The following is a 70753-nucleotide window of genomic DNA, read 5'->3' as shown; positions in this document are numbered from 1 at the left end:
GTCTTGTTCCAGAGTCCATGCTCTTAAACACTGCGCTGTACTTTTGCTTTTTAGAAATAAAAGTCAAATTTCCTAATATTTTTAACTATGTGACATTTAATATTCATATTTTAAATACCTGACAGGGCAAACAACACTACTAGGCAAAACCTTTCTAAATTTTTATTCAACCCTTTAAATCTAATAAATCAAACTTATACACATTTATTCAATTTTCTTAATCCTCTTAAAGTCATAAATCTAAAACTTTTTTTCTTTTTTGCAGTTGCAAGATTTAATAGAATGAAAACAGCTCCCATACAATGGGAGGGGACCCAAAGAGGGTTGCCACTGCCAGCTCCAATGCCTGGGTTTATATCCCAATCCTTGTCCCTCCCCCTGTGCTCTCAGGCAATAGATGATTGACTATTTCTTTACCTCCTGCTTTTAGCCTAATTGGTATTTTAGTGAGCTCTTTACTACCTGATTGGTCAGGTGTGAGCTGAGTGACAAGCCCCATGTTTAAAGGTGGATGCAGTCACCTTCCCCAGCTAGGCTTAGGAATTCTTAGTCGGCCTAGGAAATCCAGCTAGTCCTGTCTCTCAGTCCCCGCTCTGAACAGGAAAACCAAGTGCTGTTGGGGATGTTGGCCAACGACTGCTCTAACTGCTTCCTGCCGAATTGGGGCATAGTAGGTCATGCAGTTGAAATTTCCTCAGGAGCGGTGCCTTTGATGTCATCAACATAGGAGCATGGGCTAGCAGACCAGTCCAGGGGTCTGCAGTAGATCTTAGTCATGGACTGCATCTGGGCTCCATTAGAAAAACCATTTGTAGTTTTACAGCTTCGATTCTGGAAGAGACAAACTTAACAAGGAGGTTAAAGATACAGGCATTGAAATGTATGGCCTGACATGCAGGGGGAGGCACATCCAACAGTTAGTAGTGTTTTGGGATGAGGATAAGCCAGTATTGGCTGGATACGTTCCGCACTGAGGGCCCTGGTGCCTTTGGATAATTCTAGCCCTAAGTATTTAACCTGCTGTAAGCAGAGCTGAGCCTTTGGTTTGAAAACCTTGTAGCCACAGGTGGCAAGGAAGTTTAAGAGCACTTGGGTGACTTGATGGCCCAAGGTTTCTGAACGGGCTGCTAAAAGTAAAGCGTCCACATACCAAAGGACAAGAGTGTCCAAGTATGAGAACTGGCTCAAGTCTTGGGCTGATGCCTGGCCAAATAGATGGGGGCTATCCCTGAACCCTTGGGGTAAACCAGTCCAGGTGAGCTGAGACATTGGGTTCAAAGGATCTTCAAAGGCAAACAAGAATTGAGAGTCAGGATGTACAGGGATACAGAAAAAGGCATCCTTAAGATCCAGGACTGTAAACCACTCTGCTTCCTCTGGCATTTGGGAAAGAAGAGTGTAAGAGTTAGGTACAGCTGGGTATAGAGGGACAACGGCCTCATTGATAATCCTGAGATCTTGCACTAACCTCCATGTCCATTGGGTTTCTGTACCCCTAAAATTGGAGTATTGCAGGGACTATTGCATGATTTTACTAGGCTTTGGGCTTTTAGGTCCTTAACAATCCTTCGGAGTCCTTGTTGGGCCTCGGGTCTAAGGGGGTACTGCCTTTGGTAGGGGAAGGAGGGAGAATCCTTTAGTTTAACTTGAACAGGACGGGCATTCTTGTGGCCCAGACTTCAGGATTAATTCCTTCCTCAAGTAGGGGACAACAAACGGGTGTTCCTTGTCCTATGTTCAAGTGTATAATGGCCCCTGCTTTTGCTAGTATGTCTCCCTAACAAAGGAGTGGGGCTTTCAGGCATAATGAGAAAGGCATGTGAAAAGAGTAAAGTTGCCCAGTCACAACTCAGTGGGTGGGAGAAGTACCTAGTGACTGCCTCTCCTAGGACCCCTCGGATAGTGACAGATCTGGAAGACAGTTGTCTGGGACAGGAGAGTAAGACTGAGAAGGCTGCTCCAGGAGACAGTTAACCTCCTGGCCATCAATAATCAAGCATACCCAGGGCTCTGAGAGGGTGATGGCATGGGCTGGTGCTTGCCCTGGACACCCAGTCCTGTTGCTGGATCATCTGGTTAGTGGCTTCTGACGCAGAGGACCTTCATCCCCTGGGGCAGTGGGCCTTCCAGTGATTATCTTGACATAAGGGGCATGGACAAGGGGGTGGCTTATTTCTATTCGGACAATCTTTTTTAAAGTGCCCTTGTAGACCGCACTGGAAGCAGGCATTCAACTTGCCCAGCGTTTCCCTTTTCCAGAGCTTCCAAAGCCCGCTTGCCTGAGGGCCATGACTAAAGTGGTAACCTTTTTTTTTATCCCGTTTATCCCGTTCTGCCTGCTCCTCCTGATCTCTATTATAAAAAACCAAGGTTGCCAAGTTCAATAGGGTTTCTAAGTTTTGCTCTGGGCCTAAGGTGGACTTTTGAAGTTTTTTCCTAATGTCTGCAGCTGACAGAGTGATAAACTTATCCTTTAAGATTAGTTTGCCTTCAATAGAGTCAGGTGACAGCAAGGTGTGCTTCCTCAATGCCTCCCTTAGTCTCTCCAGAAAGGCAATAGGATTTTCTTCCTTTCCCTGTGTTATACCAGACATCATTGAATAATTCATAGGCTTCTTCCTAGTTTTCATTAGTCCTTCTAGCACACAAGTTAGCAAATGTCTGTGGCACCAATCTCCATGTTCTGATTCTGCGTCCCAGTGAGGGTCTACACTGGGAACTGCCTGCTGGCCTGTGGGGAATTATTCTTTCCTCTGTTGTCGTCCTATCATTGACCTGACTGAGATAGCAGAGATCGCCAAACTCTCAGGCTGCAGTTACGGCGGGACTTCTCTCGTTTGGGGTTAGTGTCTGATTTAGCAGTAACATTATATCTCACCATGTCAGATCAAAGGATTGTCCTAACCCTTGTCAAACATCAACATAGCCATCAGGGTTATCTGAGAATTTACCTAGGTCTATTTTAATTTGCTTCAAATCTGAGAGAGAAAAAGGTACATGTACTCTGGCTGGGCCAAATTATCCTCCTCCCATCGCCTGGAGGGGGCATAATCAGGGAATATTGGCCCCTTTGGTTCATTGTTTACCCCTGTGTCTATCTCCTTTTGAACCATATGGGTTGAAGGGGGGGTCCTTATTAGTTGGGGAAGGAGTTGGGGGGAGCTGGGGTAGGGAGGTAGACTCTGAGGGCTTCCTATAGGGCATAAATTACACTTTTTATATAACTGCAACTTGTCTCTTAATGAAAAGAAAGTTTGCACATATGGCACTTCACTCCTTTTGCCCTCTTTTCTACAAAAGAGGTCTAGCTATAAGATGGTGTTATAATTTATACTTCCCCCGGGAGGCCAGGTTTCTCCCGCTTGAAGAGGATATCGTGGCCAGGCGGTACTGTAGAAGAATATGTCATTTCTTTCTTAGCATTTGAAGATCAAATTGGTCCCAATTCTCCAGAATACATCTTAGGGGTGTTTTTGCCTTGGGGGGAAAGCTTCCCATCTGAAAAAAGAACGTAGGGATGCCAGCACCCCTAGTCATTTTCCAATGAGCATTAGTTTTAGAGCATCCTCTATGATCTTAAGGCTTATTCCTTTCCAGGGTGCACAACCACCCACGGACCTCTGCTTATCGGATTTTTTACGCTCAGCGATGTAGCAGTCCTGCACCTCTTTTCCCACTTTTCTTGACCATAAAGAAAGGGGTCGGGGCTGCTGGATTCTAGTGGTCCTTTACCAGCGTGCCCAACATTGCCTTTGCACTCAGGGGTGAGTTCTAGAGCTAGGCTAGGTTCCTGACTAATTTCATAACAACCCAGTTGCCCCATCTTGATGGGTTCCTATGCAAATTCATTTCAGAGAGGGTGTAGGTAACCTTTTGAGTATTGAGTTTTTGCCTACTAGGAACTTTGTCCTTCTTTTACTTTGTAGGAATATGCCCTAATTATCAACGTTAAACTTTTTGTTGCCCTGGATTAAGTCCTTTTGGGTATGAAATATGAGAAATGGATCCTGTTTATCCTATGTGCCTCTTTCCTACGAAAAGCGGAGCGAGGAGAAAAGGATGGGCTTGCTGGTTTTATGTGCTAAAGTCCAGTTAATAAACTTCTGGGTGCTATGTTGTCCTTCCCGTAGTATTGACTTACATAGGATCACTAGGCGAAGCTGTGAGAGAGATAATTTCTCTCTTGGTAGATGGATTTTAGGAACACAGAGGAAGGATGTTCGCTCGTTGCCCCCATTTGCCACTACAGGAATATGCGCCTTCCCTTAATTTACTCAATTCGTTTTCATCCTGATCTATTATGTTGTCATAGACCCAGTTCCAATTGTTAAAGTACTGGGTCATCAGTTTTAAGGCCCTGGAAAGGGTGGTGGGGAACGGGTCCCACATAACTGCCCATGTCGAGAGCTGTATACCTAAAAGGGACACCAGGGGCAAGACTGCCAGGGTTCATAGCCTAGGTGCCTAAGGATGCAGCATAGAGCTTCCTTAGATCTCTTTGGAGATACAACTTGCTCTAATACTTGGGAAAAGAAGTAAAAGTCTGAAGCATTAGTACCTAGGAGGCAGGGATCGGAAGAAGTAGATTCATGGGTAAGGAGAATTTTGGGGCTACACTTACAAGAAAGTCATGGTCAGGACCCAGGAGGTATGGGTCAGAAGGAAAGGTAGGAGCACATGCATGGGCGACTGTTGAGTAGAGACTTCTGGCTATGCCATGATCTCAACTGGCCAATGCCGGGAGTTCAGGATGATACCTTTCTGCCTCTATTCAGCCCTCGGCTTCCCCCAGGAATATTGTGAAAGTGGAAGCTGGTTCCAAGCAGACCAACACTCCCAACCCAAAAGGGTTGGGAGTTGTTAGAAAGCCTTTTCCCAGAAAGCCTGACACCTGAGTCTTAAGTCCGGCAGCCACGCTAATTGTTTTTAACGGGCCAACAGGTGCCTGGTATTTTCCTCCAATTCTAAGGAAGGATAGAACAGAATAGCAAGCGAAAGTGGTCCAATATTACTCCCCTCTTTGGAGAATCCCTGTATAGGCCACCAAATGTTACCAGCGGGTCTTTGTTCTTAGACCTCCCAAGATGGTGGTGGACTACTCTCAAGATGGTGGCAAGCCTTTGTTCTCTGACCTGGGATTCTTGACCTCACAGACTCCAAGGAATTGAAACTTGGGCCATGCAGTGAGTGTTATAGCTCTATTAGAAGCCATGGGTCATGGAAGAGAACTGTGGAACCCAGCGACTAGTGTTCAGCTTGATTAGGACGAACCTGGGAACTTAACCATGCAGGAACAATGGTGAGCCTCTAGCCCAATCAGCAGCAGCAATGGGTGCCTCACTGGATCAAAGCACCAGAGACACCCTCCCGGGTCTGGAGGGGTGGAAGTCAGCAGCGGGTCTGCAACGGTGGCGATCAGCAATGGTGGACAGCAGACGAAAGCTCAGCTCGCGCTGGAACAAACACGGACTGGAAGAGTGTACAGTTGCAAGATTTAACAGAGTGAAAATAGAGCTCCCATACAATGGGAGAGGACCCAAAGGGGATTGCCCAAGTCTAAAACTTTACTTTCCAAATCAAAGGCTAATCCATCAGATTCTCTAAAACATCAAACATTTTAACTTATAATGTCACTTACACATCTCTGCAAGGCAAATTTACTGACTCAGGTAAGTCAAGTTTACTGGGTTAAATTTAGAACTACAGTGTAGATACTTAAAAGTCAGAGATTTGAGACTAAGACTCAAGACATAGACATATCCCCAAGACAAGGCTGAGTCACAAATGAATACTCTCAGCCCTGTTTTAGAGCTGAGCTCTGCCTGCTGTGTCATGGATCCCTAAGGAAATTTCCTCCACTTGGTAATGATATCCAAGTCATGAGTTACAACTCCTTTTTTTTTTTTTTTTTTTTTTTGAGACAGAGCCTCACTTCATCTCCCAGGCTGGAGTGCAATGGCAGTATCTCAGCTCACTGCAACCTCCAGCTCCTTGGTTCAAGCAGTTCTAGTGCCTCAGCCTCCCAAGTAACTGGGATTACAGACATGCGCACCACACCAGGCTAATTTTTGTAGTATTTTTTTAAAAAAGAATGGGGTTTTACCACGTTGGCCAGGCTGGTCTTGAACTCCTGGCCTCAAGTGATCCACCCACTTCAGCCTCCCAAAGTACTGGGATTACAGGTGTAAACCACCATGCCCAGTCATGAGTTACAAGTTAACCTAGTTATTATCATCTCATTTAGGTACAGCTACTTTCTTTCACAACTTCATTTGGATAAATGAATTTCTTTATTTTTTATTTATCTATTTATTTTGAGACAGAGTTTTGCTCTTGTTGCCCAGGCTGGAGTGCAATGGCACGATCTCGGCTCACCACAACCTCCACCTCTCAGGTTCAAGCGATTCTCCTGCTTCAGCCTCCCAAGTAGCTGGGATTACAGGCATGCACCACCACGCCCCACTAATTTTTGTATTTTTATTACAGATGGGGTTTCTCCATGTTGGTCAGGCTGGTCTCGAACGCCCGACCTCAGGTGATCCACCTGCCTTGGCCTCCCAAAGTGCTGGGATTACCACTGCGCCCAGCCTAATTTCTTTATTTTCTAAGTGTTCAAGTCTACATTCCTTTTGTTTGGAGGAGGGGTAATACTATGGTTTGAATGTGCCCCCAAAATATTAATGTGTTAGAAAGTTAACCCCTCTGCCCTCGTGAGTGGATTAATGTGATTAATGTCGCTATCATGGGAGTGGGCTTGTTATAAAAGCAAGCTCTCTCTGGCTTGCTTGCCCTTGCCCTCTCACCATGTGATGCCCTCCACCATGTTATGATGTAGCAAGAAGGCCCTCATTAGATAGTGGCACCATACTCTTGAACCATGAACTAAATCAACCTCTATTCCTTATCAATTATCCAGCCTCCATAACTGTGACCTAAATAAACCTCTATTTTTCATAAATTACTCAGTCTGTGATATTCAGTTATAGCAACAGAAAACAAACTAAGACAGGTAGGAAATGGGGGATGACCCCATCTGATTTGATTCTTTAGTTTTTGAATGACATCAGATGCAGAGTAATAGAAGTTTCCATGCTCTGGAAATTGCAAGTCAAGTTACAATCTTTACACATGTACATTTGGAAGGGCTTGTTTGTTATGATTACCCATCCCTCCTTGCAGCCCTCATAGTCATCATTGGCAGAGACAACTTGGCAAAGGATGAAAGCAGTATATGTGATGAAATGCAGCAAATCCCAAAGCCAGGACCATCTAAATAGACCTGAAGAAATCTTAATTTGCTTTAAAAGTGTTCAAAGTAGTGATATCTAGATATACCCAGGTATACCAAGCACTACACACCTAGGTTTGGGTACAAATCATCTTAACTCCACCCCAGGCCACCCAGAAGAGAATGCTGCCAGATAGCAGCAAGGACTGTAGTACACACTGTCTTTACCCCTATGTCTTAGTCTGTTCTGGCTGCGATAATAAAATACCTTAGACTGAGGGCCGGGGCACAGTGGCTTATGCCTGTAATCCCAGCACATTGGGAGGCTGAGGTGGGTGGATCACCTGAGGTAAGGAGTTTGAGACCAGCCTGACCAAGATGGTGAAACCCCGTCTCTAAAAATACAAAAATTAGCCAGGCATGGTGGCAAGCACCTGTAATCCCAGCCACTTGGGAGGCTGAGGTAGGAGAATCGCTTGAACCCCAGAAGTGGAAGTTGCAGTGAGCCAAGATCATGCCATTGCATTCCAGCCTGGGTGTCAGAGCACGACTCCCATCTAAAAAAAAAAAACACCTTAGACTGGATGGCTTAATAAACAATAAACATTTACTTCTCGCAGTTCTGCAGGCTGAGAAGTCCCATCAAAGCACCCGCAGATTCAGTGTCTGGTGAGGTTCTTGCTTCCTCATAGATGGTGCCTTCTTGCTGCATCTTCACATGGTGGAAGGGCTAGCCACCTCTCTGGGATCTAGACACTAATCCCATTCATGAGGCAGAGCCCTCATGACAGAATCATCTCCCAAAAGCCTCCTAACCACCTCCAAATACCATCACACTGGGGGTTAGGATTTCAACATATGAACTATGGGGCAGACACAAACATTTGGACCATAGCATCCTGCTTCTAGTAGAATCTCACCACTTTTGAAATCCAGAGAAGTTTCAGAATATGTCACCCTTGCCAAATCCAGCTGGGAACCCTTTGATTGTCCCCACACAGAAAAGGAAGGAACGAAAAAAGAAAGCAAGATTTTTTTACTTGGGAATATTTCCCCAAATGAGTGGTTTTGCTCCCTTTTCAGGATTTTTTCGCCAAATATCTATAGCATACACAGATAAGCTGTGTGCGTGTCTGTGTGTTTGTGTGTGTGTGTGTGTGTGTGTGTGCGCGCACGCATGTGTGTGTGTTTGGAGAAAGACCCTGCTTTGGGAAAAAATGGAGTAGACACACTTTTCTCTATTTCCCCCATTCAGTACAACTTAAAACCCTGAGCATTATATGTAAACCAAACGTAAGAAGACTCTAAAAGGTGTAGAAAAGAAGGTAGACTGGCTAGGGACCACAGGACCCAAGAAACAACATGGTAATGAGTCCCATGGGTTTCCTTTTTGCCTCACATATCTCATACTGAGTGCTTCAAAGGCCAGCAACCCAGAAACACCAACATACCCAGACAAAATAAATTCCAGTAAAAGCCTGCTCTTTCTAACCAAAGGGTAAGAAGAGGGGCAGCCTACCAAGACAGAAACTTCTAGACAATAACCACTCCATTCTAGCTAAACACCAAATTTAAAACTGTGCCCCTAACCACACACCCAGCAAAGGCCAAGAGGGAAGTCTAGACTTCCTCCCTCATGAGGCTGTAACAAGACACCCCAATAGCCAGGTGGGTACCCCTAAAACCGAGGTGTCGGCAGAGGTATATTCCTTCTGGAGATGGTAGGGAGAAATCTGTTTTCTTGTCTTTTCCAGCTTCTAGAGCCCACCTGATTCTTTGGTTCATGGCACCTACCTCTGTCTTCAGTCAGCAATGTCTGGCCAAGCCCCTCTACTACTGTCATCCGTCTGGTTCTCTCCCTGCTGCCTCCTTCTCTCACATATAAGGACCTCAGTGATCATATTGGGCCCACTTGGATAATCCAGAATCATCTCTACATTCTCTCTCCATATCCTGGAGGATAATCTCCAGGACCTCTACTACCAAGAGAATGCAGTAATAACTTTTTTTTTTTTTTTTTGAGTTGGAGTCTCACTGGAGTGCAGTGGTGCCATCTCAGCTCACTGCAAGCTCCACCTCCCAAGTTCACACTATTCTCCTGCCTCAGCCTCCCGAGTAGCTGGGACTACAGGCGCTTGCCACCACACCCAGCTAATTTTTTTTGTATTTTCAGTAGAGACGCAGTTTCACCGTGTTAGCCAGGATGGTCTCAATCTCCTGACCTTGTGATCTGCCTGCCTTGGCCTCCCAAAGTGCAGGGATTACAGGCGTGAGCCATGGCACCCGGCCAGTAATAACTTTTCTTAAGCCACTTAGTTTGTGAAAAATTTTTATAACAGCAATGAGAAGACAAGCCACTGACTTGGAGAAAATATTTGCAAAACTCCTATGTGATAAAGAACTGTTATCCAAAATATAAAAAGAACTCTTAAAACTCAACAATAAGAACATAAGGTGGGCCAGTTAATCACTTCCACCTTCAACTGTAATTTCTCTTTGCCATGTGGCCTAACATATTCACAGGTTCCAGACAGTAGGACATGAACATCTTTGGGAGGGACATTATTTTGCACCACACCCACTGAAAATATCCTTCAGGAATGGAGAGAAAATCAAGACTTTCTCAGTTCAGGAAAATGAAAAGAATTTGTCCCCATCAGACCTATCCTGAGTGAATAGCTAAAGGAAGTTCTTAAAGCAGAAAGGAAACAATAAAAGAAGGAACTTTGAAACAACATGAAATAAGGAAAAATGCAGTAAGCAAAAATATGGGTCAATACAATAGGCTTAAGTTTTCTAACATGTTTGACGATTGAAGAAACATCATATCGTTGTTTTTTGGAATAAGCATTAGCTAAACAAATGAAACCTGAGTTGCCCAACCAGTTACTTATATTCACCATCTATGAGTTTCCATAACTTCACCTTGACATTCACCACATTTTCTCATCTACAATCTGAAGGGACTGCACAACAGATATCTAAAAGTCTCTGTCTCTAAAATCTATGACTGTCCATGTATACATATGTAACAAACCTGCACATTGTGCACATGTACCCTAGAACTTAAAATACAATTTAAAAAGAGAGAGAGAGAGAGAAAAGTGGGTTTCAGGGAAAAAAAAAAAAAAAAGGTGGTGCCTTTGCACTCAGTGGCAAGTTTTTGTTACAGATTAATTTTTCCATAAATTGAATCAATCAGTAATTTTAAGGTTTTGTTTTTTCTAAATGGAAGAGTTAAGGATTACACTCTATTAAAATTTTGCCCTAAAATAAAAAAATAAAATAAAATCCGTGACTGTCATGTAGTAAGTAGTGTCAAATGCCCTCTATAAAAGCCAGTCTCGTTGTCCATTTTAATTCAATAATTCAACAAGTGTGTATTAGGCACCTATTGAGCACAAGTCCTCATGCTAATTCCTTAATTTCTTATTATTTATAATTCCTTATATTTAGGCATTTACTCTGATGTTTGTATTATCTTTAAATCCCCTCCCAGGGCTTAACCTTACCAGTCCCACCACCACCACACACATATACTTACTGTCCACGGGAGCCTTTTCAAGCAGGCTGCTCCCACCCAGCTGCCTAAGATGGCTTCCTGTGAGACCTCCACCACATTCATTGATTCTAAAAAGTATCACTTTAAGAGAATGAGAAGACGAGCTACTAACTTGGAGAAAATATTTGAAAAACTCTTATGTGATAAAGGACTGTTATCCAAAATTTTAAAAGAACTTAAAACTCAGTAATAAAACAAACAGCTCAATTTGAAAGTGGACAAAACATCTGAATAGACAAAAGAAGATATACAGATGACAAATAAGCATATGAAAAGATGTTTAGCATCATATGTCATTAAGAATTGCAAGTTAAAACAACAATGAGAGACCACTACACACCTATTGGAATGGCCAAAATCCAAAACTGTGGCAACATCAAAGTTTGACAAGGGTGTGGAGCAACAGGAACCCTTTTTTCTTGCTGGTGGGAATGTAAAATGGTACAGCCACTTTGGAAGACAGTTTGGCAGATTCTTACAAAACTAACCATACTCTTATCCTATGTTCCAACAATCACACTCTTTGGTATTTAACCAAATGAGTTAAAAACTTATATCCATACAAACCTTTGCACAATATTATTATTCATAAACACCGAAAGTTGAAGAAGGGAACCAAGATGTCCTTCAGTAGAGGAACAGATAAGCTGTGGTTCATCCATAAAATGGAATATTATTCAGCAATAAAAAGAAATGAGCTATCAAGCCATTAAAAGGCATGGAGGAATCTTAAATGCATATTACAAAGTGAAAGAAGCCAATCTGAAAAGGCTTTGTAATATATGATTCCAACTGTATGACATTCTGGAAAAGGCAAAGCTATGGAGACAGCAAAAAGATCAGTAGTTGCCAAGGGGTGGAGGTCAGGGAGGAAGGATAAGTAGGTGGAAGACAGAGCATTTTTAGGGCAGTGAAGCCACCTTGTAATGGTGAACACAATCATTTGTCAAAACCCATAGAACTTACAACACAATGAGTGAAGTCTACTGAAAACTATGGACTGTGGGTGACCATGATGGGTCAATGTAGGTTCATAATTGTAACAAATGTACTTCTCTGGTAAGGGATATTGAGAGTAGGGAAGTCTGGGGGTGGGGACAGGAGGTATATGGGAACTCTCTGTGCTTTCTGCTCAGTTTTTCTGTGAACCCCAAACAGCTCTAAAAAATAAAGTCTATTTTTTAAAAAAAGTATTACTGGACTTCTTCAGATGAAAGTAGAGTATGTTTCCTACTGCCTGTTGCTGCAGAATTTAGCCAGCTCAGTACCCTTCCTCCCACATTTCTGTAACACAGAGGAGATAGTACACACCATTGGTTACACACAGCCTGTATTCTGCAGACCTTGGCTGATGACAGGGTGAGCAAGATACATTACGTGTCTCGGGGTAGCACCTATTAGCACCTGCTAAAAATTTTCGGCTAAAATTAAAGAGGGATGGTATCAGTAGATGGTATGTCATGATATAGTCATATAAGTCATAATTCCATGCATGAGTCCTGGAAGCATGGGTCTCCTTCCTCCTCACATCCTTATTCTTGGGTGTAGGTGCCCCCTTCTGCACAGTATTGTAGAAAAAAATGACAATAACTGAAGTTATAGCAGTAACTCACATTTTTAGGTAGTACTCCTGTTCCAGGAACTGTGCTAAACACATTCTCAAGCATTCTCAGTAACTTTAAGAATGTGGGAGACAAGCAGGATTGTCTGGTGAATTACCTGGGGAGCTCCTTCCAGTCGCCTGGCAAGAGGCTAGCTTGGAGGGGTGCGAAGATCATCATCGTCTTTCTCCCAGCAGAACATGCCACTCCAGACAGAACTCAACTTCCCTAGTGACCAACGGCTTTCCAACCTCTCCTCCAAGTAAGAAAAGTAATGCCTGATCTCAGTATATTCCAAGGTCTCTAGATGCTGGGCTTCATGCTTTCCTAGCTATTGCGGTAAATGATTAGCACTCAAACTCAGACCGTCAAGGCCACAAAGCCACCCATACTTGCCGCCTAAAAGTCACAGCAATAGGAAGAGGGAGCCTTCTACAACCCCTCTTCAAGATGCTGAGAGAACAGGGGACCTATTCACCTGCTAACTCTTCCACCTGCTTCATCCCACAGCAAATGACCCACTAGAGTTTTCCCTAAGGGCTTTGCAAGAAAAGAATGTAAGCCCCATGACAGCAGGGACTTCAGCCAGCTCAGTGCTGGATCTCCAGGACCTAGAACTGTGCCTGACACACATAATAGATAAGGTTTTAATTGGTTTTATTATTTTTAGGTATGGTAAATCCAACAGATCAGGAAATGATTGCCACTGAAAAGATAGTTTGTTACAATTCCCAGAGAAGTGGGGGGGCACACCATAACTACTTTGATATACTTCAGCAGCTTTACCAACTCCAACTATGTCAAATTGAGTGGGTTGAATTGGCCACATGGACAGCCAGTGCTGTAGAGAAATGATTGAAATGTCCGCTCCTGTATCTACCAAACCTTTAAATTTCTTTCCTTGAATAGTTATTTCACAGGTAGGATGTTTATCAGTAATTTGATTTACCCAATAAGCTGCTTTGCCTTGTTTATTTGTGCTTCCAAATCCTCCTGTTCATTTAATTTCACTTTTTCCCTTTCCCACATACGGCACAATCAGGAACTGTCCTATGTGCTCTCCTGGCTCTGCTTTACAGGGAACAGAAGTAGATACAACAATTTGAATTTCCCCATTATAATCTGAATCAATGACTCCTGTATGTATTAGTACACCTTTTAATCTTACACTAGACCTTCCTAAAAGTAATCCTATTGTCCCTGCCAGCAAGGGTCCACAGACTCCTGTTGGGACCTTTTGCGGGGGTTCCTCAGGCAGAAGGCTCACAGCTTTTGTGCAGCATAAATCTACTGTGGCACTACCGGCTGTGGCAGGGGACAGACATTGTACAGGGCGAGGGAATGGCCTGAGTTAGAAATGCCCTGGTTTAGAACAGGGCCCAGGACAGGCCCCTCATGGTGCTTCCCAAAATCGGGTTCCCATCTTTATCAAACTTAGAGTGACAATGACTAGCCCAGTGTTTTCCTTTTTCACATTTTGGACATATTTCAGGCTCAACAGTTTTCTTTTTTCCCCTACCTGGTGGCCTGACTCGCTGATTTTTTTCTACATTATTCTTTAGTATGAATAACTTGTCTAAATTCTTGGAGTAATTTAAAAGGAAAAGGCTCAACTGCAGCTATAGTATTTCCCTCTTGATCTGGAGGGTATATTCTAACAATGAACTGCCAAGCTTCTGAATCACCCTCTCGTCTAGCTTGCTGAATTCCTGCCTGAATAGAACTAAGAGCAGTCACTCAAGGCACAGCTCAAACAGTCACTGGGGCAACTATTTTCCGCCCAGTGTCCTCCAGAAAAGAAAGATCTGGGGGGTCATTTTCTTCAAAATAACGAGAGGGTGCAGACACAGGGTAGGGATGAACCTCTCCTTCCTTTGCCACTTTAGCTTCAGCTGTCAAATAAGCATGCTCTGGAACCTCTTCTGTTACCTCACTATACTCTTGTTCCTCCCTGTCATCAGTGTGAAAAAGTTCCAAGGTGGAACGAACCAGACCCCAAACTTGCCCCATTGTTACTCTGATGCTTCCGAGCTCCCCTTCGTACTCACCACAGGGATTGCTTTAAGAGTACTCGGGTGTCCTCCAGCTTGTTTTCCATTCCAACTGTCACTCTGGTGACCCTTCGACCTGGATTCGAGCCCCCACAAATGGAAGCCACTTGCTGAGACCAGCTCGTTCGAGGAGACCCTAACCCAGCAGCGCTAGAAGAATTAAAGACACACACACAGAAATATAGAGGTGTGAAGTGGGGAATCAGGGGTCTCACAGCCTTCAGAGCTGAGAGCCCCGAACACAGATTTACCCACATATTTATTAACAGCAAAGCAGTCATTAGCATTGTTTCTATAGATATCAAATTAACTAAAAGTATGCCTTATGGAAAGCGAGGGGATAGGCCGAATTAATTGCAGCAGTAACACACCCTTAAGACACAGATCGCTCGGGCTTTTGTTTGTGGCTTAAGAATGCCTTTAAGTGGTTTTCCACCCTGGGCCGGCCAGGTGTTCCTTGCCCTCATTCCCGTAAACCCACAACCTTCCAGCTTGGGCGTTATGGCCATTATAGACATGTTACATTGCTGCAGATATTTTATTTATGGCCAGTTTTGGGGGGGCTTGCTTCCAATAGGGGCAAGTTTATGGCCAGATTTTGGAGGGCCTGCTCCCAACAGAGATATCGAAGAAAAATGTTCAGCCAGCCACTTGTCTACCACCATGGGAAACTGTCCATTGGGTCAGGGTCTAAGATCCCTAGCATACTTATTTGAGAAAGGCCACTAATTGGAACTAATGGAAGGTTAGCTGTGGTATTGACAGGGAGTTTTTTCCCCATCTCACCAGGGACAGTTAGGACATTCTCATTGCCAATGGCCCTTTTGCTTATAGTAAACACACTGATTCTGGTCCAGAGGCCAGCAAGTCAGGGGCTCTTGTCTGGGAATCCCAGATGCTGATCTTGTGACACTTTCTTGAGATGAGCAATTTTGAGGTGGCAGGTGACTTTAAGCAACTGTTAACAATTTAACTTTTTGGCTATTTTGTGTGTGTGTGTTTTCCACCTCTTTTGCCCTGGCCCTGTTGTTCTAAACTTTATAGGCCATGTTTAAATGTTGACTTATAGAGGTTTAAAGTCCCATTGCTGCTTTTTGTAGCTTCCTCCTAATGTCAAGGGCAGATTGAGTAGTAAAATGTATACCCAGGAGAGCTTGCCCTTCTGAGGAGTCTGGGTCTGCATTGGTATATTTCCTGAGTGTCTCAAACAAATGACCCTGAAACAGTGGGATTTTTGTCTTTGAGTTATTTCTCTTGCCTTGTCATATTCACTGGCTTAACCACACACCTTTTCTTCTGCTTTTTTTTTCCACAGTACAGCAAGCAGATGACAATACTTGCAAGTCATAACGAGTTGAATTTAAAAACATGGTTTATTTAACAAATTCTTTTGTAAATTTTTCTGGATTCTCTGGCCAAATTTTTCCTTGTATAAAGCCAAATCACACATAGAAAATGGCACATGTACTCTGTTTCCTCATTTCTATCAGGCACCTCCCTCAGTGGACACAGGTTTGACTTTAGGGGCTGATATGGAACCCTACTCCTGGTGGTACTGGTTGGGCTTACTTTCTCAGGCAGCAGGGGTGTATAGGCTGGGATAGTTGGATAAGGGGAATGTGTACCCAATGACCTTGGGTGGAATTCTTCATTAGAGAACTGGCAGGAATCCCCTCAGAACTGGGGGACTGAGGAGACTCCAGGGAGACCATAGGCCTTCTAGGGGGAGCAGCTAGGAGGGAATCCCTTAGGCACGGCTTTCTGTTACTTAGAAGTAACATGAGCCAGTAAAGGACCATAAAAGCCTGTACACAAGGGACCTTCTCTCATTTTCTTTCTTCTTTACAGAATGAGTCTAATGGTAAAATATTATTATAACGTATAGAACCATGTTTAGGCCAAATCTATTGGTTTTCTAATTTGAATCGAATCCAAGTGGTATTGTAATAGAAAATGAGTTGCTTTTTCTTGAGGCCAAATTTGAATTTGCTCTAATAGCCTAAAAGACAACCCTAGTGGCAATTCCTCTGGTATACTTGTCATTGTCCCATGTACAACAAGGATTTCTACTGGACATAGTTTTTCTAAGTCTAGTGAAAGGGAAAGGAACTGGGCTTTTACTATGTTTCCCTTTTAGATTCTCATTTCCTGCTGAGAAGGTCTAAGTATAAGTAGCAAGGCATTATGAAAGTGGGTTAGAAGCATTTGCCAGTGAATGAACTATGACAAAAGGAGTATTTTTAAAGCAAAATGTAAAAGGAAAAGTGCAAATAAAGTGACAATAAGAAAAGAAGATGCTGTTATGGAATATGAAAACTTTAGGGCAGGAAACAAGAAAAGGCAAGACCAATATTCCCCCTAGGGTGTGCCTCGAACCCACAATCCTAGAGGGAACACCAATGCTGAAAGCCCTGGAGCATTCAGAGGGTGGCCAACAATATCAAATGCCAATAACCCAGAGTACCAGAGTATCAGCCAGTGAGGATCCCTACACCAAATGCCAGAAATTCCAGAGTACCTGGGGCTAACCAATGCCAATAACTTCAGAGCATCTAGGGGAAAGCTAACAGTGAACCCCGAAGGCCTGGTTGGAGCCACAGAACAATGTGACTCTAGCGTCCCAGAGTCAGCACAATGGGAGGGCTCTCACAACCAGGTGACCTGCTTTAAACAATTGCCCAAATACAGTTAACAGAAAGTCAAAGCAAAAAACACTGCAGGCAAAACACACATTTAAGAACTGAAAATAAAATGGCTGGTTATTTAAGAAAGAGATAGTAAAGACAAGTCAAAAAGTCCAAGCATGTTGTAAATGGTCTTTGTAAGTCGTGATAAGGTTCATGAAGGGGAATTTATGAAAGGAATTCTATGTATGATTAAGCTAGCTGTAATTAAAATAAAATTGCTTAAAATAGACTTTCTACTTTAGGAGACCAAGGTGGGTGGATCACCTGAGGTCAGGAGTTAAAGACCAGCCGGGCCAACATGGTGAAACCCCATCTCTACTAAAAATACAAAAATTAGCTGGACATGGTGGCAGGCACCTGTAATCCCAGCAACTTGGGTGGCTGAGGCAGGAGAATCGCTTGAACCCAGGAGACAGAAGTTGCAGGGAGCTGACAAGATCATGCCACTGCACTGCTACCTGGGTGACAGAGGGAGACTCCTCTGTCTCAAAAAAAATTAAAAATTAAAAACAAATAAAATAGACTTTCTAAAAAACAATCTGCATGTTAAAACCAAACTTTCTTGAGGTACTGGTTTGCTAAATTATGGGAAATTTTGCTTTCAATACTATAACCAGTTGTGTCTTTTCTTTTTTAAGCTTCTCATATTAGTGTATCCAGTCCTTTCTGGGCCATCTCTTCTTCATCTTTTAGATTTCTTTGGACTCCATCATTCTTTCTGATCTAATTACTGATACAAGTTTCACACACACACACAATCATCATTGTGAATATGTTTAATGTCTAATGTGTGTGAGAAAGACTATTTCCAGGTACCTGGGTTTTTAATCAATGTTTACTAAAATTATAATTATAAAACCTGATTTTGCATAAGGCTTTAAATTCAAATTACAAATCTTGAAATTCTGTCTATAAATGTACTAAGTGCTGTTTTTTGAAAAAAATCACTTCCGCTTGTTCTTTGATCGATGTTTAACTCAAACAGATTTATATTTTGTTAGCAATTAGTCCTATTTACAAAGTTAGTACATTTTTCATAACTGATATAAACCATATTCACATGCTTAATGTATTGGATTTTTTTCCTTATGCCTTTTCATTACCTGACAAGGTAGACTTAGAATCCTTATATGCAAAATCTTTCTCATCACTTAAGCAACTCTTGTAAATCTAATTATTTGATTTGCCATACTCAGATGTTTGATTTGTCCTAAATGTTCTAATACTGCTTATAAGCTTCAGCAGCATCTTATACCTTTCAACTAAAACTCATCAGTCTAAAATCAACACATATTTCAAGTTGAAAACACAATTTAAATTGAGGTTTAACTTAAATTCACACCGGTTTTTAAAATTTATCTTCAACTTGACATCACAATATTATAATTTACCTCACTGATTCTATACTAAGTTTCACACCTTGTCAGAGTTGTAGAGTCATTCATCCCACTAAGCAAAGCAATTTGACATTCTCAGGAAGATTCCGGTTAGTAGGTCAAAAACTTAGTACCTAATATGGAATGAATGTTTGTGTCCCCTCCTCCTAAAAAATTTATATGTTGAAATCCTAACCCCCAATTTGATGGTATTAGGTTGGTACAAAAGTAACTGTGGTTTCGCCATTTAAAAAAAAATGGTAAAAACCACAATTACTTTTTCACCAACCTAATATTAGAAGGTGGAGCCTTTGGGAGATAATTAAGGCATGAAGGTGGAGCTCCCATGAATGCAATTAGTGTCTTTCCTTATAAAAAGAGATACGACCACTCATCCTCACTCTCTCTGCTCTCCACCATGTGCAAGAAGATAGATATCTACCAACTGGGAAGACAGCGAGCCCTCATCAGGAACCAAATCTGCTGACAACTGGGTCTTGAACTTCCCAGCCAACAGAATTGTGAGGAATAAATGTATGTTTTCTAAGTCAGTGGTCACCAACCTTTTTGGCACCATGGACCAGTTTCATGGAGGACAATTTTTCCACAGACTGGAGGGTGCAGTGGTTTCGGGATGACTCAAGCACTTTTATTGTGTACTTTATTTCTATTATTATTACATTGCAATACATAGTAAGATAATTATACAACGCACCATAATGTAGAATCACTGGGAGCCCTGCACCTGTTTTCCTGCAACTAGACATCCTTTCTGGGGATGATGGAGATACTGACAAGTCATCAGGCATTAGATTCTCACGAGGAGCACACAACCTAGATCCCTCACATGCACAGATCACAACAGGGTTCATGTTCCTATGAGAATCTAATGCTGCCGCTGCTCTGACAGGAGGCAAGCTCAGGCAGTAATGCCCAGCAATGGGGAGCAGCTATAAATACAGATGAAGCTTCACTTGCTTGCCTAACAGTCACCTGCTGTTAGCACAGTTTCTAACAGACCACAAACTGGTACTGATCAGTGACCCAGGGACTGGGGAACCCCTGGTTTAAGCCACCCAGGCTTAAACCATCTCAAGGTGGCTGTTAAATTGTAATCTTTATAATCCTTTGGTTACCTATACAATCCTCGGCCCTGAAGTTGAATTTTGGAGACCAAAACTGTGGCTTTACCCACTAAGAGTATTATATTTTTTCCAATGTAGATATCAAAAGAAGGAAGAATCCCTCATTATACACCATGGTATTCTGTTACAGCAGCCCAATTGACTAAGACAGTGCTATAAAACAGTTACTTGTCAGATTGAAGAGCAGGACAAGAGAGCTACATGCTGCCAAGGTAATTCTCACCAGTGACCTCATGAGCATTCTCCTGGTAAATTTACCTCTGCTGACCACAGGCCAGGTTTTTGGCTGGACTGTTTCACAGCTCACATCAGCAGGGCATCTTTTGCATTGTGCCTTCTCCCATCTTAGGTAGATGGAACAGTACTGCTCCCGTACCTGGATCCTTAGCAAGTTTTCCTCACTTAATAAGTTCTGCATTCTGTATTGCATTTTTCTTGTCTCACCAGACTCTATAGCCCTGTTAATGGCCTTGTCTAACCCTCTAATTGAGGGTCATCAGACCCACATACACCTTTTCTCTTTCATACACATCTGGCCTGGCCTCTAAGTCCTCATACTCCTTTAATATTGTCTAGCTTGTCTTCAAAGACCATAAACCTTTCTCCCAGTGAAATTTCCCTCTTTCTCCATCTTAATCAGCCTTTTATTTTTATTTTGTTTTTATTTATTTTCACTGCACCTGTTCCAGAAGAAAGACTAAATTCTATGTTGTTTTGTTGTTGCTGCTGCTGTTGTCTTTAACTAGTTCTTCCTTGATTCCTTGAGCAAATCTGATTCTTAGAATGTTTTAAACATAGGCATTTTAATTGCCTTCTTGAGCCTTTGGGTTTGCAGTAAGTTCAGTTATCTCTATATCTTAACAAGAAAATGGTATATAATGAGGGATTCTTCCTCCTTTTGATATCTACATTGGAAAAGATATAATACTCTTAGTGGGTAAAGTCACAGTTTCAGTCTCCAAAATTCAACTTCATGGCCAAGGGTTGTATAGGTAACCAAAGCATTATAAAGATTACAATTCAACAGCCACCTTGAGACGGTTGGAAGTAACTCCTCAGAGCTTGTGGACAAGCCTCATGATCTGAGCTCAAGACACCTCCACACTTCACTGTCTCATCTCATGATACAGCTCCCAATGACAGTAAGAAACTGACCAGGCATGGCCCACTTAGGCCTGCACAAAGCTCACACACACATGCTTGGGAAAGCAACTTAGTTTCTTTTTAGATTTGAAGCTCAGGCTGAAAACCTGGCTGAAAAACACAACAGAAAAAAAATCATTGCATCCACCAATGCTTACCTAGAAAGCTTATATTTTTGAGAATCTTTTGAGATTCTGACCATTTTGAGATGACTCCAAAAGACTTTCTATATGGTGAGCTAACCTCCTGTATCTTTGCCTTCCGTGCAGCACTAGGTCACCTTTGCTCATGCAGTTCAAGATCGGCCACAGAAGTTGGAATCCAAACTCTGTGAGATCTTGCTTACTAAGACCCTAACAGCTCAGTTCCTGTGTGCTAAAGCCCCCACCTATTAAAAAATAATAACAGGCCAGGTGCGATGGCTCACACCTGTAATCCCAGCACTTTAGGAGGCCGAGGTGGGTGGACCACCTGAGGTCGGGAATTCGAGACCAGCCTGACCAACATGGAGAAACCTCATCCCTATTAAAAAATACAAAAATTAGCTGGGTATGGTGGCACATGCCTGTAATCTCAGCTACTCGGGAGGCTGAGGCAGGGGAATTGCTTGAACCCGGGAAGCGGAGGTTGCGGTGAGCTGAGATTGTGCCATTGCACTCCAGCCTGGGCAACAAATGCGAAACTCTGTTTCAAATAATAACAATAGTAATAACACTGTGCCTGTTTAAATAATAACACTGTGCCTATTTAAAACAGCCTGGCAATGATAGTCACACTCCTATGGACATTAGCCATAGTAAGCTTCTGTGAGCTGCCAACGTGAAAAACTCCAGGTGTGTCTGGCTCCAAAGCATGTGTTCAAAACCACAACCCCATGCTGCCTGGGCTTCAGATGGGAGAAGCTTGAGGAATTCTGCCATTCCTAAAACCCCACGCTTTTAAAGACCCCAGCATCGCTGGAACTAAGGATGGTTTTGTTTACCTCCCGGTAATTAATGACAATGATAGCTAACAAGTAGCATGCACTTTACAGTATGTCAGCGCTGCGTTATTCAGAAAAGGTTATCTTATTTAAGCCTCATTCAACCCCTTGGGTAAGTAATTTCCGCATTTATGTGATGAACCAACCCTTAGAGAAGCTGAAGACCAGGAGTCAACACTAAGTTCCTGGAATATGAACACAGGCAGCACTGACAGCAAAGGCCATGTTCTCAGCTCCCTCCCCACCACCACCGCACCCAGCAAAAGGAGCCCTCTGTGCTTTGGGATTTCCTCAAAGCAAAAAGATGGCATAGCAAGAATAGGTCCCTGAGGAAGAGGGGAAGTGGTCCAATGGTCTGGGAGGGGGCTAGACTTTCAGGGGGCAAGTGGCAAGAGCAGCCTGCATCCTCCTTGGGCCTGGGACCCTGGGGCTTTGCGCAGTTGTCCAGAAATTGTGTTTGCCTCGCTTCACTGCTTCATGTCTTTGGACTTATCTTTCCTCTCTGCAGTGCCATGGAAGGAAAACTACTCTCCTTCCAGTGACCTAACTAAAAATCAGAGGTTTTCTCAAATGCTGCTTTTGTCCCCTGGTAATACCGTCTTCCCCCAGAGCCAGCCACACTGCGACTCAAGGAGAAAGGGTAACACAATCCCAACCTTTAAGTGTGGAAGGGAAGAGACCACGTCTGATGGGGGACGTGGGAGAGGGGCGACAGAGCTGGGGTGAGAACTTCTGAAACTGGAGTCAGGTGGCTGAGATTGGATATTGGGACAGAACTTCCCGTATCCTTATGAATTAGAATCCCCACCCAGGAAATACAGGATTCCTACTCCTTTTCTGACAACGCCAGCTCCCCTCCAACCCGGAGTCTTCATTCCCCCTCTCCTACCCACTGTCGCTAAATTTAGAGCCTCATCTGTCCTCTTCCTGTAGGACGTGAGTATTTTAAGTGCTCCGCAGCGTGGTGCCGCAGCAGAGGCAGTGACGCCAGCACCGTGGAGGTAGGCGCGTCAGCTCCTCCTCGCTGCCTGTCAGACACGCCCACCTGCCCGGGCTCACCCAGCTCTCTCCACACCTGTCTGCCTTCCTCCTGTTCTTCCTTTCTCCCGGGAGGCCGCCAGAGGGAGCACACTGAGAGCCTCCGCAGGTTGCTGGGGAGTTTAGGAAACTGCACAAAGGAACCTAATGGACACACTCATCTCCAATTCACGCTTATGGACATCTCGGGGAAACACCCCAGAGTCTGAAAGGTTCACCGGCTCCACACACAGTCCAGAAGAGCTCCTAGTTGGGGTAGGTCTGGGGATATAGAGCATCTACTTTGGGGAGTCCCTGACACGGACCTAAAATCTGAAGGGAACGTGAACTATCCCACAGTACCTAGAAGGCTAGGAGCACATGTGACCTTCCAGGCCCACCCCAGTGAAGCCCCCAGGGTGAAGGTGCATCAGCCCAAAGGCTGCAGGATGGAGTGCAGACTTTGGAAGTGGGTAGAGCCACACCTCTGCGCACCGCCAGTGCATTTGTGTCCAGCTGCTCTGACGGCACAAAAGTGAATTTCCAGGACTCCGGTTTGGTGACAGGAAGAAGGACACACTTTGTTCTTGAACTGGTGGTTAACATAGTTGCCTCTAGAGCATCGCTTTTCCTCAAGGACATGCTTTTCGTCATGCACCTTTAGAGAAGCTAATTAATTTTCATTGTGGAGCGTGGACTTGAGAGGAAAACAGCCTTCCATTGCGGAAAGAACGATTCGAGTGATGCCAAGGGAAATGTGTTTGCTGTTTCAAATTAAATTGGGAATAGGTGAATTGGAAACTCTGCCCCGGGCCTGATATCTCCAGGCTTTGCCAGCTTCTTGGAGGGAGGTTAGGAAACATCTTTCCAGGAGATCTTGAGCCATAAAATAAAAACTCACGCAGAGTCCTCCCTGCTGCCCTTTCCCTGCGTCGCTGGAGCTGGCCTCCTGCCCCAAACCTGATCCCTGCGCAGTGTGTGTGTGAGTGTGCGCGTCAGAGAGGGGCAGAGATTGAGAGAGGGAAGGAAGTCAGCAAGTGACAGCAGAGGTTCAGGGCATGTGGTGGCACAAGGAATTCATGGTCTTCTCCAGGCCTCTGGTGCCCATGTATACCCCCACCCCAGGTAACATCTCGATGGGCCCAGTAGTCACACAGGGAGATGTGCTAACCATGGGCCAAGACCTGGGCGTCAAACACTGAGGGTGAAGAGGAGGGCCAGGAAAGGTTACACCAGCAGAAATAATCAGTGGTCAGGGCTTCTGATTCTGGAGAGAGTTTCCAGGAATCTCAGGTAGAGTGGATGCATTTAAGAGAAAAACCATGTCCAGCCCCAGAGGCAACCAATCCAGGAAGGCCAAGAGTCAAGCCGAGGCTGGGCAGACGCTAAGAGAAGGACATATGCTACTCTGTGGCAGTCTGCAGGGGTGTGTACATCAAGAGGGAAGCAGAGTTCATGGCAAACTTGCCTTCTCACCCATGGCCACTACCCCTGAGGCTTGAGCTAGAGGTGAATAAGGACCCCCGAGCCTCAAGTCTCAACAACAGTGTAGGGGCTCCAAGGACAAACACAAAAATAGTAGAAGCCACTTGGCGTCTGCTCCTCTTCATGGGAAACTGTATCTCTGAGACAGGGTAGGTGAGGACTAAGAGGATGACAAGAAGGAGGAGGGGGCTGAACTTCACCCACTGAAATTCAGGACACCAACTATTAATAAAAACTCTCCTTCAAGCCCCTTTGAGAACCAAAGCTCTCAGATGTCTGAAGTCTGTGATCTTTCGAGCCTCTGGAAGACTCTAGGCAGACAGGCAAGGCGGCCTTCCATGCAGTATTACCACAGACCCCGGAGCATCAGCTTGGTGTCTATCAGACCTGGACTACCGGAGAGGCCACTGCAGGGCGTCTGCTTGGCCATGCTCAGCCCCTGGACCTCCCATGCCGTGGGCCACCAATGGAGGTCTCCTCTCTCTTCCTACCAGTGAGTCTTCCCTGAGTCTGAGAGTCATACACATCACCTCAGTCACCACTGACTGAGCCCCTACTGTGTGCCAGGCCCTATGCAAGTTGCTGGGGATACAAAGAATCTGTGGGGAGACAGACATGTCCCACAGCTTTGTAGTCACTACCATCATGGAGGCATGAACAAGCGGTCCCGAAGCACAGCAGAACTCCTGGAAGAGGCAACTCTTGAACCGGGTCTTCAGTAATAGTAGAAGACTGGCGGGGCACACAATGGGTAAGGGACATGCCAGGGAGAGGGAACAATACCTGCAGACACAGAGGCGAGAAAGAGCAGGGTGCGTGTGGGAAGCATACATGATGTCTGTGACCCCACCGCAGGGGTGCAGGGGTGGTAGCTGCAAAGAGGCCAGAGAAGGAGGAAGGCAGGACCTGCTCCATCTGGGTTAAGGAGCTAAGGCGTCGGGACGCGACCCAGGCCTGTCAAGGAGGTAGGAAAGTTGCTATACCGGAGAGTGGTCCAAACGGAGTTGCACTTGAGAAAGGCCACTGAGATCCAGAGTTGAGGACGGGTTGGAGTGGAGCAAGGCACAGGAGACAAGGGCAGGGGGAGGCAGGTGAAGGGCAGGTGGGAGGCAGGTGGAGGGCAGGTGGGAGGCAGGTGGAGGGCAGGTGGGAGGCAGGTGGAGGGCAGGGGGGAGGCAGGTGGAGGGCAGGGGGGAGGCAGGTGGAGGGCAGGGGGGAGGCTCTTGCCACAGACCAGGCAAAAACGCAGAAGGTGCGGGTCAAGGCAGCAGCAGCGATAGGGGGAATAGAAAGCAAAAGACCTATTGGAGAGATTTTAAGGGGTAAGAACAACAGGGTTTCGTCACCATTTGGCCATCGGGTTGAGGGAGAGGGAGGAATCTAGGCTGACTCTCAGATTTCTGGCATAGGCAAATGGGTGAAAGGTGATAGGGATAGGTCACAGAGAAGTTGGGGAAAGGTGGAGTCTGAGGCACAGGAAGGGCAAGTGAATATGCCAATAGGTAGTTGCAAATATGAGTTAGGAGAGAGATCCAGGTGGGAGATAAAAATATGGAGGCATCAACACACAGCTGGGAGTTTGCAGCCATGGGCAAGGACAATGGTACCTCATAGATATCAGAACAGGCGTCAGGCGGAACACCCACCTCCACCCCAGCTGCGCTACAGGCAACCGCAGAGAACCAGGAAGAGCCTAAGGATGCCCTACCCCCTCATGCTGCAGGAAGGAACTAAGACTTGGATCCCTGGTATTTCCTGGGCCAGGACAGCACCGGAGGGATGCTCCCACCAGCAGTTCACTCTTCTGAAATAACCCCTTCGGGTTACCATCCTTTATCACCTGCGGGTTAAGTAAGACCTGGGTCAGAGAACTAGTGGCCCAAAAGGCTGCGGAAGGGCCAGACTCTGCCTGCTGTCAGGCCAGGGGCTGGGCCAGCGTGGAGAGGGCTGAGGCCATTCAGCAGCCATGTGAGGTGGCCACGAGGACATGGGCAAGGAAGGCAGATATCCCCTGGGTCTGAACCTTGGCCAGCAGGGAAGGCTCAGCCTGGGAACAGTCTCTAGATCCCTTTGGTACAAATATCAGGGTTGCCTGCCTTCTCCCTGGGGACACCCAGCAGGGAGCCCGTGTGCACAGGCAATATGTTCCAAGTTGTGGGGTGGGGTTGGCAGCACCCCTACAAGGCACTGGGCTATAGAAGATTCCCTGAATCTTCTATACTTTTCCAGGGGGTACTGAAGGAAGGGGGCGTGGGAACCTTCTGCCTAGCTTACTTTCCAGGTGATCTGGCATCCTGAGGACTTACCCGGTCAGGCCCTCAAGATCACCAGCCCTGCCCACCTCACTTCAGCCCTGCGCAGAGACCAAAACAGCCCCTGAGGCCTCAGAGCCTCCGTCACGCCCACACAGGACCAGGCAGGCAGGAGACACCTCACAGAGCTTTTTTTTTCCTGATTGTTTTATTTGAAAACCCTAGGATATGTCCGTTCCCTCACCACACCCATCCCCCCGCCCCTGCCCCAGGACATGACGATGCCACACACACACACACACACACACACACACACACACACACACACAAGGCCGTGAGCTGCACACGGGAACACGGGCTGCACTCACGACAACACTGAAAAAATATACATTATATATATACACCTGGGGCCCCCACATCCCCTCCCGTCCCCGCAACTTGGCCACACCAGGTCACAGAGGAGGGGCCAGGGCTGCAGGACCTCAGGACTGCAAGGGCAGGAAGGGAAACAGGACAAGAAAGGAAGGAAGTTGGAAAGGAAGGAGAAGCGGGGTCCCCAGACTGAAATGGAAACGAGGTGGGGCGATCATAAGAGAAGCAGGGACGACGGCCCAGCTCAGGGAGCGCTGCAGAGGGAGAGAAGCTTCCCATGGACAGGAGAGAGAAGGGAAGGGGAGAGGAGAGGGTTTCCTTCAATCCCACTCCCAGCTCCAGCCCCAGCCATTGCAATCGTCACCCTCTCCCCAACACAGTGACTGCTAAGGGGGCAGATGCCATTGGGGGTAGAAAGGCAACTGAAGTCCAGCCCACTTTCCAACCCAGCCAGCCCCAGTGCAAGGGGCACACCAGGAGCATGACAGCCCAGAGGCGAGGGATGGGGGGCTAGGGGAGGGGCAGGGCAGACTCCAGAGGGCCCGCTGGGGTTTTGAGACGAAAGGAGGACTGGTTCTGAAGCCTCTCTCCCTCTTGGTCTCTGTTCTCCCAGAAGGTCCTTCTCCCACGTCTGGAGTGTCTGTTTCACCAGGGCAGAATTCTCCCTCTGCGTGGGGAGAGGTGTCGGCCTCAGTAGCGGTGTGGGGGGGTCTCGATGATGCGTCTCTCGTCGCTGCTGGGGGAGTCGGCCACCTCCGAGTCACTGCTGTCCTCGCCCTCCTGCTGGCCCCCGGCAGCCCCTGCCACACAGGCCTGCCGATTCTGGTAGGACTGGAGGGCGGGAACAGAGAGGAGAAGGGATCAATGGCCTGCACACACCCCAGCCTCTCTTTCAGGGACCACACTTCCCTCGGTCCCCTTATGCCCTTTGCACCCCCTTCCCTGCCTGAACCTCTCTCCCTCCTGCTCACTGCAGCTCTGCGAACAGCCTCCACCGGGGCCTGCCCCTCCTCAGGAGTTCTCCCAGTGTGTGCTCCACAGTCTTGACCCTACAGAACCCCCTTCCCCGGCCTCTCACCTCCATGGGGTTCACAATGATGGTGAGAGCTGAGTCATCCCAGAAGAGGTCGGGGTCCTTGGGGTCACTGGAGGCCCCTGGAGGCCCGCCAGCCCCTGAGACGCGGCGGTGAAGGGAATGGATGCGCACCAGGCCCAGGACGACCATGAGCACCAGGAAGCCCACGCACACCACAATGATGAGGGTCGCGGCGCTGGGAATCACTGCAGAGAGAGTGCGGCGGGGGGGGGTGAGCAGAACGTGACCAGGCGCACCTGGGGGCACTCAGACAGGGGGCTGGGGAGGAAAAGAGGCAGCCCAGGCTGAAGGAGTCCCAGGGCAGAACCCACAGTGGCCGAGAAGAGAGGAACACCTGGAGAAGCCAGACAAGAAACAGCCCGCCAGGAAGGGCAGGAGACGAGAGGGGAGGAAGGGAGCTGCTGCAAGGTAAAGGGACAAACACAGAGGGTGGCAGGTGTACAGACAGGCAAGGGCAGCAGGGGAAAAAGACTCTCAACCCAACACTGTCATGAACAGCCCTATTCGCACAGGACAGAGGGCAAGGACTGGAATCTGCCCCTGTCATTCCACCTGTGCCTTCCCCAGAGACCACTCAGCCTAGGAAAGAGGTGCCAGTGCCCAGTGAGGGAGGGGCGGGACCCCTACATGAGCTTGGCTGTGCAGGAGGAGACGCAGCTCCAAGCCTGGCCTGGCTGCAGGAAGAGGGCACTAGCACCTGAGGCTGGGGACAAGTCCAAGGGGCACAGAGCAGCCCCTTCCCTTACCCACCTGGGCTGAGCTCATTCCGTGACACCTCCCTTCTCCTGGTCGGCTTGGGGCTCCTGGACATCTGGGGTTCCTGCTTCCCCAACATCTCCCCCTGAGGCGTACCTGCCTCCCCCATGGCTCTGCCATGCTTCCGGCCCTGCAGCCCCACTTTGATGCCCAGGTTCAGAGGGGCATGGACCTTCAAAGGCAGTGAGACACAGAACGGCACGTGCACTCTCACACGGACCTGAGAGCTGATGGCGGCAAAGCACATGTGCATGCACAGGTACATGCTCAGGAAGACCGTGTGGGCACACAGCTGCACAAAGATCGCCACACCCCACACCCGAGCCAGGCCTCTGCCAGCCTGCATGCCGGCCCACACCAGCCACCTGGCCGCCTGCTCACACAGCGGGGGTAAAGGAACGCATCTGAGGGTCTCCAGTAAGGCACAGCAGAGCCATATGTGCAGCGTCACCCAGCTCCCCACCAGCTGGGCAGACCAGGCAGCCCCCTGAAGGAAGACGTAGACACTACAGACGTGGGCCGTGAGGGCCACAGAGCGAGCCACCGTGAGCACAGCCCTGCCTGCTTCCTGCACATGCACACACAGCTCTCGGAGAAGCACAAGGAAGCAAAGCAGGAAAGCCCGCAGCCCCAGGGACAGCAGGTGGAGGTAGAGACCCCACACATGCACCCCCAAGCCCAGGGCCCTTACGGGCAGCTGGGTCACTACTCCCCACATGGGTGCACACCCCTGCCCACCATGCATGCACACGGCTTCTCCCTGGGCAGTCCCGTTGCTGAGGGACTATTCCATGTATGTGTGCCCCAAACACACACAGAGACCGGCAATCACACAAGCAAGCTCCTAGAAACATGCACACATCACATCCCAGCCCCGTCCCCAAATTACCTACAGCCCGAGACTCATGTGTCAATAGACAGAGCAGAGCGTAGGGAAGTACATGGCCCAGGAGCTCCCCCACGCTCACACACACACCCTGCTGCAGCGCCCCCTCCCCAGCAGCCAGCACACTCCGCTGCCACGCATGCGAGGGCCAAGCAGGTGTGTGGAGAACGCCCTGCCTGGGCAGGCCACACACCTCCCTGAGGCCGCCCTGATGGCTGTCTGCCAAGTTGGTCCCCATCCTGACCCGACCCACAGCCCACTTGAGGCCACTAGCCAATTAGAACGGACTCTGCTGGGGCACACTCCCTCGACACTGGTTCCAAGGTGAAGACAGGACTGGCTGGATCAGTATTTCCCAACTGCCTGGGAACAGGGGATGAGGGAGGAGGGGACAGAGCTGCCTCTTCTGCCCATCGGCAGAAAATAGTGCCTCTCAGGTCTCCATGTCAACAGACCAGACCCAGGGGCAGTGCCTCCACTGGCAGATGGGCCCGGTGGCTAAGCCTAGGCTCTAGAAGGAGTGGTGACCCCAGCCTCACAGTGGAGGCCAAAGCAGGTGAACTTGCTGTAAGTACACAATGGTGATGAGCTAAAGCTGGTTTGTGCCTTAATCAACGCAGTGTCCCTCCGAGCTCCTGGCCTAATGAAGGAAATGACAAGTTGATTGCCAGAACAATAAGAAATGACCACAGGAAAGACAAAATGCAGACACTGTATCTACAAGCAGACAAGTCTGGTTAATTAGTTTAAGATGAGTCAGCAGCCCAGGGAGATGGGAGGATTTTTAAATCAGCTACAGATAAAAATCAAGGATTTAAGAAGTACGGTCAACTTTTCTTGTTACATAAGATGTGAGCAGTTAATTCCAGCCTTGAATGACCTCCAGAGCCGACACAAGGGGTGACTTAGCAAATGGCCTGTGGGATTGCGAGGACACTGTTGGAAGCCCTGCCCACAGCTCCACACGGTGCCCTCTACGAAGAGCCCTGGGAGAGATTTCTTTCTGCTCACAGTCCCGGGGCTTTTCATGAAATAGCGTTTGGCTCCATCATGGCTTTCAGAACTGCTCAGGTTTCCTTTTGCTTTAGTTCAAAGAAGCTCAGAGTCAAAATTCCGGCCCATGGTAGCAACTGCACGGCATCTCATAGTATGCATGTTATGAGCTGACTTTATTCCCTGGCTTCATTTGATCTTTATTTCATCATTACCTGTTCCTCCTTACTTCCTCATTCATTTTCTTTCTGTCCTATTGCTTTCTAACTCTGCAAAGCTTCAGATACTTGTAGGAAACAAAGGAGGAAAATTATTCCCAAACTTTTAAAGATCACATGGGATTTTTAAAAACCACTGATACATGGCTCCCACCCGCTAGACATTCTAGGGTGTGATTTAGGTGCCAAGAGTTTTTAAAGCTCCCCAGGTGATTCTGGCAGGCATCAAAATTTGATATGAGTAGATGCACAATACCCTCATCATCCTGGCTCACTCTTCTTAACCAACCTTATTCTCTCTAACCGTAAACACTCCCAACCACCCATCTACCCCCAGTTCTCAAATTCTCATTCTCTCTCACGCCCATCCAAAACTCCCTTCTACACTTCAGGTCCAAATGCAAACTCTACATGTGCCGTAAAATCTCCCCTGACTGTTCCAGTTTACACTGGTTCCAGTTCACATTGGTCTCTCTTTCTCTGGTGCACTCAGGAGATTTAGAGCGATGGGCCTCTGTGCCACTGGAGGAGATCGCGCCTCTCACTGCTTCTGCATGTTCAGAATGGTTTGATATTGTGAAACCACAATTCTGCAACACCACTCGGCACTTGTAGGTGAAAGGGAGGGAGCAGCTTGCGGAGACAGAAAAGGTATATAGAAGAGGTTTTATGCAATGAACGGCCTGTCAGCTCAGGCATGCCAATCACCAGTGCCCTCAGGGAAGCTATGAACTCTGTGTCCTTCTCAGGCCAAAATAAGAGAAGAAGCAAAGGAAAACTGCTGCTCTCAACTGAAATCTGAGGGAAGCTTGATCAGCCTGGACATGAGCTCAGAACAAAGGATGGGGAGACTGGGCTTCACTGTGGGGAGGTGAAAGGGTGCCATGTGCAGACACTGCTCCAGGGGCCGAGGGGTGAGAAGCGCTGCCCGCCAGGCCAGCCCATGCAGGGCAGCTGGACACTCAGGGGAGAAGGTGCTGGGCTCTTAGAACAAGAAGTCCCTCACCTCGGGCCTTATACCAAAGAAAGTAAGGATCGAGAGTCTCACCAGGCTGGGCAGCACCCCTATCTACCTTGAGCCTAATCAGAGTAGCAGGACCTGGTATCCAACCCAGAAAAGATTGAGTGGAATGATCCCCAATGAAAGAACTGGAGAAAGTGCTATGGAATCACAAGAAGGAAAAAAAATACATAGCTGGCCTCAAGAGTTTATTTGAAATAAATAGGTTTGGTTTGCTAACATGTCTCCATTGACTAAATACTGTGTGAAACTTCTCTGAATCTTTGCAGCTTGGTTATGCCTTATATTCCCCGCAAATCCTCACTTCCACCTGCTTGCTATAGTGAATCACAGTAGAACATTGAAAAAGGCCTCTGCAAGTCCACATGCGGCGGCTCACACCTGTAATCCCAGCACTTCAGAAGTTGAGCCAGGATGAGTGCTTGAGCCCGGGAGTTCAAGACCAGCCTGAACAACAAAGTGAGACCTTGTCTCTATAAAAAAAATCTTAAAAATAGCCAGCATAGTGGCATGCATCTGCTCCTCGGGGGGCTAAGGCAAGAGGATTGCTTGAGCTCAGGAGTTTGAGGCTTTAGTGAGCTATGATTACCACTGTTCTCCAGCCTAGAACAAGACCCTGTCTCCCCATCCCAAAAACCTCTGCAGTTGTTTTCAGAGAAAGCAAGGAAGAAGGGAGCCAGTCCCAGAAAAAAGAAAACATAAGAGACAGCGTAGGTGGTGGCCGCTGCAGGAGGAGAGGAAGCCAGACTGAATCCCTGGGGGCATCAGAAGAGCTGGCCTCTGTCAGAAAACCCTGGGAAGCCCCTCAGGGGCTCCCCCTAATTATGTACAACTCTAAAGTTACCAGACTAATCTTTTTTAAAGCATCCAACATCTGGCGAGAGGGGTGAGGGCCATGGTTAGTGCACAGACTGAAATCATGCCTCCTGGATTTAAATCCTGGCTCCACTTACTTCTAGCTGTGTGAACTTGGGTAAGGCACTTGAACTCTCTGTGCCTCTGTTTCCTTGCCTGTAAAGGGGATAATTCTGGTACCCATTTCACTGGTTGTTTATGATGGCTAAATGAGTTAATATGCGTAATCCCCCAGCACGGTGCCTGGCACATGATGAGAGCACCCTGTGTTTGTTATAACTATTATTACCATCACATACATTGAAATAAGCTCTGTACTTTCACGTAGTATTCACAGACCACGAACTTCTTCCAGGAAAGTACTCGTGGAATCCTTTGAGAATCGCCTTAAGAGCCTGTGGCACAACCTTTTGACTTTTTTCAAAGGTGACCAATCTATGGCCTTTGAGAGTGGGTTTAATGTTTAAAAACTTAGAACTATATCCAGAGCCAACTTTGGCAAAAGTGGATGATGAAGTTGAGTAACACTGAACAGGGTCAAAAGCAAGTTATGTCCAAAAAATAACAAAAATAAATGCACCTCATAAATGGGCTCTGAAAGCAATTCTAAGAAGGGGTTCCAAAAATCACTTTCAACAACATCAGCATCAGTAGCGATTTTTAATAACGTGGGAGAATACTTGTTTTATAATATGAAGTGTAAATATCAGGTCACAAAATAGGTTAATCCTAACTCTATAAAAAGGAAAAATTAGGCATAGAAAAAAGACTGGAACAGAAAATCTCATATTATCAGTGGTTTCCTCTCTGATGAAATTATGGCTGATTTTTCTTCGTCATCTTCTTTTTTTTTTTTTTTGGACACAGAGTCTTGCTCTGTCTCCCAGACTGGAATGCAATGGTGTGATCATGGCTCACTGTAGCCTCAGCCTCCCAGGCCCAAGAGATCCTCCTACCTCAGCCTCCCAAGTAGCTAGGACTACAGGCAAGTGCTACCATGCCCAGTTAATTTTTTTTAGTTTTTTGTAAAGACAGAGTCTCACTATGTTGCCCAGGCTGGTCTCAAACTCCTGGGCTCAAGTGATCCTCCCACCTTAGCCTCCCAGTGTGTTGGGATTGCAGGCGTGAGCCACTGTGCCTGGCCTGATTTTTCTTCTTTAAAAGAAATATTTGATATTTATTTTCTGGTTTTTCTACAATTATGCAACTCAAAAGTTGAAAATAAAATTGCACCATTGGTAAAGGACCATGACTGGGAACCTTTGGGACCATGGCCAGGTTGCTTTGAAGGGCAGCTTTGAAGGGCAGCACTCCATCTGAATGTAATGCTTTGCATATTTGCATATATTTTTTAGAAATATTCTTGTGACTGCACACATAGCACAGAATTTTACATGTAATAGTACCAATTCTCTCCTTGGGGATAGGGACTGTATCTATCCTATAAATCATTTAGATCATCTTAGGACAGTGCTAGTACACAGTAGGTGCTTAGTAAATGCTTGATAGCTTCACCACAGAGGATCCTAGGTCCAGGGCTAATTTGATATTGCTTGGGGCTGGGGAAGGAGGCATCATCAGGAAAAACGAACACTTCTAAACCCACACTGACTTTATGATCCCAGGAATAAGCACCCCTACAATGACACAAGGCTCATGTTCTTCACAAGGGAAAGTGAGTGATCCAAAGGGAGAGAGGGATTGGTCCGTAGCTGTCAACTAAGGCAGGTATCACAGGGGAACAGAACCCATTGCTCCACCCCCCTTGTCCTCTCCCACAGGTGGAGGGGAGGATACTTGTCCCAACCCACTCACCTGCCACCTTCCCCTCCCTGCCCAGCCCCACCAGGCTTACGTACTGGAGTTTCGGTGGGAGCTGGCCAGGCTGTGTCCAGCCATCTCAGGCGGGGGCTGGTGCCCACGGTGCAGGAACTGCTGGGAGCTGAGCACGTGGCTGGGGTGGGCAACCCGATTCATGCTGTGCAGGACATTGACCTGGGCAGAGGGAGGCCTCCATGGGCACACATGCTTCTCCCAGGTCCTCCCCACTTCTCTAGAGCCCAGCCCCATCTCCTAACTACTGCCCCCATCGCCTTCTTCTCCACCCACCGCAGGGTCCAGCAGCCCTCCACACTGCCATGTCCATGCCCACCAGCTAACATTTTGAGTCCATGCCACCTCAGCTCCTTTCTGGGGGTGGGTAACTGCGGAAGGAAGGAGACTCTCTAGGTACCTCCACGATGAATTCATTGCTGGAGTAACGGCCATTCATTTCCGAGCAGGAAAGCCGGAATTTCCTGGCGTAGAGGGCAGCTCCGTGTCGCAGCCGATAACGAGCCTGCCTCAGGATCTCTTCGTACACAGTGATGCTCTCCACCCCTGGAGATGAGGAAGCACCTCAGGGCAGGTCCAGTGGAGGCAGGACCTGGGCAGGACCCTCTCTCCTGGACTCCCACCAGCTGACACCACACAAGCTGTAGAGCGGGTCAGCCCCATCTCTGCAGAAGTGCGACCTGAGGTCAAAGGGAGAGATGCTCCCCTCCATCCCTGCCCGCTCTGCCTAACTAGGATGGAGACATCAAGGCTCCGTTTCCTGCTCTGTAGGTTCTGAGGAGGAATGGAAAGAAGGAGATAAAGACATCCTGAAAGACAGAAAGCGAGATGGCAAGCAGGAGGGAATCTGAGAAAGAGGAAGACACAGAAGTCCTCAGTGAGCCCTGGAAAGGAGTGGAAATAGAAGGGAACTGGTTATCTCCACCTTCTCCATTCTCCCTCCTGGCTTCCTTTGGAAACTACCAAATCATCCCTCCCACTATTCACTAAGAGATGAGCACTTCTTGTAAAGCTCTGGTGTGCACGTGAGATGAGAGAGCGGTACAACAGAGATCACCAGTAACAAACAGTTAGAGGGTTAGAAAGCTGGGCAGAGATGAGTCGAAGGAGGAGAGGAAGGAGAGAAGCCTGAATGGAAACAGGAGTGGGACCAGAAGTGGAGGTGAGCTAGGCTATGCAGAGGAGCAGGAAGAGAGAAGCATTCGGAGCCTAAACCCAGCACACCCCCTCTAGGGACAATCAAAGCCAGAGGATCTTCCAGGCTAGGAAAATGCAAAACGGCACTTGTCCACATCCCCGGACCTGGAGGAAGGACCCTCTGGGCTTCCCAGGCCCTTACTTTTCAGGAGGGGCCCACACACACAGCGGACAGGCCCTCAGGCCCCACTTACCAGCAATGGTGAGGTAGGCAGATGTGTTGGTGAGCTCCAGCCCCCGCTGCTGCACGGAGGTCGTGTCCAGGAGCAGGCTTTCCCGCTCGGGGTCCAGGTCATCCCCCACCAGAGAAATTTCACAGCCATCCAGGTTGTGCACAATCTCATCCGACATGCGAGTGTCTGTCACTGGGTTGGGGAGAGCAGGGTCTGGGTCAGAGCCAAAGGGCCCACAGAGGTTCTGAGCCCCAGCCATCCCCTCACCACCACTCTCTCTCCCTTTCCAGGATCAGGGAAAGGGAAAGCAGCACCATTTTCAAGAGTATCATTATGCAGCAATTCATTTCCACCCATGGGTTTCCCGCTTGCTCTCCTTCTTAAAGGGAAGTTGTTTAGTCAGACAAACACAGGGTGGAGTCACTTTCTGCTTCTAGCCCCAGGAGTTCTCCCGCACTCTGGCTTCAGACACTGGCTGGTTCTCTGGATGGTGTTACTGCCCGGAGTCATCCTTACCTGTGCCCTGCCAACTTTCATCCTTTTTGGCCTCCACCTGGTGGGAAATGGAGCAGGTGATTTGAAGATCAGGGAACAAAGGGACGCCCTCCGTTCCCTCAAAGTCCACGACTGGGCGGGCAAAATGGGCAGTGCCACTCAGCAGGATCTGGGGGGCATCGGGCTGAAGGACCACCACATAGCCCTCCACTTCAGGGATGGACACACAGGACTCTTCACTGAAGCATCTATGTGAGAAAGGAGGAGAAGCAGCATGTGACCCCAACACTTCCTCCCTGAAAACCTACATTCTGTTTCACTCCCTGCCCCAGCTACCTCTATCATAGAGCATCTCATGTCAGGGAGGGGCAAGGGAAGAAAGGGGGTCATGCCTCTGCACCCCAACCCCCATAGCAGTTGAAGGGGGACATATCCTTTCCTGGTAGGATGTCACTAAGGAAAATGTTGAGGACAGAAAGTCAGGTAACCCCAACCTGTGGGTGTGATCACACCATCAACGCCCTACCCCAGGATTCTGGAGTACCTATAAATGCTATTTTAATGAAAAATAAAGCAAACTGAACTGACAAACATGTATATATACACACACGGTTCTTTATCCAGGAGTTTAAAAATACATGGGAACAGTATACTATCTAGCACATATGCGCCCCAAATTATTCAACAATAAAAGTAGAGAGTGGACATCTATCAAAGGATATCCTCCTCTTTCGTGTGTCTTTCATTCCCTTCAATAGCAGGGAAACACACTTTGGTAGGTGAGATCATCTGGCCACCTTGGACCTAGATCCACCGTCTCATGAAGCTTTAGGATCCAGGCACCAGGACAAGCTATCCCTAGAGGACTCCGTTGAGCCAGACCAACCAACAGTACAGCTGCTCAGGAGTGATGCTGTCAGGATCACATTTAGCCCCACCTTTTACCAGTAATAACAACACCTCACAATCAATAGCCCTTGCCTGTTTATGAAGTATTTTTCCCATATTATTTCTTTTGTTTGTTTGTCTGTTTTTTGTTTTTTGGGTTTTTTTGTTTTGTTTTGTTTTGTTTTGTTTTTGGTAGAGTTTCACTCTTGTTGCCCAGGCTGGAGTGCAATGGTGTAATCTTGGCTCACTGCAACCTCTGCCTCCTGGGTTCAAGCGATTCTCCTGCCTCAGCCTCCAGAGTAGCTGGGATTATAGGGCACACGCCACCACGCCCAGCTAATTTTTGTAGTTTTAGTAGAGACGGGATTTCATCATATTGGTCAGGCTGATCTTGAACTCCTGACCTCAGGTGATCCGCCTGTCTCGGCCTCCCAAAGTACTGGGATTACAGTCGTGAGCCACCGCACCTGGCCTATATTATTTCATTATAACTTCATTTCTATGCTGTAAAATGCCTAAAGCTCAGGCTGGGCATGGTGGCTCATGCCTGTAATATTGGCACTTTGGGAGGCTGAGGCGGGAGGATCCCTTGAGTTTAGGAGTTCAAGATCAGTCTGGGCAACATAGTGAAACCCCGTCTCTACAAAAAATACAAAAATTATCCAGGTGTGGTGGCAGACACCTGTAGTCCCAGCTACTCAGGAGGCTGAGGTGGAAGGAACACTTGAGTCCAGGAGGCAGAGGTTGCAGTGAGCCAATAAGATCATTCCACTGCACTCCAGCCTGGGTGACAGAGTGAGACCCTATCTCAAAAACAAAAACAAAAACAAAAAAAAGAAAAGTAAGACAAAGAAAACAAAAGAGTCAAGGCTTAAACCATTCTTCTCCTTCCAGGCCCACTGATTTTTGTTTTGTTTTGTTTTGCAGAGTCTCACTCTGTTGCCCAGGCTGCAGTGTAGTAGCGTCATCTCAGCTCACTGCAACCTCCGCCTCCTGGGTTCAAGCGATTTCGTGCCTCAGCCTCCTGAGTAGCTGGGACCACAGGCATGTGCCACCACACATGGCCCAAGTCCACTGATCTTTCCACTAAACCACAGGCACCATTTGGGGCCTGGGTTTGCACCAGGGAAATTTATGTGTAAATTTGAATAAGCAGACTTCACAGTGGAGTTAGCGATGCAGGAGCAGGGACTCTGATCCACATGCTGGTGCTAGTGGAAACAATTTTGCAGAGAGAACTATAATTATTAGTGTCACTGAGCATGCCCAGCTTGAATGCTGGAGCAAAAAGGGAGAAGGCATAATCTCAGCAGGCGTGACGAGCTCAGAGCCCCTGAAGCTGCCAATGCCCACGATGTGCTGAGTTCCTGTGCCACATGGAGCAGGGGCTATTACAATCTGCACTGTCATCCAGATAGGCCTAGGGCAAAGCCCCTTGGGAAACAATCCCAGATGACCCTGAAGGCACAGACTCCAACAGACATCCTCCCTGCAATGAGCAATGCTGTGCTGTGCTGCCGCTCTGGGAATCCCAAGGGGAACAGGAGGCCTGACCCACAGGCACTGCTGGTCTGGTAGAGAGATTAGACATGGCACACAAAAGTTAAAACAAAGGTAAATATAGTCATCGACATATGAGTGGAACAAACAACCAGAAGAGTTCAGAGGAGGGAGAGGTTAGTTCTGGCTAGGATAAGAGGAGGGTGCTTGGAGAAGGAAGGTAGGAATGATCAGAGAAAGTAGCAACTGAGCTAGCCTTTGAAGGAGGGTAGTACTGACCCAGAGTGGATGGTGAGAAGCTTTACTAAGGGGAGTAGAGGAATATGAGGCAGGAACGACCAGGAGCCAGATGGCTGGTGGCTTTAAATGCCATGATAAGATCTGACTGTTTTTCTCTAACCTTTTAGAGACAGGGTCTCGCTCTGTCACCCAGGCTGGAGTGCAGTGGTGCAATCATGACTCACTACAGCCTTGAACTCCTGGGCTCAAGTGATTCTCCCACCTCAGCCTTCTGAGTAGCTGCGACTACAGGCATGCAGCCTGTTGGTTGTCCAGGCTGGTCTCAAACTTGTGGCCTCAAGTGATCCTCTCACCTTGGCCTCCCAAAGTGCTGGGATTATAGGTGTGAGCCACTGCGCCCAGCACATTTGACATTTTTATGCAGTGGACAAGAGGAAGCCACTGACATCTTTTTCATCAGGGAAGTGTGATGATGAAAACTCAAAAGATCACTCACCCAGCCTCAGAGTGGAGGATAAATAAAATTAGAAGACTAGAGATAGGTCACCTAGTTAGGAGGCAATGGACCAGACAAGAGGTAATAAGACCTGGGCTAGAATAGTAACAGCGGCAAAAGAAAGAGGAGACAGATTTCAGACACCAGCACAGAGGCAGGGTCCAGGTGACCTGGCAACCGATGGGCAGTGGAAGATAAGACAGGGAAGAATCAAAGATGACTCAGAGCTTTCCAGCTCTGGGTGACTGCAAGGACAGAGACATCATTAGAGAGAGAGTTCAAGGGGAGGGCTGGTTTGGGATTGCAGTTGCTTATTTCAGCATTAGCTCATTCGGTTGAGGTGCTGGCGGAACTTCTACATAGAGGCTACAGGAAGCAGGTGGAAAGTCAAAAGCTGTGGAAAGCGGACAATACTAGAGAAACAGATGTGGTATCTATCTGTTTGGGGGTCAATGCCACAAGTAGATGGGCTTTCCAAGAAAATACTAAAAAAAAAAAAAAAAAAAAAAAAAAACCTGCATTTAGGCATTGACCAAATAGCTGCATAAATCTGGCTTTAAATAGACAGACGTCCAAGAACTGAAAACTGGAAGCTACGAAAGCCACATGGACAGGGGCAAGGAGAAGCATCAGGGAAAGGGAAGTGTTGCTAGGTACCTGTCTGTCTCTGTTGCATGCGCGCGCACACACACACACACACACACACGCACACATATCCCTCTATATTTCCTCCCATCACCTCAGGGAAGTATAAGGATAGCACCAACCATGTAGTAACCTTAGATATGGAGACATGTAAACTCTGTTTCTTAACCTCATAGAGAAAACATCAAGGCCCCTTTCCTCATAGGCAGGTTCCAAGCCCTCGGATAAACCTCTATCCTGGGCATGAAAAAGATAGGAGGAATTCAGATGAGCCACTCAGCAAAGAAAATGTCATCTCCTCCCCCTGCAGGAACTCCCCTTGCAGAGCTCCACCCTAGGCCACAAACCAGAGCCCTCCCTTCTGACACGGCTCCTGAGCACTGGAGGGAACGAGGCAATGCCTTGGCCTCTGAGGGATGAAGCCTGTCATAACTGAATGACAGCCCTTTAACAACTGGCGCTCTGACTGGGACATGGTGGGGTGCATACTCAGCAATCAGCTGCACCCACATTAACTCATCTGCCTGTGACCTTCAGCTCCATACCCTGAACCAGCAAATTCCCAACAGCCACGGCCCGGGCCCTTCCACGGCTCTAACTCTGAGGCCTGATGATCACACCCAGTCACCCTCTAGGGCTCAGAGCGCTCTCCCCTCTAGATCCACCCCTCCCAGGATAGGGGCAAATTTTGGATGTTTATCTTCATGAAGATAGCTCACAGAGAAACTGAGGCAGAATGGGGGATGGGGTAACAAGATTGGAACGCAGAAATCCTGACTCCTAAAGCATATAATTCACCCACTAGATGGCAGTATCTCCTAAAAACAGCCCATAAACCATAATAAGGGTTGAAAATGCCTTCATGTAATAATAGCCAGCATTTAAGCAGCATCAGCTCTCTGCTAGGCATTTGATCCAGATTATATCATGTAGTTATGATAACAATTCCATGAGTTACTCTATTGCTATCACTACTTTATAGCATTTGCCCAGTGCCAAAAAGCTAGCAACAGACCCTATGCTCTTAACTATCATACTTTCATTGCCTCTCAATTGATCTGTATTTTTAAACATGTAATATATACTCAAACCTTGAAATAATCAATCTACAGTTTTTCTTTTAAAGACACCAAAAGTCATTCACTTAGAATTCAGAGGTCAGCAAACTTTCCTTTTTTCTTTTTTTTTTTTTTTGAGACAGAGTCTCACTTTATAGCCCAGGCTGGAGTGCAGTGGTATGCTCTCAGCTCACTGAAACCTCTGCCTCCCAAGTTCCGGGGATTCCCCTGCCTCAGCCTCCTGAATAGCTGGGATTACAGGCATGTGCCACCATGCCCAGCTAATTTTTGTATTTTTAGTAGAGACGGGGTTTCACCATGTTGGCCAGGCTGGTCTTGAACTCCTCGTGATCCGTCTGCCTTAGCCTCCCAAAGTGCTGGGATTACAGGTGTGAGCCACCACGGCCGGCCAGCAAACTTTTTCTATGAAGGATTAGATAGTTCTGTTTGCGGGGCCATATGATCTCTGTCCCAACTACCCACAGTTCTGCCATCCCAGTGTGAAAGTAGCCATAGACATATGCAAACGAATGGGCACTGGTGTGTTCCAATACAACTATTTACAAAAACAGGCAGCAGGCCAGATTTGGCCTAGGACTGCCAACCCCTAGACTTACGTCATCGTATGTGACCTTGCAAGAGCTTGGTGAAGCAAGATTAAAACAAGTGAAGCAGCCCGGACTCACCATTTGCCCAAGGTTATCCAAGCAATTCGTATTGAGTCAGAATTAATGTCCGGTCTCCCCACTCCCAATCCTGTGTCCCACTTTACGTATCAGCACAGAGGCAAAAAGGAGATCAAAGCCCGAAAACCCTAGAAGTGTGACTTGGTAGAAAGAGTAACGTATTGATTGTTGAGAAATCTGAGTGTAGTCCAGACTCTTCTACCAATATTGCTCTGTGACCCTCTCCATTTGAGGGCCCAGTCTCCTCATCCATAAAACAAAAGAGGTATGCCTAGCTCTAAGTGATGCCTTAGGCCAAGGACCTGTGACAGGGTCCGGCTCTGCTCAACGATTTTCCCTGCCCCACCCAACACTCACTTGACAGCAGTGGTGAGGCGCAGGGGCCTGACGCCGGGCGTGGCAAAGCGCAGAGTGTTCATGTAAGCCACGTGCTGCAGGGCATGGTTGAAGGTCTCCACATCATCCCCCTCCAGGGTGAGCAGGGACTGTGAGGGGTTCACGTGGACCTGGGCCCCAGATACAGATACAGCTGAGAGCAGGGCCAGGAGGTGGGAGAGGAAGGGAGCAGAGGTAGAGGGGTAGGGCAAGGGGGAGGGGCGGGGGGCATGCGGGGAAGAACAGGGCTAGAGGATGGGGCAATACCTTCATGCCTTTGCCCAGGCTCTCGAAATCCCTATAGTCCAGCCCCTCCCGACATGCATAGAGGCACTCGATGACCTCACGGCTCTCCAGGCGACCTGAGCGCACGCTGAAACCAGCCAGGTAGCCATGGAAATAGTGGTGGATCGGCAAAGGGTCTCCTAGGGTGGGAACACAGGAGCAGGACGGAAGGTGAGAAGAGAGGAGGATGGAAAAGGATGAAGGCTGAGAGAAAGGGAAAGGAGAGAAAGAGCAGAAGAGTTGAGAAAGAAAACAAAAAGGAGAAATGTGGAAACCAAAAAAAAAAGGAAAAGAGATGAGAGGTGAAGGAGAAGTGAAGATAAGAGGGGAGGCTGGAGAAGGGAGAAAATGAGACAAAAGAAGACAGAATAAAGCCAGGGGAGAAGAAAAAGGGTGAAAAGTAGAAGCAACAAAGATGAGAGGGAGGAAGAAAAGGAAACAGGACCAACAGGAGGAAAGAGTCAAAACAAGGAGGAAGCGGGAGGTGGCAGGAGAGGACGCCTTTCCAGACATGCAGGGAGACCAGGATGGATGTGAGCGAGCTTCACAGATGCCCAGACCTGACTCCTGACTCCTGCCACCTCCCTTCTGCCATATGGAAAGCCACCAAGAGAGCCCCATTCTTCATTCTATGGGCTGGACAGGACACCCAGAACCCAGCCGAGCTGCCTCTGGCCTTACCACTCCAGGAGCCTCCGCCCTGCTGTATTTCTTGGAGGCTCTGCCACCTGGTGGCCTAGGAGGCTGTCACAGGCTGGATAGGATTTGGGGTGGAAAAGGGATCTTAGAACAGAAAGTGAGGATGAGAACTCTCTACTCTCCAGTTCTTACACACAGAGTACCTTGGGTGATGTCTGTACTGTTGTCTCCCTTTTCCTTCTCTTTGTTCTTCTCCTCTGGGGATTAAAAAAAAAAAAACAGTGGTGATGAGTTCAGGGATGTGCAGAGATTGACAGAGAGGAATGAGACGTCTTCCTCTCATCCCCATGAGTGCTCTCATGTTCACATGGGACTCTGACCCTCCCGTGTATAACCTGCAACCTCTCAGCTCAACCCCAACCCTTCTTTTGTCATGTCCCAAACTCTCCAGCCTCTGTTAGAGACAAACCCCCAAATACGATACACTGCTGAGGAAACATGTGGGCTCTGGTAAGACAGGCAGGCACATGTGCACACACACTCCCAAGAGGAGAAAAGTTTTTTAATGGCTTAAAAGTTGAAAGACTGAGGACACTCTAAGGGGTTACTCTCCTTAAGCAGGGGAACAGGCTATGGAAGTCATCATCACTTTGATGGAACAAAGTGGAAACGGGCTGGAGTTACAGAGAGTCTGGGGATGCCTGAGAAATTAATTCCTCCGAGTCAGAGGTGATGACCCATTGGATTAGTGCGAGATATGGGAGGGAGGCTGTGGTCCCTTCCATGGAGATCTTCAGAGTCACCCTGCCCAGCTGCAGAGAGATGCATGAGGTGGCCTCAGCCGCCGCGTCAGACTGCCCTTGCTCCTCACCAGCCTACCTCCCTTCCCAAATCCTAAACCACTGGAGTCTTCACTGAGAAGACTCAGAGGGACTTACCAGTCCAGCAGGCCCCAATCATGAGAGCAGGCTCCCTTCGGGGCGGGTGGATGAGGCCATTGTCATGGATGAGGGCAGGGTCGAAGGAGATGCCATCGGTGTAGAGTGTGACTGTGGGGAACTCGAGGTTCAGAGCGTAGTGGTGCCACTCATCATCACAGACCTGGGCGAGTAGGGTAGGGGCAAGAGCCTCTCAGGTAATTCCTCTTCAGAGAGCTAACCCCAGGCACTGCCCCGTCTCCTGGGAGACAGGGGACAGTCCCTTTATTCCCAGTTCTACCAATAAGGCTTACTAGTGCTTTGCTGCCTATCCACCTCAAGGAATAACATCCTTGTCCAAAATCTATCAGGTAATCAGCCTAGTAGCAAAGATTCCACTCTTCAGGGAAAATTAAAGCTATAAATATTCCTAAGAGGAGTAACACACTGTCATGAATAAATTTCCCCCAAAAACTTATGTATTACGTATGTATGTAAGGCACTGGAAACTCTAGAGATGGGGTTTCCTTCTGTCCCCCAGGCTGGAGTACAGTGATGCAATCATAGCTCACTGAAGCCTCAAACTCCTGGGCTCAAGCAATCCTCCCACCTCAGCCTCTGGGGTAGCTGGGACTACAGGTATGTGCCACCACATCCAGCTAACTTGTTTATTTTTTAGAGATGAGCTCTCACTATGTTGCCTAGGCTGGTCTCAAACTCCTGGCCTCCAGTGATCCTCTCAGCCTCCCAAGTAGCTGGGATTACAGTTTATCTCTAGGGTAGCTTCTAACCCACCATTAAGCACTAAAATAAATATTGCTTCCCTTTGCAGTCCCTCCTAGGGCCAGCCAAGATGGAATGGGGGATGGTCAGAGGAAAAAGAGGCAGAGAGTACTCTGCCTCATCCAGTTCCAAATATTGGGGTTCCTCAAGGCTCAGACCTAGGCCCTCTTCTCTTTCCTCTCTACACTCTCTTCCTAGAAGTCACCTCATCTGTTGCCATGGGTTTGGGTACCATAGTTAATACACTGGTAACTCCAAAACCTGCATCTGCAGCCCAGAGTTCTCCTCTGAATGCCAGGTTCTCTGCTTGGATGCCCACAAGTATCTCACATTTAACACATGTAAGATGTAAGTCCATGCCCTTTCCCAACTCCCTCAGTTTCTCCCCAGGCAGTATAAATGCTCCATCATCCATCCAGCTGCTCAAGCGGCTGACACAGGAAACAACTTTGATCTTCCCTTTCCCTCAGCCTCCACATCCAGTCCATCAGCAGGTGCTGTTGATCCCAGGTCCAAACAGAGCTACAAGCTGCAGGTTTCTGTGCAGGACTCTCCGTCTCCATTGCCACACATCAGTCATGTCCCCAACCCCTTTCATGAAGACTGTTGCAACAGTCCTGTTTACTGTCTCCATTAGATCTCTTCAATACATCCATCCCACAGTTGCCAAGGGGATCTTGTTAAAATGTAAATCTGGCCAGACGTGGTGACTCACGCCTGTAATCCCAGCACTTTAAGAGGCCGAGGCAGGCAGATCACAAGGTCAAGAGATCAAGACCATCCTGGCCAACATGGTGAAACCCCGTCTCTACTAAAAATACAAAAATTAGTTGTGCCTATAGTCCCAGCTACTAGGGAGGCTGATGCAGGAGAATTGCTTGAACCCGGGAGGCAGAGGTTGCAGTGAGCCAAGATCACACCACTGCACTCCAGCCTAGTGACAGAGTGAGACTCCATCTCATAAAAGAAAAAAAAAAAAAAAAATATATATATATATATATGTAAAAATCTGATCAGGTCATGCCTCTGCTTTAAATCCTTCAAAAAACACTTCCCATCTCTCATATGACAAAAATCGAGACTAACTCTGCTGAAAAAGTCCACTGTACAACCTGATCACTGCCCATCTCTGCAACTTATCTCCAGCCTAGTTCACTGTACTCCAACCTCACTGGCCCTCTTTCCATGCTTGGGACATGCTGAGCTCTTTCTTGCCTCAGGGCCTTTGCATCTGCTCTTCCCTCTTCCTGGAACCTTCCCACTCTCTTCCCACAGGCAGCTGTTTCTCATCCTTTAGCACTAGGCTTAAATTCCACCTCAGTCAGGTCCCCCAGGAGCATCCAATCCAAGGTGACTTCTCCTCTCCTTGCCTCCCCCCATGCTCTGCCCCAGTCCCTTGCTTGCTACTTTCAGAGCATTTATCACAATTTATCGTTTTTACATGTCTATTTACTTTCTAAAAATTTATCTCCCCAACTAAAATGTAAGTTCAATGATGGCAAAGATTTTGTTTCATTCATTGTACCCCCAGAACCTAGCTGAATGACAGAGACTTAGTTGTATTTAACAGATACTGGTTGATTAAATGAGGTTGAATTAAAGAAAGATAGCAAAGGTGACATTATCAATATTTGCAATGTGTGGGGGGGCGGAAATCAAGAAGCAGCAAATGGCAGACTGTCTCTTTAAAAGAGTGCCACAGACAGCAAAGCTTTTGTAGATAGCCCTAAATTATCTAGTTTATAAATTATCTGGGCACTTCTCTTTCTCTGTTCTGCTTTTTTTTTTTTTTTTTTTTTTTTTTTTTTTTTTTTTTTTTGCCATTTGCTTACTCAGCCACTCCACTAGGACTTACAAGAGAAACAGAAGGAGTGAAAACTCAAATTAGTCCTCACTGGTCCTTGCGGTCAGCCTGGAGAATAAATAATAAAGAGGCTGCAACTCTTGGCTCAAGAGAGGATTTTAAATATTTTATCCATTTTTATTTATCCCTCCATAATCAGGGCTGATAATAGTGAGAATTAATATATACAGAGGGAGTGCTTTTCAGTCTACAAGGGTCTATTACATCATTTAATCCTAACGACTCTGGGATACAGAATTCTTTTTATCCCTATTTAACAGGGTTTTTTTTAACCCTGAAGTTTACACATATTAACAAAGATTTCATAGCCAGCAAATTCCCTTGGCAAGACTCAAACCCAATCTGTGTACCTCAGAATGACTTATCTTGATTACAACAGGCTAACTGCCTGAAAGTCAGGGACATATACTGTTAAAGTCCTATTTAACAGAGAGATGGAATAAAACAGGGAGGAAATAGATGGTTGGTCGAGTTTGCTGTTAGTAGTCATTTGTTCTTTTTTTTTTTTTTTTTTTTTAATCCAGAAGTGCTTTCTGCAGGGAACAAGCCTTGGGAAAAGGGAACAAGAGGACCTGGGTGTAGAATGGTCAGGGGCTGAAAGTGGAGAAGCAAAGAGAGCGCAAGGGGAACCCAGAAAATGCTGACCCTGCCCAGAGAAGGTCCTTTCCTAAAAGTGAGTCACATCTACTCAGCCCTCGCAGGAGCCTGACTCTGGCCTCACCTGCTCCAGCTTCCAGAGGAACTTGACTGGGCGGGCACTCTCAAGCAGGGGCCAGTAGAGGAAGGCAATCCTACAGCCGTGGACAGTCAGCGAGTAATGAGAGAAGCCATCCTCTGAGGGCACAGGAAGGGGACGGGGTCAAGTACAGAGGCTGAGGCCAGAACAAGTTCAAAGCAGCAGGAAGGAGAGGACGCTGGATTCTCTTAATCCTCTCTCATTCCCTCATTCTCTAGCGTTTCTCTCTCTCTCTTTCTCTCTTACACACACACACACACACACACACACACACACACACACTCCAGTCCAAGTGATAACTTGGGCTTCTGAGGCACCCTGGCTGGCCCACTCCCTCACCAGCTCTTCATCAGCCCTTTGGTTAATACATACATCATGGGTGACAACCCTTTTCAAAAGAGTTGTCAAGGTCAAGAGAAATGAGGTTGGAGAAGTGGCTAGAAATGAAAGAGCAGGTCAAGACTGAGCCCTCTCCAGTGGAGTAAGCCCTGCAGTTGGGGAAAGAACAGGGCTTGGAGATGGGGCCAACCAGTCCCAAAATGGGAAAATGAAAGAATGGGGCACACCATTACCCAGGCTTTCCCATTGCAATGGAGGGGTTTTAATGGGAGTGGAGATAGGGGGTGGGGGCAGCCTACCACATGGTGGGACACAGGGAAGTTGATTGGGCAACTGAAAATGAGAGTAGCAGCAAGGAATCCCATTGCACTCTGACGCAGTAGGATCCAACATGTCATGTTCGGGATAAAGCACAGAATCAAGGCATATCACACCTGGCACTTGCACCTCACAAATGAAGACAAGGGAAGTGACCTGTTCACAGTCACACAATGGGCAGTGACAGAGGCAGGAAAAGAAGCCAGTTTCCCTCTCTGGCTAGTGTCTGGAGGGGAGGCTCACCATTCTGGACAGTGTTACATACGATGGTTTCCTCTTCCTTCTTGCCCTTGTTGGGAGTTACGCCATGCTTCATCCAGAAGGACAGGGTGAAGTGGTCACTGAGGCTGTCCTGGGGCCCAGAACCCAGTCCACTGGGGCCACCCAGGGGCACCTGCACAGCCTGGGTGCCATTGAACCAGTAGATCAGGCTGCTGTCCTGGCTGTAGTGTACCGAGAGTCCTGCTGTCCAGTTGGCATTGGGGCCGGGCATGGGCAACAGATCCACCTCCCCAGTGGCAGCACCTGTGGGAGCCCCAGGAGGCACAAGTGTCAGAGCCAAGAAGCAGCAGATGGTGAAATGGGCAGGAGGCAGGGAAAGAGGGACTGATGGGAAAAGATTTCCTGCAGCATATCTCGCCACCTCTTGTGGCCTTTCAAAGACAAGAGAGGGATGAACTCTCTTCTAAGAGTATCTCCGCAGTGAACCCATTCTCCAGCTCTTCTCTCCCCACCATCGTTCCACCATGCATCTCGTGACTGTCTGGTGCAACGACTATGCATTTTTGCCAAAGATATATGTACCTGCCTTTTGGGCCACAGAAGCTAACCATGTGTCACAACCTCTATGGATAAACACCTGTGGATGGCCAGCGGTGACATAAGGCAGAGTCTTGGAGAAGTTTGGACAGAGGTTGGATGGGAAGGGATGGGCCTGAGGCAGTGTTGGGAGCACACCTACCGCAGAGTTTCCGCAGCGCCCGCTCTGAGTAGTTGTCACGGTCGCAGCCCTTGGCCACATGGCTGGTCTGCAGCTCTATGGTGGCCTGAATGTTCCAGAGTGGTTCATCACAAGTCTCCAGGCGGATACCAGGGAACAAAGCCAAGCTCCCAGCGCCTGGTGCATATTCGATCCTTTTGTTCCAGCCTGCATGGGTGAGACAGAGAGGGCGACGGGGAGAGAGAAGGGTAAAGCAGCCTCCCCTCTCCATGCTCCTCTTGCCATGTCCATGGACAGTTTGGGACTCCTGGCAGGATGGCCCGGCTAGAGGAGATAGCTGCAAACCTGCCCCAATATCCTCCAAGCCCTAGCCTAGCCCCCATGATTGTCAGAAGGGACAGAAAGAGAGACGAAGAAAAAAGAGGATTCACAAGACGGGGCCCAGCGCTGAGCTCTCACCTTGCCAGCTGGGTTTACAGGTGGGCTTCACCTGAATCTCCACCTCGGCATCATCTGCCGCCCGCTTCTTCCCACAGTCATAAGCCGTCACTGTAAACTTATAGAGCCTCTCACCACTGTACTGCAGCTTCTCTGTGTTCTCAATGTTCCCTGGGGTGGGGTCAGGAGGACAGAGCATTAGAGCACTGGAGAAAGCCCAGGGCAGAGAGGGCAGGATGTGCGAGTTCATCGGGCAGCAGGCAGGTTAGGCAGCAGGACGCTGGGAAAAGGCGTCTGGGAAGGGAAGGCTCCATTTGGGAAGAAGGGTGAGGCGAGGGTCTGAGGGGTGAAAGTGGAGAGTGGAACCCCGGGTTGTCCTGAGGGAGGTGGGTGCACAAGGGGAACTAGGTGGCCAGGGAAGCCAGGGGCGGACTCACCGTCGTTGTCAATGAGGAAAGGGGTGTTGGGTGTGAGAATCTCGTAGTAGCAGATCTGGCTGTACTGGGGGGAGCAGTCACCATCAATGGCTTCCACCCGCAGGATACGATCATACAGCTTTCCCTCTGTCACAGCCGCACGGTACAGCCGCTCCACAAACACTGGGGCAAACTCGTTCACATCGTTGACCCGCACGTGCACAGTGGCCCTGCACATACCAGAGGGAAGGAGGGATGGGGACACGTCAGCCAGCCTCGATATTATACATCGAGATACAGCCTTGATACAGCACACCGAGGTACAGCCTCGATACGGTACATCAAGATACAGCCTTGATATGACACACGGAGGGACAGATTCGATACCATACACCGAGATACAGCTTCCATACTGTACACCAACAAACAGCCTCAATATGGGCACAACGAGATACAGCCTCAACACTGTACACCAAGGTACAGCCTCGACACGGTACACCCATATGCCAGAAAGGAACAAGCAGGAATCCCGACCGAGAGCCAGAGCAGGAGGCAGCCTGCCCGTCTATCCCTGAGACTGAGGCAGCCAGCACGCTCCTCGCCACCCCACAGAGCACCAAGCTGCATCAGAGCCATGCCAGGGAGAGGACAACACCAGGGGGAGGGCCCGAAGAAAGGCGACTGAGGTAGGGGATAAGGAATAAGCCCCAGGGGTACTCAGGAGCTGATTTTGATGACTTCTGTGTAGAATGCTATGGGTAAGGATGCCAAGAGGAGGGTTAAGGCATAAAATCCAGCAGGGCCTTCCTTCACAACAGTCAGCTCCAGGGGGATAACCGAGGAAGATGCAGAGTAAAAGCCAAATTAAAACCAGCCGTAAGAAGGGAAATGGCATTTGTACAAAGGTCACAAGTCATCTGACACATCTGAAGAGCACGTGTGGGCAGCGCTGCCTCCCGTGCATGTGGCCCCTCCGTAGTCATGCGCCAGGGCAAGCAGAGCTGGGTCGAGGCCCTTCATACTGAGCCCTGCCCCCAGCCAAGACGCAGGCTCCCAGGCCTCAGAGGCAAGGGTCCTATCTTCAAATGGGAAACTGAGTCACAAAGAGCATTTTTATCTCTAGTGTCTCTTAGTGGCTCAGGCATCCTGACTGAAGATCTTTCTCTTATTCTCAAATTAAGAAGTTAGCTGGCAACAGGCGTAGGTGTCCCAGACCCGAGCCTCTTTCTTGCTACAACCATCCCCTGCCCACCCTCACCTAGAGCTATATGTATATGTTAGGGATCGTGTGTGTGGTATACACTGCAAATAGACTGGAGGGGGCAGTGGAAAGGAATCTGGATGCGTGCTGAGTGTATTCATCCTCTTCCTTCTTGCTCTCCTCCTCGTCATTACGCCCATGTACTGAGCCCTTCACCGTGTATCAGGCACTGTGGTGCATGCTTTCAACACAAACCATCTCCTGGAATCTTCACAGCAACCTTATGAAGTAGGTGTCATCACAATCTCCATTTTACAGATAAGGAAAAGCAAGTCCAGAGAGGCTAGGCTGCCCAAGGTCACGAGAGGCAAAAACCAAGATTAGATCCACTGAAGTCTACTATACGTTTCTGTCACCTTGCCTGAAGGTCCCTAAATCCTAGGAACAGCAGGGGATGGGGTTCCCTAAGTCCTAGGAACAGCAGCGGGTGGGGGTGGACATTCGATGACCGCACTGACAGAGGATGGTGGGCTTGGGAGAAGGGAGGAGGACCCCGCAACACATGGGGCAGGAGATAAGGACTTGCTCACTTGTGGGACTTCTTGGTGTTGGCCCCGTCGGGGCCCTCGCCACAGTCATAGGCCTGGATGGTGAAGGTGTGCTCCTTCTGGGCCTCGCAGTCCACAGGCTCCTTGGCCCGGATCAGCCCCTCTCCTGTCGCCTTGTCAAGGATCACGGCCTCAAAGGGCACCCCAGACCCATGGAGCCGGAAGCCACAGATCTCACCTGGCAAAGGGGAGAAGGGGAGGAGTGAGGCTGCTATGTCTCCTTCCCCACCCTCAGCCTCCCCACCTGGGGTCCAGCTCCACCTCTCCTCCCGAAGCCCTGTCCCTTCTCCTGTAGGCATAAAAGCATTAATGATCAAACACACAACTCCAAGCCCAGCTTCCCTGAGCAACAACCTCCCAGAGCCTCCAGGCCTGAGATCTGACAAAATCATGATGTGTTTAACCCTTGCCTGGCCATGTCCTTTTCTGGCACCCCTGACTCAATCTCCATTCTTCAATGGAGCCCATTTCCCTCCTTGAGCCCACCTTTATTTTCCCAAGGCCTCTTCCCTTACTTTCTCATTGCTCCCAGGACCTTCCCTCCCTCCCTTGATTTTGGCCCTCCCACCCACTTTTCTCTGTCCTATCCTGCCTTGCCATCCCCCAATCCCAATTACCTGCATAGCGCAGCGGGGCATCCTTGTCCAAGGCAAAGAGTGGTGGGTTCAGCAGGACAGTGTTGTCATTCTCCATGACGATGCCCTGGTACTCTGCCTCAATCCATGGCTTGTGCTTGTTGGCTGGCCCCACCCCAGGGAAAGGAGAGGAAGCACCTGTGAGCAGGGCCTCTACTCCCACAACAACCCTTGTTGACCCAGACAACTCACACCTCAGCACCCTCACCCTTTCCACCCCCTAGACGAGCACCTTACAGGAGGCGGGTGGTTGAGGACAAGAAATCAGCTACTAAAGGAGTCAGAGGGTCTGCGGAAGGTCATAGCCTTCTCCTATAGTAGGGTAGACAGTTCCCATGGAAACTACCTGCCCTGGGGGTGAGAAGGAGGGGATCACTATCTCCCTGGGAACCATGGTCAGGATGTGGAGAATGTTCTTTAGGGATTTCACGTGCTAGAGAATGGAGACTGGGAACTTCAGGGAGCAGTGGTGGGCCATGAGAAGGCCCTGGAAAGGGAAGGGATAGATTAAGGACAGAATTGAAACTAGAAAAAGAGGTAGAAGTTTCCTGAGATCCTGATTGCTTCTCCTCCTCCTAACTCATTTCAATCCTGATTCCTTCACTCTGCACTTCTCCCAGCCAAGCCCCAACTTGAGGCCATTCTCCCAGAACACAGGATGGGGAGAAAGGAGAGAAGTGAAGATATATAGGACAGAGGGAGGGGGCAGAGAGGGGCAGGAATGGAGCAGAGGAATCAATGCCGAGCAACTGGACCCAGCAGAGCCGTCATCCTAAGGGATTATCGGGCTGGCCTAGAAACATGACAAATCCTGTCCCTGCTTCCCACCCCCACACCCAGGAGAACACATTGGAAACCGGCACATTTCTATGTCCTCCACCAGACCATCAAGCCACACTCCCTGAAACCCACTTTTTATACAGAACTCAATCCCAGTTTTTATCTACCCCACCTCCTTCCCTTCAACCACCAGCCAATTCAGAATGGATGCGGGACTCATCAGACTCCCAATCTCCCCATCTTCTACCAGATTCAGGCTGGTGAGGGACTGTGGGGAAGCATATTTCCTCCTCTTCCACATCACCCCCCAACCCAGCCTCCACACTTGCTCTATCTAATCCCATCAAGCCAACACCCAGGCTCCCAAAGCACACCCATGAGGCAGAAGGAAACTGAGTCACCAAAAGGAACCTCATTCCCTGTATCTCATGGTGAGCAAGAAACCCTGATTTCCATTCTCTCCTCCAACCACACCCCAGCAAGCCTGTGGCATGGGAAGGCTTTCTTACTGATGACCACCATAACCCCTTCCTGAATGCTGAGGAGAAAGCCACAAGATGGTGCACAGGAGGCGGTACAGGAAGTGGCAGGAGGCTAAGAGGGGAGGCTGAGGTCAGAGATGCAGGAGAGGAACAGAGCGCGATGGAAGGGCAGGGCTGGGCGCCTTCTGCGCAGCTCCCGCTCCCACCCTGCTTGTCTCCCCAGGTCTCTGAGCCTCTGTCTCCTCTCCTCCTGGCCCCCTGCGGTCTCTGCATTTGCTCCCTTTCACTCCGAGGCTCCCGGGCTCCTCCTTGACTCACTCTTTTCCTGACTTTCCTCTCATTCTTCCCTCTTTTTTCTGCCTCCACCTTTACCCTTTTCCATCCCCTCCTCACCCCCTCCCACGCCTCATCTCCGGTCTTCTCCTTCTCAGCTTTCCCTCTCACTACTCATTTAGCGCCCCCCACACACCCACTTCTGCCCTTTCCTGCCAGTCTCCATCCGTTTCCACCTACCTGAGCCCTCTGCCCGCAAGGCCCCCCACCCCCCACGTCCTCCCTCTCCGTTCGTCCGACAGCCCCGCCCAGCTGAATGTATCCGCTGTCTGCCAGAGAGGGCAGCTCTGGTAACCCACAGCCCAGCTGATGCAGGCATAAGGGTATGAATGCAGAGGCACACGCAAAAACATACGTGCTCCGAATTGCTGAACTGCAGCAAATACTTTCTCCCCAGGATGGGATGGAGGCGAAGCAGATGGATCTGCCACACACCCTTAGCATGCGCCAGTGAAAGGGAGAGCCGCTGGGAGACGTTTGTCACCCGCTCGGGGGGCAATCCTTCCCAGACCCGAGGTAGCCACCGGCGTGCAGAAATTGGGGGAGGGGGAGAATAGAGACCCCAGGACGGCAATGGAGACCAAATGGGAGCAAGATGACCAGCAAGAGAAACGCATGGGTAGAGATGGACCGGAAAGGAAGGTGTAGCTGGGAGGAAGAGAGGGAGAGGAGACGGAGCAGGTCTGAGAACATGGATGGGAAGGCGGGTGATCAGAAGAGGACCAGACACTTGTCAGGTGCCAGGGAGCCTCGACACCTCCTTCCCACCCCTACCGCGCACGGCGCTGCCCGACACCCCTCTTTCAGGACCCCCACCCCCACCTCACTCACCTTTGTTACAGGAGCAGGACGCGAGCAGAGAGGCCAGCAGAAGGGGCAGCAGCAGGAGGGTCATGGTGCGGCGTGGGGCAGGGCAGGGCCAGGCGTTTGCCTCCCCTGGGAGCCTCCAGCCTGCGGATTCCACCTTGCGGGAGGGATACAGGGGGTCTCTAAGGAGCGGGGGACAGCAGGGCAGGGACCTAAAGGAGCCTACCGCCCACACGAGTCCATAAAGCGGGCCTGGGCAGATCCCAATCTGGGTAGCTGAGGCGGGGGACTTGCAGTGGCTTCCAGTTTCCCCCAGCCCAGCGTCCTCACTCTCTCACTCCCACCCCAACCCCGCTACTGCAGGATGACGTCAGCACAGCCGGGCAACGATTGATGGCGCCGCCGGCCAATCAGGTGACTGGGGGGTACCAGGTGCTGCAGCGGGGGAGGGAGCCAATGGGACTGGGGCGTCGGGGCTGGAGAGCTTCAGGGCTCCTTCCCCTGGCTGCAATTTGGGGGAGCCGAGGAACTGCGGGGGCTGGGGAGGAAGCTGGAGAGCCACGGAGGGGGTGGGAAAGAAGAGGGACGTGGGGAGAAAGAAGCCAGAAGCCAGGGGGTGGAGAAGAGAGACGTCAGCGGGACCTGAGGGCGGCCGGGAGGGGTGGCGCCGCGTCACCCCGCCCCCCAAACTCTGCATTAACCTCTTTCCACAGCCCCTTCCATCCACAGATCCCTGCTGCGTGCCCTCTGGGAACAGTGAAGTAAAACCCTCAGTCTGAGTCTGAGAAATCCTGGCATTTGTAGCCCAGGTCTGCGAGGAAATCGCAGGGCGGTAACGAGGCTCTGGGACCCCAGGAGGGATAGGACGTCGTGCACCCCTCGCACGCGCACCTGTAGGGACCGGTCGCCTCCTCCCGCCTACCTGCCTCCCTCCTTCGCCCCGAATTTCACCTTAAACCGTGATGAACCAAGCCCAGGGGATTCTGAAGCCCGGGACGATGGCAGGTCCGAGACAGAACTGGGCAGCTGGGGGCGGGGCACAATATTATTTAGGCGCCTCCACCCCACCTTCACAGAAATACATCTGGAAAGCATGGGCTGTCCTAGGGCTGGAGACTGGGGGTTGTGGTCTCATTGATGACTCAGAGGGAGAGAAAACCCTCAGGGTCCCAAGCCAAAGAGAATAAAATTCTCCAGAATAGCCAACAAACTCCTCTCTGGCTGTCTGTTCCGGACTTTGAACTCAGCAGCCCTCGGGCTCCGCCTCCCTCCTAAAGGCTCGTTAGGACCAAGAGTCTGGAAAGCCACTTTGGGGTCCCAGTTGAGCACATTGCCTGAGGGAGCTTTGGGGGCCAGGCCTACAGGGTGCTCTTCATGGTGGCTTCTGGGCAGCTGGCTGTCCTCACCCCTCCCCTCACATCTTCCAACATCACTCAGTCCCAGGATCTCAGGATATTGCTGAGATCTCCACCTCACACAGCCAGACCAGCCTCAGGTGCCTCCCAGGAAAGACTGACCCTCAGGCCCTGGGAGGGTTCCCAAGCCTGCCAAAAATGAGGTGGAGGCCAAAGCTGGCCTTCGGATGGTTCGAGTTTTGGATGACTGACAGCCCCAGATCCTGCTCCAGGTTCTTCCCTCAGGAAAAGCCAAGGTCAGACACAACTTTGCCAAATCCCTGCCCCTTCTTCAGGCTGGAGACACCACCCCCAAACTCACCATAGGGGGAGGGAGAAAGTCTGATAGGGACTCTTATTGCAACAGGGCCCCAGCCTTATAAAAAGCCCTGGTAACCAGGCCGTTACACATCCTGTCTCTGTGTGTGCGGCTGGCCTGAGTCTCTCAGCCTCACCTGCCAGACAACGCCCCCTCCTTCCTCACCCTGTCTCCTGTATTCTCCTGAAACCTTGATCCACACAATGCCTCCCAACCTCACTGGCTATTACTGCTTTGTCTCACAGAAGAACCTGGAGGACTACCTGCAAGCCTTAAGTAATGGCCTCGCCCTCCCAGACCCGTCACTCCCTTTCTCCCCTCTTTCTTCCTGCCTCTTGGTCCCATGGAGAAGAGGGAATGCCCGGGGTTGGGCACTGTGGAAAGGCTCAGGCGGCTGGCGCCTGACCTGGGATCCATTTCTAACCAGGCATTGGAAGGAGGGGGTGAATCCATAGTCCCAGACCCAAGGAAGGGAAACTCACAGCCCTGAGGGGCTGCTGCTGGCAGAGGAGCTCCTGGCTGGCTAGCAGCACCCCTACTAAGAGGCAGCCCCCACAGACATCAGCTTGGCTGTGCGGAAGATCGCGCTGCTACTGAAGCCCGACAAGGAGATCGACCACCAGGGCAACCACATGAGGGTGAGGACGCTCAGCACCTTCCGAAACTACACTGTGCAGTTCGATGTGGGAGTGGAGTTTGAGGAGGACCTCAGGAGCGTGGACGGACGGAAATGCCAGGTACGTTTCCCCTGGCTGGGCGGTGGCCAGAAGGAGGCATCACAGGAGACTCCTAACAACATGGGGCAAAACAAAGTGACCTTCCCCAGCCAGAGCGGGGGGAGGAGGGGAATGGTCACCAGAGCAGGGAACGCAGTCCCCAGGATACCAGTCTCCAGAACTAACAGGTCCTGGTGCTCCCCGTCTCTCCCCCACTTCTTCCCTGCCCTCTCTTCTCACCAGCCCAAAGGGCAAAGAACAGGGACACTCAGACCGAAGAGCAAACATTTGCCCACTCTCTAGCCTGTGACACTGTTGGTCACCCAGAGTCTCTTTTACTTTAGCATCAATAACTTCACTCTCCTGCATTTCTTTCTACTTCTTACATATTCCTTCTTAGCCTCTTTGCAGATCCTAATCCTCCTATTAATTCTTTAAACTGGAGTTTTCTCCCCAGAGTTTTGTTCTTAATGTTTTCTCCCTTTTGTCTGCCCACTATCCATAGGCTAAATCATCTACACCCATGCCTTCTGCTTCCATCTATAGGCTGCCCTTGGCATGAATTCTCCAGCCAGAGCCATCTCCTGAGCTCCAGGGCAATGTTTTCAACTGCCTACAAAATACAGTTGGCCCTCCATATTCATGGGTTCTGCATCCACAGCTTCAGCAAACTGCAAATGGCAAATATTTGGGAAAAATAAAAATAAAAAAAATACAAAATGATACAAATAAAAAATAACACAGTATAGCAACTATTTACAGAGCATTTGCATTGCATTAGGTATTACAAGTAATCCAGAGATTATTTAAAGCATATGGGAAAAGGCTGGGCGTGGTGGCTCACACCCATAATTCCAGGACTTTGGGAGGCTGAGGCAGGCAGATCATTTGAGGCCAGGAGTTCAAGACCAGCCTGGCCAACATGGTGAAACCTTGTCTGTACTAAAAATACATAAATTAGGCCGGGCGCAGTGGCTCACGCCTGTAATCCCAGCACTTTGGGAGGCCAAGGCAGGCAGATCACCTGAGGTTGGGAGTTCAAGACCAGCCTGACCAACATGGAGAAACCCTATCTCTACTAAAAATACAAAAAATTAGCCAGGCATGGTGGCACATGCCTGTAATTCCAGCTACTCAGGAGGCTGAGGCAGGATAATCACTTGAACCTGGGAGGCGGAGGTTGCGGTGAGCCAAGATCACGCCACTGCACTCCAGCCTGGGCAACAAGAGCAAAACTCTGTCTCAAAAAAAACAAAAAAACAAAAATACAACAATTAGCTGGTCATGGTGGCTCATGCCTGTAATCCCAGCTACTTGGGAGGCTGAGGCAGGAGAATTAGATGTACTTGAACCCGGAGCCAGAGGTTGCAGTGAGCCAAGATCACGCCATTGCACTCTAGCCTGGGTGACAGAGCAAGACTCTGTATCAAAATAATAATAATAAAGTATACAGGGGAATATACGTAGGTTCTCTACAGATACTAAGCCATTTTATTCAGCAGATTTGGTGGGGTGGGGGTCCTGGAACCAATTTCCATTTGAAGGCCCAAGGTCAAACTCAAATTCACCATCTTCCTATCCAAATCTACCCCACTTTTATATCTACTGTCTCCACTAATGGCAATAATCAGCCAGGCCAGAGACCTGGGAGTCATAATCAATATCTCTTGTTTCCTTACCTCTAGGCTCTTAGCGCACACACACACACACACACACACACACACCCCACCACCACATCTAATTGGCCAAGAAACCTTTGTAACTTTTCTGCATTACCCAGTATAGCAGCTGCTAACTTCAGATGGCCATTGAATACTTGAACTATAACTAGTCCAAATCTAGATGCTGGAAGTGGACTTTCAGACAGTGCCAAATAAAAAAGAAGCATTTTGGAAATGTTTATATTGGTTGCATGCTGAAACAATAATATTTTGAATATTTTTGGTTAACTAAAATATATTATTTAAATTAATTTCCCCTATTTATCTTTACTTGTCTAATATGGCTCCTGACCCATTTTATTTCTGTTGAGCATCACTCTTCTAAATGGCTCTCCTGTGTTCCCTCCTAACCTTTCTCTATCACCACCCTAATTCAGGCCTTCATTTCTCACCTGGTGCCTGAAATTGGTTTTTTGCTTGTTTGTTTGTTTGTTTTTGCTAAACTTGGGTTCTCACTGTGTTGCCCAGGCTGGTCTCAAACTCTTGACTTCAAGTGATTCTCCTGCCTCAGCCTCCCAAATGCTGGGCTTAAGGGTGTAAGCCACTGCACCCAGCTGGTTCTCAGTCTTAACCCTCCTCTAATCTGCATGCTGTAGCCACAGGGTCTACCTAAAATATAAATGTGACCATGTCACTCTCTGACTTACACCCTTTCAGTGATGATCTATTACATTACATCATCTATTACACTTAACTCAGCATACAAGGGGTCTCTGTGAATCAGCTCTTCAATTGCCTGCACCACATATACTCTAGGTTAGAGCCCTTCGGAACTAATTGCCTTTCTCTTTTACCGCTATTTCTAGCTGTTTCTTTCCTTGCTAGAAATTTCCCATTCTCTCCAATCTAATTAACTCCCAACTTCCTTAAAGATTTCACTCTGCCTGCCCCACTGCCTGGTGTCACAGTTACCTATTTACTGCTCCTCTATCCGTTCAAGACTCTGAGCTCCTTGTTTGGGGCCTCTCCTATGGGAAAACTCAGTAAGGTTGATTGAATGCTCAGGCCCAGAGGGGTTGACTCTTTATTTCTAAGGATACTTCAGCTGTTCTTGAAACCGAGAAAGAGGAGAAATGAGATTACCTGGTAGGATTTCCAACCAATCTCTCTTTTTTCTCAGAAGTCCCTCTAGGTCAGCCAGAAGTATTCAGTGGAAAAAGTCTCCATTCTTCATAAATGCCCTCCCCAATTTCACCTCTACTTATTCTGCTACCACCCCTGCTCTCACCCAAAGGTCACTGTAGACAACTTTGGGCCCCCCTCGGTGACCTTTAGGAGTGGGAAGCTGGGTGTGATGGTTCATGCCTATAGTCACAACACTTTAGGAAGCCATGGCAGGCAAATCACTTGGGCTCAGGAGTTTGAGTCCAGCCTGGCCAACGTGGAGAAATCCTGTCTCTACTAAAAATATAAAAATTAGCCGGACATGTTGGTGCATGCCTGTAATCCCAGCTGCTCGGGTAGGTGAGGCATGAGACTCACTTGAACCCAGGAGGCAGAGTTTGCAGTGAGCCGAGATCCTGCCACTACACTCCAGCCTGGGTGATGGAGCAAGACCTTGTCTCACCAAAAAAAAAAAAAAAAACCCGAAGGGGAAAGGGAGTCCTGCTGAATCAGAGCAGCTCCCTCGCTCAGTGGAGGGGCTGGAGCAGACAGTATCTGCTGCGGAGTAAAAGGGGAACCCACTCAGAGTGAGTTGGGAAGCATTTTGAGCATCCTGCCTCCCAATGTCTTTATTCCCTCTTTCCCTATAGACCATAGTAACCTGGGAGGAGGAGCAGCTGGTGTGTGTGCAGAAAGGGGAGGTCCCTAACCGGGGCTGGAGACACTGGCTGGAGGGAGAGATGCTGTATCTGGTAAATGGGGTAGGGGCTGGGTGTCTGGGAGAAGGGCCTGCAGCTATGCGGCATTCCCTTGTCCAAACCAGATAGGTCCACCACTCTTCCCCCAGCCCAGCCCCACTCCCTGTCCAAGGAATTGACCAGGGAGGGAAAGCAAAAGCACTGGGAGGAGTGGGGAGGGGAAGAAACAGAGTGGCCAAGGTGGGTCCTGGCTATGAGTCGGATGAATGCCCATAAATCATCACTGGAGCAATGGAGGCTTCAGCCATTTCACATCCCCTGACCCAGCCACCTTCCTTCCTGAGGGGTGGAAAGTTGAGGATGTGGAATAATGATACAATTGCCCATACATCAAACACTCAAGCTGCTGTATCCGGAAGGAGTAAATGGAGGTCAAGGACCTTGAGGAAGGGGCTCTGGCTGGTAAAAGCCCGCTTTCTCGCTCCCCCTTACTTCCCCTCTCTTCCCAGGAACTGACTGCAAGGGATGCAGTGTGCGAGCAGGTCTTCAGGAAGGTCAGATAGCCAGAGAGGAACTGAGGCCCCTCCAGACAGCACCAGCCCACAGACCCTCCTGCCGTGCCCCCTTCAAGCCCAGATTGTGCCAGGTCAGCTGTCCCTGCCTCTGGCCACCTACCCTTCCTCTGGGTCCCTCCTCACCCCTCCCCTTGTTAATTTGTAACTTGCAGCCCCCAGGCCAAAGTCCTTTCTCACACACCACTGCCCAATAATGACCTCACTTCCAGGTCAAGGTCTGGCCTCCCAGATGAAAGAAGCAGGCAAAGGGAAGGAGCCCCTGAGAACAACCAATGTCCCCTCCCTCCTGTCCATTTGACCTCTTCTTTTCCTTCTAAGAAAGAACTAAGCTATGGGCATTTGGCGATTAGTGAAAATTCTATCCTGATGGACTTCTGGAAAACTGTGACTGGGGTTCAAGAGTTTAAACGAGGGCTACCGGCAGAGGCTTTTTGTCCATTTCTTTGTCCTTATTCTCAAGAAAGCCTCATGTACTCAACAAAACCAGGCCCAAGACACAGCCCCACCCACACAGGGTTCAACGGACCCCACAGCTCTGACATCTGAAGGCATCTGGCTATTTGATACTTCCATCCTACATGTTGGGAAAGAGGGATAGGATGGGGTAAGACCTTTTTCCAATGCTGGGGGAGGCGGGGAGCTTCTGAACGGTGACCTGTCTGCTTTGGGAAGGGCAAGCAGCAAGAAAGCCAGAAAAAGCAGAAAAAGGAAGTAGACGGAGGATGCGAGGTCACGGAATAAAAGACAGGAATACAGGGGTGTGAGGGCATAGGAGGGAGAAGCCCAGCAGTCCTGGCTATAGGGACCCTCTGCTGAAAGGCCAGAAAGGCTGGAGACCAGAGATAAAGAGGAGAGCTGAGGACAGCAAGGGTCCCAGAGTCGCTGCCTTGGAAAACAGCCCAGAAGGGTGGAGCTGGCTCAGGGACAAGGCCAGCTCCAGCCTCGGGCCTCCTCTCCACCTCCAGGGGCCTTGGCTCTTTCAGAATAAAAGTCCTAGGGGGGCAAGTGTCAGAGAGAAGAGGGCTCAACGTGAGGGTGGGAACAGAGCCCGGGGGAAGGGTTGAGGGAGTTGGAAAGTCCCTGGCCCTCATCAGATGAAGACTCTTGCCCCATCTTCCTGCCATGGTTGGGCCCCCCATGCACACAAGACAGTCACTAGGGCTGTGGCCAAGAACTAGGCGTGCGATACTGATCCTACCACACACTCTGGAATGAATTTGGAATAGAAAAAAAAAAAAAAAAAGGAACTCGGGGTTGAATGGAATATCCTATTCCCTGCCCAACCTCTCTGCAGATGTCCCCAGTAGAGTGGAAAGCCCCTTCTTCACAAAGCCAACCAGCAGAAGCTCTGAGGGCTGCTGGAATCCACCTTGTCCCATTCCAAGGCACAGGAGGATGCTCCGTGTGTACTCACCCATCGCCCACATCTCCAGATCAACAGTGTCCTCGCTCTTGAGTTTACAGTGCGCGTCCAAGCCTCTTCCCACAGGACGGTCCTCCATGCCCTTCAGTGACCATGCTGGTCAGTGGAGTCTCGGCAGAGGCCTTGACTCAGGAGCTTGTAGGCCCCCATGGTGGGTTTTTCTAAGTATTTTTATACATTTTAATTTTCCCCCCAAAGTTTGACACTTCTTACCATGGTGGTTTTAAGACCCAAGCTAAAGTGGGTTCAGTCCCTCAAAACTCCCAGTGATGTAGGCGTCCAGATCATGACCACTGCAGGTCCCCATCCTCCACTCGACCACACTCCTTCAGGGGCCAGACCCCACCAAGAGGCCTGGAGACCCCCTAACGGAACACAAGCATCAGGGGTGGACTACGCAGCTTCAGAGGCATCTCCAAGACGGTGGGAGCTCGACCGGCAGAGGGGAGGGGACCGCTGTGGGAGGCTGGAGCTGCTGTTTCCCCTGCGGGCAGCAGGGGGCGCTATGCACCGCAGCAGAAGCCAGGGATCCTCCAAATTCAATCCTCCCTCCTCCACCACCTTCTTGGATATTCCATTCCCACCACACACACACACACACACACACACACACTCCCAACCCATGTCCTCGTCCTCACAAGACCCTTACCCCTCATTCAAATCAGGTTCCACCCATCCTCGGAAGGAAGAGATAGTCACCAGTGGGAACAAGATGTGAGTGGAGAAAGGGCAGGGGAGGGGACAAGGGCCACAGACAGGTGGGTCGCACACCAGACCCTCCAAGGGACACACAAAGTTGTGGAGTTGACTTGGTTGGCCAGAGTCTTAAACCCCAGGGATGTGATCAGGAATCCAAAATGTTTATTTCCATATGAGATGGAATAACTGTGCTCTCTAAGTCAGCCCAATGCAGGCCCCTGCCCTACTCCCACTCTGCCGGGCCCAGATTCTGGCTGGAACTCCAGATGGTCCCTGAGAGTCTGTAAAGACCAAAGGTCAATTCAGAGCCCTTTCCCCAAAATAAACTGAGCGAAAGTGGATGGGGAGGGTGGGTACAGGTGTGTGTCCTGTGAAGCAGAGGACCATGTGCTGCCCAGGACTTGGGCTCCATCCCTCTGGGGATCCCAAGAGGAGGCAGAGCAACAACGTCTAGCCATGTACCGCTCCCAACTGCCCACATCTCCCCTCGGCCACCACCTCCCACATGACCCTGACTCCTACGTGCCCAGGCCTGTATGTTGAAAACTAACTCAGGTAGAAGCAGGAAGTGCCTCAACTCTAAAGCACAAAGGCCATCCCAGCCAGGGGTCCAATCCTGTAACATGTTTGGACCACTTATTGGCAGCAGGGAACCCCTAGAGGCCACCACAGATCCCAAGATCCCAAGAGAAAGCAGAGGCATGGCCATTTTGGTCCCTTTCCCCCACCCTAATGTCACTCCCTAAGATGCAAGAATCACATCTGGTCTAGGCTTAAGTACCCCAAGTAAGAGGCCTGGTATCCCTAGCGTGCAGAGGATGGAGATGAGGGTGGAGGCTGCCCCTTCCCTCGCCCCCACCCCCTCCAGCGGCTCCCTGCTCTTCCACAGGATGCAATTCCTCCCCTAGAGCCTGCTGCTCCCACCTGGCCTGGGACTAGAACCACTTTTTCTTTTTCTTTTTCTTTTCTTTTTTTTTTTTTTTTTTTTGAAACAGAATCTTTCTCTGTCGTCCAGGCTGGAATGCAATGGTGCAATCTCGACTCACTGCAGCCTCTACCTCCCAGGTTCAAGGGATTCTCGTGCCTCAGCCTCCTGAGTAGCTGGGACTACAGGCACGTGCCACCACGTCCACGTAATTTTTCTGTATTTTTAGTAGAGACTCGGTTTCACCATGCTGGCCAGGCTGATCTCGAACTCCTGACCTCAAGCAATCTGCCCGCCTCAGCCTCCCAAAGTGCTGGGATTACAGGTGTCAGCCACCGCATCAGCCATGAGGCCACTTTCATAACCCCCAACCAGCTGTCTGGGAAATCTCCCCCAGCTCCCTCTCCCTGGGGTAACGCCCTCAGTCATCAGAGTATCCATGCTGTCAGGGTCCCTGGGGGCTCACCCTGCACATCCTGGGGCTGTGTCCATGATTATGGGCAGGTGGGAATCAGGGAGACCTTGTAGGTACAGCAGGAGGTGAAGGGCAAGAGGTGAGGAGACCTAGTGGTCAAATCCAGGCACCCTGTGAAGGTCTCTGATATAACTGACCCGAGTTTGCATGGAGGACAGAAAGAAAGAAACAATAGTGGTAGCCAAGGCCTCTGAGGCCAGGGTGCAAGCAGTATCCAGAGAACCCTGCCTGCCCAGGGGCCAGAATCAGCAATCTCCAGGCCCTCACCCTCTCCCCAGGCCTCAGCCAACAGGATGGCATTGCTCCGTGGGAACCTGTGCTCCATGCTGAATACGCACTCCCTCTAGAGGCCACTTAGGTACCCGGGGGATAAAATGTAGCTGACCTTCCACACTCACCTTTCCAGCAAAAACAAGAAGGATCTCCATCTTTCTCAAGGGCTTCCTGAGCCACCATCTAGCTGGGGGTGAGCCTCCTGCTTCCCCCTACCCTACCCTTTCCCAAGCTGCCTTCCCTCTGCCCTCATTTTACTCTGGCTGCCAGGGAGAGGAGGCAGCTCTCAGAGCCTGTGTTCTGTTCCCCATGGGCAATGAGTGCCCAAGCAGAGGGTCACCAGCATAGCCAGGCCATTGAGTTCATGGACAAATCACTTGCCTCAGAGGCTCTAGAGGAACCTAAAATGCCACCCAAAATTGGGAGGCAGTGCTGCATAGTGGCCAGGCATGAAATGCCACCTATCAGTAGCTGCGGGAGTATATACAAATCGCCAGCCTTCAGCAAATGAGCCACATCGACCAGCTCACAAGGCAACACCAAGAGCATTTCCCTCCTGCTGGAATTCTGTGAAGATTGCACAGCAGAGGACCTGGAGATTGTCCTCAGCAGAGGACCTGGAGTGGAGTGCGCCCTGACAGATGCTGGCTATCATTACTTGCACTACTCCCTGCCTCTTCACCTGATGATTGAAATTCTCTTAACTAGAAGCAAAGCCTTGTATTCTTCAGTTAAGGACAAGGCAGCAAGTGCCACTACCCTTGGGGTTACACAGTGACATATTTACACCAAAGTGTAAGTGACGCATACCAGAGAATGGGGGCTAGTGTAGCCATCATCTTGCTGTCCAGGGAGGTAAACCATCTGGGGGTGACAAGGATGAAGGGGAGCTGCCTCCCCAAGGGATCCATATCCAGAGTCTCTCATTGCACCCCACTCCCCATCCCCAAAGAAGGATGCATGGGCTCCCCAGGACAGCACTGCCCTCCAGAGCCCCTGCTGCAACAGCCACTCTAGCCTTCCCATCCATGGAGAGAAGGCTTCAATGCAGGAGAAAAGGGATGTGCAGGGTCAGCTGTCCAGCCCAGTGCTACTGCAGTGATGGCTGCACAGTCATCAGCTCCAACCACCCCAACCCCCCAGCCCTTGGGACTCCCCCATCCCCCACAGTACATACTGAAGCTATCTCATTCAAGGTGCTAGGCACCAGCAGCAGAGACCACATCCCAGGCCTGGACTCCCCCAGTCACCAGCTGCAGGTACTGCCACTCTCCCTTGACCCTCCTAGCTGCTCCCCTCATCCCTATGACAGCTGAATACAGGAACCAGCGCCCTCACCCTACGCTGGAGATTCCTCATGCTTCCCTCTTCTTGAGAGACCTCCACCCTCCTGGCCCTGGTCTCCTACAGGATATCTCGCCATCTTCCTTCTTCTTCCTCTTCCTCCTCCTCCTCTTCTTCTTCTTCTTCTTTTAAAATTTTTTTAAAAACACTTCATGAATTTGCATGTCATCCTTGCACAGGGGCCATGCTAATCTTTTCTGTATCCTTCCAATTTGAGTATATGTGCTGCTGAAGCGAGCACATCCCATTATCTTTCTACACTAGCAGAGCTCCAGTTTCCCCTCCATTCATGCCTCAGTTTGTACCCACACCCCCACCCTACGGACGAGTCGTAGATGGAGGGTCTACCTCAGCGTGAATGGAACAGTTTTTCTTCCACGCAAGTGTGCATATCCCACACGATTCTGCTTGCATGCACTTCTTCAATGTACGGTGTGTGTGCCTATTGCCGTGTGGCCTCTCCATCTTCTGTTCTATAGAATTGCTGAGAGCCAGCATCTTCCTTTCCCTCTTTGTGCACAGAACAACAGCTGTGGCATCTTCCTTGACCCAGGCAGGTGGCACAACGCAAAGCTAAAGACACCGCTCGAGGAGTCGTGTAACCTCAGGTGAATTCTTTCACTTCTGTGTGCCTGTTCCCCCTCCCAGGCCTGGTCCTGATCCACCTTCTGTCTTGTCTTCCACACCTGCTCCTCCCCTTGGATTCCTCTCCCTTCCTGGCTGTTTTCAGAAGAGGCTCGCTCATATCCTTGACCCAGCTGTAAGGAAACTATTGTCACCCTTAATGCAACTAAAGTTTATCCTGCTGGGTCCTCACTGGAGCAAGAACCCACAGGGGAAAGGGCAGCCAGGTGGCACAACCCCACCCCAGCCTGTCTCCCACCACTCCGTCTTTTCTGAGAAGCACAGGTGGGACAAGGTGGGCCTCTTGCATGAGGGTTTATTAAAGTCTTGAAGGAAACAAAAGGGAAATAGAACAGAGAGTAATACGCACCTCGGTTATCTGAGACACAAATGCAGCCTCAGCCATAAACGTATTGAAGGAAGGGATAGTCCAGTGTATAACAGAAACGCCCTGCTATTGGCAAGCAAAGCACAGATGGAGTGAATTTAAAGAGTCCTTTACTAAAGGACTTTGTTTCGGGACGAAAGACCACACAGAGCCCACAGGGTGTGGGAGATCTGGAACTGGGATCTCCAGGCTCTGAACTTGTTCTGTTGGGCAATCTGCTGGTGGAGACCTTGTCTTCGAGTGTCGGGATGCACACTGTGGTCTGCCTCCCCTAGGTTGCAAAGGGCATTCTATCTGGGACTTGTCTTCCCTGCCCATCTGCTCTTCTTTTCAACAGCTTCTTGGTTCTTTTGAAACCTATGCTGTCTTCCCAAAGCTCTACCCGCTATTGTGTTGGCCTCCTGTAAGCCATGCTTTGATTCGTCCAGTCCTGCTCTTGGGTGGGATGAATGAGAGGACTCTACAGATCTCAAGGTGGAGGAGGAGAGGGTCAGGGCTCCCAAAGGCACTCTGGATTCGGGTCAATGCACCTGAAATACAAGCACACCCAGCAAAAATAATATCCTGCTAGCTGATCGTCTGCATGTATTGTACTAAAATAATACATCTACTTCTATGAGAACCAGCATCCGAGACAGCCACCAACAATACCTGCTTCCCAGTATTCCTGTCCTTGTGATGTCTCCTTCCACATCGTACCAGGATTGTCTGTGTGACCAATGGAATAAGGCAGAAATGATGCTATGTCACTTCCAAGGCTGGCTTATAAAAGACACTGCAGCCTCTGCCTTGCTCTTTCCATCTTGGGTCACTCTGGGGAAAGCCAGCTGCTATGCCACGAGGACACTCAAGTGTCCTTATGAGGAGGGCCACGTGGCAGGGAACTGAGGCCTCCTGCCCACAGCCATGTGAGTGACCGTCTGGAAGCAGACCTCCAGCGCCAGTCCTGCCTCCGGAGGACTGCAACCTGCACCTGGACCAAAGCTTTGTGAGAGACCCTGATCCTAAACTACCCAACTCAGCCACTTGTGGATTCCTGACCCACAGAAACTGTGTGAAATAGTACATACTCGCTGTTTTAAACAAAATGTGGGGGTGATTTTTTACAAGCAGACAGATAACTGAAACATAGTCTTAACCCTGATTTTCATTGCAATGACCCCATCCTGACTATAGCCTCAATATTCACTAAGTGGGCAGAAGAATGCGGTTAGGGGGTGGGGGCAATAGATGACTTCGGGCAGTAAAAACGTATCCAGCCACAAAAAGCTATGACTCCACCCTCAGTGCTCACAGCCCTCCCATCCTAGCTCTAAGCCCAGACCACTCAGCACCCACAGCTCAGCGTCTGCCCTTCCACGAGTCTAGAGTGTGAAGTTCAGAGGCGGGCAGCTGCCCCCTTCTCTTCTTCTTTGAGCACCTGAGTCCTGTCTGAGGACTGCCTCTCCCCTAGGTAATTGTTAAAAGGAATGTCCAGCATCTTCAGATGGTACCCTGCTCCTTTGACAGTTGTGTGACCTTACTCTGTGGCTTCAAAAGGACAGAGACATCAGAATACAACTCAATGTGCCTTGCGCCATTAGACAGCATGAGTGATCAGACGTAGGGAGGATATATCAGACAGCACCGGATCTTAGCTGGTAGGAAGTTGATTGACAAGTTCTGTGGAGGACAGAGCAGCAGGGCCCTGAAGTCCACAGCGAGAAGGGGAAGATGGTGTTCTAGACACACCAGCAGGGAAGAGCCAAACCTGGATGGTCAGTTTGACCTCCCAGGGTAAGGAGCCTCTGGGTCTTCCCTACCCCTCTCAGGACCACCCCAGTGAAACTAGAGCCAGAGGGTTCTTTGCTGAAAAGAGGGTGAGTGAGACGGAGAGATGCAGATGAAAGGAGGCTTTGTGCAGATGCCATCAGGTTTTGCCAAATCTAAAGCCTGGAAAAAGGAGGACACCCGCTGATAGGATTTGGCTCTATGTCCCCACCCAAATCTCATGTGTAATTGTAATCCTCAAGTGTTGGAGGAGGGGCCTGGTGGGAGGTGATTGGATCATGGGGGCAGTGTCTAATGGTTTAGTGCCATCCCCCTAGTGCTGTCTCCCGATGGAATTCTCTTGAGATCTGGTTGTTTAAAAGCGTGTAGCACTTTCGCCTTCTCTCTTTCTCCTGCTGCCATGTGAAGAAGGTCCTTGCTTCCCCTTCGCCTTCCGCCATGATTGTAAGCTTCCCGAGGCCTCCCAGTCATGCTTCCTGTTAAGCCTGCAGAACTGTGAGTCAATTAAACTTCTTTTCTTCATGAATTACCCAGTCTCAGGTAGCTCTGTATAGCAGTGTGAGAATGGACGAATACACCAGCGAAGGTGGTATAAGGGCCTTCTGTTCCACTGTGCTCTTCCTAAGAGTCAGAGCCTTTGGGCAGTCCCCAGCCTGCCAGCTAGAGACTTCTGCTGCCACCCAGGAGAAGCAAAATGCCCACCAGGCCCAGATCTGCTACCACTTCCAGAAGCCCTGTTACCAAATGATAGACCCCAGGTGAGGACCAGCCAGGCCCTCTCCAGGGCAGGATCCTTCTCCTTCCACTCACAGAGCTGCTGTCTACAACCAGGTACCAACAGTGAGCAAGCAGTCACATGGCAATGATTAGGCTTCTCACTAGAGAATAGTAAATGGGGAAGGGCCGTGTTCAGACCCTCAATCTCTACTCAATCCCAGCTCCTAGACGCACCTGTCTACCACCCGCTTCTCTTCCTCCCTGCACACCTTGAAAACTCCAAAACCTGGTGCATACTCCCCACTCTGCCCCATCACAAGAACTCACCCACAGACACAGGTGGACACCTAGATGTGCTCAGTCCTAGGGCTGCCACAACCTGCAGGACAAAATTCCTCCCTCAAGGAGCCCACAGCCCTGTGGGAAAGACAGACACACGGGCAGGAGGTTATCATGCATCAAGAGTCCACGAGCACAGGGAAAGTCATTTTCTCTGAGTCAAAGAAGGCTTCGCAGGGGAGAGGACACGGGGAGAGAGGTGAGTAAAAATGGCCGGCATCCCAGGTATGATTACCACATGCCGGGCACTGACCCTTCTCAAGAACCCAAGCACATGACATTGTCACCATTCTACAGGTAAGAACACTAAGGAACAGAGAATTTTAAGTAATTTGCCAAAGGTTATACATCAAATTAAAGACAGAGATGGGATTTGGACCCAAACAGATTGGAGCCTGACCACCCAACCCTCAGGT

At 49.1% G+C, this 70753-nt stretch overlaps 2 protein-coding genes across 3 annotated transcripts; one reads left to right on the top strand and one right to left on the bottom strand.

The window, feature by feature from the left end:
* Positions 1-26728: 26728 nt before the first annotated feature.
* Positions 26729-55851, bottom strand: CLSTN3 (calsyntenin 3). 2 transcript variants are annotated; one of them, XM_011983061.1, is made up of 19 exons: positions 55756-55851; positions 54858-54990; positions 52414-52536; positions 51779-51974; positions 50009-50217; positions 49593-49742; positions 49155-49340; positions 48437-48718; positions 47522-47634; positions 44175-44337; positions 43440-43493; positions 42580-42737; positions 42295-42443; positions 36446-36672; positions 35951-36121; positions 34960-35105; positions 34586-34721; positions 27980-28182; positions 26729-27732 (listed from the first exon to the last, which is right to left on the bottom strand). In XM_011983061.1, exons 2-19 carry the CDS (start codon positions 54919-54921, stop codon positions 27592-27594), a joined length of 2871 nt encoding a protein of 956 aa, XP_011838451.1. In that variant the 5' UTR covers positions 54922-54990; positions 55756-55851; the 3' UTR covers positions 26729-27591. The 2 variants fall into 2 exon arrangements, with proteins under 2 accessions (XP_011838451.1, XP_011838450.1); XM_011983060.1 differs by lacking the exon at positions 55756-55851 and having other exon boundaries at positions 54858-55364.
* Positions 55852-56582: 731 nt separating this feature from the next.
* Positions 56583-61786, top strand: RBP5 (retinol binding protein 5, cellular). Its single transcript, XM_011983059.1, has 4 exons — positions 56583-56822; positions 57105-57283; positions 60738-60839; positions 61295-61786. The coding sequence occupies exons 1-4, from the start codon at positions 56750-56752 to the stop codon at positions 61346-61348; spliced, it is 408 nt and encodes a 135-aa protein (XP_011838449.1). The 5' UTR covers positions 56583-56749; the 3' UTR covers positions 61349-61786.
* The last annotated feature ends 8967 nt before the right edge of the window (positions 61787-70753 follow it).

The sequence above is a fragment of the Mandrillus leucophaeus genome, unplaced genomic scaffold, assembly GCF_000951045.1.
Source record: "Mandrillus leucophaeus isolate KB7577 unplaced genomic scaffold, Mleu.le_1.0 Scaffold245, whole genome shotgun sequence".
Classification (NCBI taxonomy): Eukaryota; Metazoa; Chordata; class Mammalia; order Primates; family Cercopithecidae; genus Mandrillus; species Mandrillus leucophaeus.
Note: the sequence above shows the minus strand (reverse complement) of the source record. Positions and strands in the feature narration are given on the sequence as shown.

Bases quoted from the DNA above. Each gene is read 5' to 3' on its own strand.
- CLSTN3 (XM_011983061.1), bottom strand. From the start codon at position 54,921: ATGACCCTCCTGCTGCTGCCCCTTCTGCTGGCCTCTCTGCTCGCGTCC. The intron at 48,719-49,154 runs GTAGGTGTGCTC...GGGCTCCCACAG, and splicing joins GGCGCTGCGGAAACTCTGCG to GTGCTGCCACTGGGGAGGTG. The intron at 47,635-48,436 runs GTGAGCCTCCCC...CTGTGCCCTCAG, and splicing joins ATGTAACACTGTCCAGAATG to AGGATGGCTTCTCTCATTAC.
- RBP5 (XM_011983059.1), top strand. From the start codon at position 56,750: ATGCCTCCCAACCTCACTGGCTATTACTGCTTTGTCTCACAGAAGAAC. The intron at 56,823-57,104 runs GTAATGGCCTCG...CAGCCCCCACAG, and splicing joins GGACTACCTGCAAGCCTTAA to ACATCAGCTTGGCTGTGCGG. The intron at 60,840-61,294 runs GTAAATGGGGTA...CTCTCTTCCCAG, and splicing joins AGGGAGAGATGCTGTATCTG to GAACTGACTGCAAGGGATGC.